General features: G+C 40.6%; 3 protein-coding genes and 1 pseudogene across 3 annotated transcripts in view; 1 reads left to right on the top strand and 3 right to left on the bottom strand.

The window, feature by feature from the left end:
- Window positions 1–5538, top strand: part of LOC110288896 (uncharacterized) — a 10931-nt gene extending 5393 nt beyond the window's left edge. The window contains exon 4 of the mRNA XM_021155135.3: window positions 3472–5538. Within this exon, the coding sequence (XP_021010794.1) occupies window positions 3472–4619 (1148 nt within the window). The 3' untranslated portion in view covers window positions 4620–5538. The remainder of the gene's footprint in view (window positions 1–3471) is intronic.
- A 28522-nt stretch (window positions 5539–34060) lies between these two features.
- Window positions 34061–50747, bottom strand: LOC147000904 (uncharacterized). Its single transcript, XM_085830984.1, has 4 exons — window positions 50681–50747; window positions 41746–41872; window positions 41194–41289; window positions 34061–38378 (listed from the first exon to the last, which is right to left on the bottom strand). The coding sequence occupies exons 1-4, from the start codon at window positions 50684–50686 to the stop codon at window positions 36349–36351; spliced, it is 2259 nt and encodes a 752-aa protein (XP_085687110.1). The 5' UTR covers window positions 50687–50747; the 3' UTR covers window positions 34061–36348.
- On the bottom strand, window positions 39291–40487 carry LOC110308531 (protein MGARP-like; annotated as a pseudogene).
- Window positions 50748–63413: 12666 nt separating the features above from the next.
- Window positions 63414–71076, bottom strand: LOC115029106 (uncharacterized). The gene is given in 4 exon segments (XM_029468592.2): window positions 63414–67044; window positions 67046–68894; window positions 70372–70467; window positions 70950–71076. Coding segments are annotated over 4 exon segments (2247 nt in total). The 5' UTR covers window positions 71074–71076; the 3' UTR covers window positions 63414–66866.
- Window positions 71077–72089: the final 1013 nt, after the last annotated feature.

Raw genomic sequence — 72089 nt, 5'->3', positions numbered from 1 at the left:
ATGATGGCTGTCATAAATAATTTTTTAAAAATCAGAAAACTTTATTTCTAAAGTTGATATTCCCAGTATATCAAAGCTAGTAAAGTCTTTTGTTTATAGAGTCCAGTCATGGGTAGCCAATGTGGTTATCCCTATAAGAACTATTATGTCTAATATGAGTCCATTGAGAGGATGAGATCTTATGGTCCTTTCTCTAGGTCTCCTGTGTGTATATATATCCACTGGCTTCCTGGTTTGTATTGAGAGCAGGGCTGAGGAGCCAGTCTAGGCGTCTCTGGAAGGTGACTCAGAACAACTGCTCTGGGCAAGCTTTCACATTCCACATCTCATCCTCCTCAGGCCACATTGCTTTCTATCCCTGGCTGTGATGGGCTCACATGTTTCGCATTCACTTTAGTTGAAGTGAGTGCCCACAGTTCAGTCTGCTGTGTTGACTGACCCTGTGGCAGAGCCTCTGTCATATATTGTCTCACAGTCTACTGAGGACTGCTTACGGGCTCAGACATTGACCTCTCGGTGAAGGGATTAGCTTTGTTAGGAGGAGGAGAAATGAAAGTGAGGGACAGGGCATGGCCATTTGAACTTGCATGTAGTTCCCATACCGTTTGGGTGGCAGTGTTGGTAGGTGGTTCCCCTGTACACAGTATCCTCAGTTTTCATATAAAGAGACATTGTGTGCAGGGTATTTGCAGTGAGTGCTTGCATATGAGACATCTAGACTGTGGTGCTGAGTCTAAGATCCTCCTCAACATGAGAGGATCCATCCCCCTGCCTTGTGAGACAGGAGTAGTAATTCATCTTCCCTGCAGATTAGGAGTAGGAGTTCCTAGTCTGCCTTACAGGTCAGAGGGAGACAGGAGCAGCAGATGCTGGCAAGTCCTGTTCCCCACGCTTCCTTATCCTGTGATGAGGCTAGCATGCATTTCCTCTGATAGGTCTGTGTCCCATTGGACAGTGTGCTAATAGTAATCGTGTTCTTCTACCCTGGCTGTGTCCTGTCATGCAAACTCAGTGGAGTGTTAGCCTTCTTCACGCAAGCGTTCAGTTTCGTTAACCAGTTTATAAACCACACCGGATTTTGAATATTATGCCATACTGAGTAAACTGTAAGGTGACTTTAAATTTGTTTGAGCTCCCTGTTTTAGGCTAAACGTTGACATGTACAGAGGACTGTATAATGGAACATTGGTATTAGTCACTTACTCCAGTATTGTCTCTATGAATGAATTACATTTGAATTCAGCATGAATCCAAACACAATTTAGGCACATTGACTGTCACTCATTAAGTGGATCATCATTACCAATTATGGATTAATTATATTTGCTGTGACATTTTATAATGAATTAGAGACACTCATCAGAATAGAATTTTTTCTTTTATTGAATATTTACTTTATTTACATTTCAAATGTTATTCCCATTCTCGGTTTCTACTGCAGAAACCCCTTATCCCTTCCCCCTCTCCTCTAGCTCCCATGAGGGTGTTCCAAAACCCACCCACCCACCTACTCTCACCTCTCCGGGCTGGAATTCCCCTACACTGGGTCATAGAGCCTTCCCAGGACCAAGGGCCTCTCCTCGAATTGATGCCTGACAAGGCCATCCTCTGCTCCATACATCACTCCATGTGTACTCTTTTGTTGGTTGTTTTTAAAATGAAAGTAATTATCTCTATTAAAAATTTCTCTATTGACAATTTCTGGAATTGGACAAATGGCTCACTGATTAAGGTCACTACTTCTCTTCCAGAGGAAGAGTTCAGTTGCCAGCACCCACATGGCAGCTCCCAACTGTTTGTAACTCCAGTTCCAGGAGATCTGACACCATCACACAGACATGTATGCAGACATGCATTCAGGCAAAACACCAATACATGTGAAATAGAAATTAAATTAATAAAAAAATTACAGTTTCTGAACTGTAAACCTCTTATCTCTAATTAAACTTGAATGGAAATACATCCTGGAGGAGCTGGGGGCTTCACTGTCCTGATCTCTTTATGGTGCCCCTTTCCACAGTCCAGGTCAGTCCTCCAGACAGTCTATGTGCCTTGTTTTATTTCATCAGGAAATAATACAGAAAAGACAATAGTATGTCTGGACTTTTCAAGAATAAAAAGGTATACAAGTAATTATCATTTCTTAGCATGACACCATTTTCCATGTACTTAAAGTTTAAGAAAGTTAGTGAAGACATAGTGACTAGATCGACATCTTTAGGTCAGAAGTGTTTTCTAACATGAATAGAATTATATAACTTAGGAACATAAATAAATTTTGACCACTAAGTGTATTTTCTTTAAATCTGTTTTCCCATAATGCTTGTGTTACTTAGTCTGACCTAATATGACATAGCCTCATGGTTTTGTACTTTTGTTCCCCTCTTTATTTATATAATTAGTATTATCCTAAATAATTTAATCTTTTTATTAAAGATATAATTTCAAGTATGTATTCTTTGTATGTTCTTAAAATAGTTACACTGACCTACACAGAGAAAAGTTTTATGCCAGCAAGAGGTTTAGAGATGTCAGTAGACTTGGAAAAAAGGTCACCTTTTGCGAAGAACTAAGATGGGATGGAGAGCTTAGCAGCTCAGTCTGTACCTGACTGAAGAATCAATGGAGACACCACCCTCCGTCAGGCCCATGCCTCTGATCCTTTACATATATGCCTCTGAGTTAAGCAATTTCAAATGAGACATAAGAAGTTTAACAAGTAAACTTAACATTTGATGTCACAAAATTTCCCACAGGGTATGGATGTTAGGCAATATTTATTTTCATGTGGGCCCTTAGATAGTACATATACCAGTTTCCCCAGGTTGCTGAGGTCAATCCTGCATCTCAGGTTTAGTTTCTCTGGCCTGTGTACCCTACTGTCTCTAGGAAACCTTGAAACCCATGTAATTCATGCCTCTTTACACACAGCTAGCTGAGAGGAATGACGAGATACCGGGGTGAGGCTTCAGTGACCTTACCTATAGCCTCCTTATTTGATGGAATGCTAACACTGAACAAGCCCAGCTGTGATTGTGTTTAGCAGGCACAGGTAGACTTATGGAGATGGTAGTTGTTCAGCTTAGTAGATACTGTCCAACATCGGTTGAATAAAAGACGGTTCCAAGCAAACTACACAGCGAAGGTAATGTGATGAATTAACATGACCTGTGCACACATAGGGTCTTGATAGTTTTAAGGAAAAGTTTGTAGAAAACACAACATGATCATTATTACTTAGATAGCATGTAGACTTACCATAATCACTAAGTTCATGGTTATAGTGTATGTCATTGTTTCCACCTACTGTATTTGTGAATTTTCCTCAGTGCCTACAGGCATTGAAATATACTGTGGATTTTAATTTCTGGTTAAATATATATGAGTTAATGTTTTCATTCTTAAAAATAAGCCTATAAGTATAAAGAATATTGCTTAACTTTTGTTCATTTCTCAACTTTGGCTCAACAGGAATAATACCTAATGATCCGAACAATTACAGCAAGTTGACTAATTGTAAATCACTCCTTATTAAACGACGAAGAATTCATATAGGGGAGAAACCCTACAAGTGTGGAGAATGTGGTAAGGCCCTTAGTTCTCATAAAACACTTTCTATACACCAGAGACTTCACACTGGAGACAAACCTTACAAGTGTGAAGAGTGTCATAAAGCCTTCAGTACTCGCTCATCACTTTTTATACACATGAAAAATCATACTGATGAAAAAATCTACAAGTGTGAAGAATGTGGCAAAACATTTTACTATCCTTCAATGCTGAAGCAACATCAGAGAATTCATTCTGGGGAGAAACCTTGCAAGTGTGAAGAATGTGGAAAATCCTTTGGCTTTCCCTCATTCCTTAAGCAACATCAAAGAATTCATTGTAGAAAAAATGCCTACAAGGATGAAGTATGTGTCAAAAGACTTTCCCCTCCTCTACCCCTTCAGCAAATCCGTACTGAAGAGAAACCCTACAAGTGTGGAGAATGTTATAAAGCCTTTCGTTATCACTCAGCCCTTAGGATACACAAGACAGTTCACACTGGAGAGAAACCTTACAAGTGTGAAGAGTGTAGCAGATGCTTTTCCTCATCTTCCTGCCTTAAAAGACATCAAACAATTCACTCTGAAGACAACCCGTACAAGTGTGAAGACTGTGGCAGATGTTTCTGCTCATCTTCATCTCTTAGACGACATCAAACATTTCATTCTGAAGACAATCCCTATAAATGTGAAGAATGTGACAAAAGGTTTTCATGTTCTGCAAGTCTTCAGGAACATCAAACAATTCATACTGGAGAGAAACCATACACGTGTGAAAATTGTCACAAAGCCTTTCGTTATCAGTCATCCCTTAGGAGACATAAGACAGTTCATACCAGAGAGAAATCCTACAAGTGTGAAAAGTGTCCTAGGGGCTTTTCCTCATCCTCCTGCCTTGTACGACATCAAGCAATTCACTCTGAAGACAATCCACACAAGTGTGTGGAATGTGGCAAAGCCTTTGTTAATGTTTATAGCCTGACTCGACACATGACAGTTCATGCTGGAGAGAAATCCTACAAAGGTCTTAAAACACTTATACTTCTTCAGTCCTTAAAAGACATCAAATAATTCTTACCGAATAAAACTTTGACTGTGTAGAGTGTGGTAAAAAAATGATTCGTAATCCTTCAAACCTTATCCAACTCAAATCAATCCATAGGGTAGACTATTAAGTGAATTAGTTTGGAATGTCAACACCACCATCTTACTCCCAGGAGCACAAATTTTGAGAATGTCATCAGAGAACAGTAGAGACTTCTCTTTACTATAACCTCCCAACCAGTGTGTTCTATAGTGTGCTTGAATATGGCATGGATTGTTGCATTTATTTTTTTCTGTACCTACAGATATAAAACAAAACTGTTATTATTTCATAACGTGGGTCTTAGATCTGGGCCGTTGTATGGTTACTGTTGTTTTCCTCAGTGGGGCCACCCAAGCTCCCTCAATAATGTTTCTCCTGGGCATGTAAAAGGCTCGATAAACTCAGATGTCTCATTTTTGTAAAATGATCTGCATTGGTTCTCACCTAGGTTGAATGGGCATTAGTGTTTCTCTCTCCAGGAAATTCAAACAGATCACATTGAAGTCATATTTAGTTTCAGAATGAAGAATCTTTTATTTCCTTTGATTTCAGAACAATGTTTCTCATCTTATTCCAACTTTCATGTCATAGAAACTTGACAGTGAATTGAAATATGGATCCAAACCACATGTATGCACTCAGTAGAAGGGATGCGTGTGATTGGTGGATATGTGATGTCATTCTTGAAAAAATAGTGCAGGTCTTACTTTATTATTGATACAGATCCTAAAAAGTCATCTCAAAGTTGAGTTTACTAATTTGGGTAAACAGTTATATCATGGACAATTAAAACCTAAAAGTGAACAATTAATTTTCAAATGACTAAATGTCTATAGTGAACCTAAAATTGTAGTTTTAATCATGCTAAGTACAAGTGGAATTTATGTTTGGAGAAAAGATAAGATGGAGAGACCAATTTATATTACTCAATCTTTAGTCATCTGTATATGCTATTGAAATACATCCTAAAACATATACCTCAATACAAATTTAAAATAAACTTAGTGTATTTAATATTACATAAAATTTAAAATCAACTGTAATTATATTTAAAAAAAATCTTGGTCTGAGAAATATTGTACTGGAGCTAAAGTTGTGCATATTGTAGATTTAGACTTTGAAAACTCTACCCCCACTTCCTTCCCTATTAAGAGCCTTTCTGAGTGGAAGCCCAGGCTTGCTCACGAATACTCTTAAATGACTTAATAATAAGGAAAAGTTGTAACTCTCACTTGGGTTATTTCTCTTGCCAGTTCTGAAGTTCAGATAGAATTCTCATTTGATGAACAGTGGCTGTTCATTTAAACCTTCAGGTGGTACCAACTGAGAAGCTTGCTGTCTGCTGGCTAGCTTTCATAGTGGAGGCACAATCTAGGTATGCTCCCATGGAAGTACCTGAAAGTAGCTGCCTGAGGCCCCTGAAAGGCAGGCTGGGGCTGAAAGAGATCAGACGGTGAGAAAAGAAGGAGGCCAAGACAAACCTTTCTGTTCAAAGCCTCTGAAGTTTACTGAGAGTTTGTGCTTATAAAGAGGGTAGGACCATCCCCCGCCAGCCCATTCTTGGTGCCTGAAGCCAGCCCATAGGTGATCTACATGGAGTGTCTCTGGAATGTCTCAAGGACTTTTCATCAGGAAGCAGAGTCTTGGAGAAGAGCAAATAGAGCCATCAAGGTCAGAAGGCTCTACCCTAGGTAATCTCCTTCTTAGTGGCAGCAAGGTCAAAGTCTAGATCAGCCGGCTTCAAGGCTGAGGGAGGCTACAATTCCTCCCTAAATATATAATAAAAATTAGCTGGACTGAGGCATAAAATTTATTTATGCTCCATAGTCCTGCCTGGGAGTTATGGTGGCTGGTGGCCGCACCTGTCTTGGGGCCTCAGATTTTCCTGACTATTCTTATCCATCAAGGAGAATATATGCAGCTTGTTTGTGTTTATTTTGCACAAGCATGGCTCTGTGGTGTATTATTAATAAACCACGGCCTCTTGGCATATACCTCTGTCTTAGATTGATATAGTTCCGAAATCTGGTTGCCCATCATTGACTGACTGGCCCTCATAGAACACCTTGTTCCCAAATCAGACCAAAGCCACAATATATACTTAAAATGCTTCTTCATATCGATGAATTTCTGCCACCTGCTCTTGCTGGAGGTGAGCTGTATGCTTTCTGAAAACAGGGTGTAAGGCACTGACTGACCTGCTTGAAAAACAAGGTTGAGACAGTTGAAAAACAACAGGATAAAAACTTCTTTGGGGATGTCCAGGTACTCTATTTAGTTGCAAATTAGCAATGATTAAGCTTAGACTCTGTTCTCCCAGTGTAGGAGAGGTGACTTTGAGAATCAACAGAAAGGCTATAAATTCTCTGGTAATGGAGGCTGTGCTCCAAATTAACTCTTTCGGCTAAAAAAGATTTTTAGCCATCATCAAGATTGGAATCATACTTACTAGAAGATTCAAGATCTGTGTCCACTTGACAAACCAATCTTTCAGGCAGCCATCATGCTCCATCTTCTTTTTGTGAAAAAACGCAGACAGAACCTCTTCCCCAGATTAAAATAATTCCTCATATTAGTTAATGGGTCCCACCATTTAACCATGGCATAAGAACTGGAAGTAACTGGATGCCAATGGCGATCTGCTGCAGACTGACCTTTAACGTCAGTTTGCAAAAAATTTAAAATGAATAAGACAAAATTAAGATGTGCTTTTGGTGATCTTGGGGGTATAATTGCCCCTGTTTTGTTTTTAAAAGCCAAATTTTCAGAGTGCGATGAGCACGTTCAACAAATCCTTGCCCAATGGGGTTATAAGGAATTCCAGTTTTATGTCTGATACCAAATTCCTTACAAAATGAAATAAAATTGTTGCCAGAATAGGATGGCCCATTATCTGTCTTAATGACTTTAGGCAATCCCATAGCATTAAAGGCTTGTAAACAATGATCAATTGCATTTCTAGAGGCCTCTCCCATATGTAAAGAAGCAAAAAGAGATCCTGAACAAGTGTCAATACAAACATGTATATATTTTAATTTTCCAAATTCTGCATGATGAGTTACATCCATCTGCCAAATATGATTGGGCATAAGACCTCATGGATTAACTCCTAAATTCGGAACTGGAGATAATGTAATACATTTAGAGCATTGTTTTACAGTCATTCTTGCCTGCTCTTTAGTGATCTTATAGGGGCGAAGCCAATTAATATCACCTAACAATTTTTGAAAATCATTTAAAGTGTTTAAGGTGTCTCTGTGAATAACTATCTTCTGGGGAAAAACAGCTTGATCTGTAAGTCTAAAACCCAAATAATTATAAGGATCCTGAGTCTGTACCTTCTCAGGAGCTATCAATAGTCCTTTATCAACTAATGCCTGTTGTAAATCTTTATAAGATAAAAGCAAGCCCTGGGGGTTTTTTCCTGCCATTTAGACATCATCTGTTTAATAAATGATGTAGATCATAGGCCGTTGTTGTCTCACAGGCTGAATGGCTTGTGCCACAATTTTCTAGTATAACTAAAACCCTAAATATTATAAAGATATTGCCTCTGAATCTTATGGAGCAACAACTACTCCCCAGAACTTTAAAGCTCATTGTGTGAGAGCAAAGATTTGAGGTAAACTTCCCTTTAGAGGCATTAGCTAATAAAATACTTTCCACTTAGGAAACAACATACACTGAAAGATTCAAACTCTTAGCTTCTTGTACAGAAGCAGAGACAATAAAATTTTTCCTTACATAATGTAAAGCTATATTAGCCATACCTAGAGGCAAAATTTTCCAGTGATTATAAGCTCTCTAGAAGCAAACTCTTTACAATCATCAGAATGCAAAGGAAAAAACAAACTTTTCAATCTATAATAATTTTATATGAAGTAGGCAAGCCAGATTGTGATGCCTTTATAAGTTTTACAGCCTGACTGACCTTTTATAAAGTCTGAATTTAAACTTTATTTAGAACAACTACTGGGTAGATCTGAAACAAAGTAATATAGCTAAAAAGAAATTCCCTAGAAGGCAGGGAGAGGCAAGTTTCAAGAACTTCCTTAGGCTCCATTTGCAAAACAAAAGAAAGCCACACAAGCTTCCCTGAGGCTACTCTGAGCTTGTAGGGCTGTATGACCACAGAGACCTGTAATAGTGCTTTCATAAGATATAATATATAGGTGAATTAAAGATCTCAAATTTGGAATCAAACTGCAAGCTGCAGTCAATGAAACACTGGCTATTTTAACCATGATTTTAAAGTTTCTTTTGCAATGTTAGAATATTATCTACAACTTTGGGAAAGCAAAACCCAATTTTACAACAATTTATCATCTTTAAAATCAATATTAGAAACATTACTATCACATTACAAAGTTTGGCAGCCAATTTATACCTATGAATGCATGACAGTACAAATTTTATTTATTTTTTTAAATATATTTTATTACGTATTTTCCTCAATTACATTTCCAATGCTATCCCAAAAGTCCCCCATACCCTCCCCCCTCTCCCCCATTTCCCTACCCACCCATTCCCTTTTTTTTTTTTTTTTTTTTTTTTTTTGGCCCTTGCGTTCCCCTGTACTGGGGCATATAAAGTTTGTGTGTCCAATGGGCCTCTCTTTCCAGTGATGGCCGACTAGGCCATCTTTTGATACATATGCAGCTAGAGTCAAGAGCTCCAGGGTACTGGTTAGTTCATAATGTTGTACCACCTATAGGGTTGCAGGTCCTTTTAGCTCCTTGGGTGCTTTCTCCAGATCCTCCATTGGGAGCCCTGTGATCCATCCACTAGCTGACTGTGAGCATCCACTTCTGTGTTTGCTAGGCCCCGGCATAGTCTCACAAGAGACAGCTATATCAGGGTCCTTTCAGCAAAATCTTGCTAGTGTATGCAATGGTGTCAGCATTTAGAAGCTGATTATGGGATGGATCACTGGGTATGGCAGACTCTAGATGGTCCATCCTTTCGTCACAGCTCCAATCTTTGTTTCTGTAACTCCTTCCATGGATGTTTTGTTCCCAATTCTAAGAAGGGGTACAGTGAGACCTTGCCGGGTGTGGTGGCGCACACCTTTAATCCCAGCACTCGGGAGGCAGAGGCAGGCGGATTTCTGAGTTCGAGGCCAGCCTGGTCTACAAAGTGAGTTCCAGGACAGCCAGGGCTACACAGAGAAACCCTGTCTCGAAAAAAAAACCAAAAAAAAAAAAAAAAAAAAAAGAAGGGGTACAGTGACCCCACTTTGGTCTTCATTCTTCTTGAGTTTCATGTGTTTAGCAGATTGTATTATATATCTTGGGTATCCTAAGTTTTGGGCTAATATCCACTTATCAGTGAGTACATATTGTGTGAGTTCCTTTGTGATTGTGTTACCTCACTCAGGATGATGCCCTCCAGGTCCATCCATTTGGCTAGGAATTTCATAAATTCATTCTATTTAATAGCTGAGTAGTACTCCATTGTGTAAATGTATCACATTTTCTGTATCCATTCCTCTGTTGGGGGGCATCTGGGTTCTTTCCAGCTTCTGGCTATTATAAATAAGGCTGCTATGAACATAGTGGAGCATGTGTCCTTCTTACTGGTTGGAACATCCTCTGGATACATGCCCAGGAGAGGTATTGCTGGATCCTCCGGTAGTACTATGTCCAATTTTCTGAGGAACCGCCAGACTGATTTCCAGAGTGGTTGTACAAGCTTGCAATCCCACCAACAATGGAGGAGTGTTCCTCTTTCTCCACATCCTCGCCAGCATCTGCTGTCACCTGAATTTTTGATCTTAGCCATTCTGACTGGTGTGAGGTGGAATCTCAGGGTTGTTTTGAGTTGCATTTCCCTGATGATTAAGGATGTTGAACATTTTTTCAGGTGCTTCTCAGCCATTTGAATTCCTCAGGTGAGAATTCTTTGTTCAGTTCTGAGCCCCATTTTTTAATGGGGTTATTTGATTTTCTGGAATTCACCTTCTTGAGTTCTTTATATGTATTGGATATTGGTCCCCTATCTGATTTAGGATAGGTAAAGATCCTTTCCCAATCTGTTGGTGGTCTTTTTGTCTTATTGATGGTGTCTTTTGCCTTGTAGAAGCTTTGCAGTTTCATGAGGTCCCATTTATCAATTCTTGATCTTACCGTGCAAGCCATTGCTGTTCTGTTCAGGCAAACGCAAGAATCCTACTAACAGAAATCAAGACCACTCACCATCATCAGAACGCAGCACTCCCACCCCACCTAGTCCTGGACACCCCAACACAACCGAAAAGCTAGACCCGGATTTAAAAGGATATCTCATGATGATGGTAGAGGACTTTAATAACTCACTTAAAGAAATACAGGAGAACATTGCTAGAGTTACAAGTCCTTAAAGAAAAACAGGAAAACACAACCAAACAGGTAGAAGTCCTCAAAGAAAAACAGGAAAACACATCCAAACAGGTGATGGAAATGAACAAAACTATACTAGACCTAAAAAGGGAAGTAGACACAATAAAGAAAACCCAAAGTGAGGCAACACTGGAGATAGAAACCCTAGGAAAGAAATCTGGAACCATAGGTGTGAGCATCAGCAATAGAATACAAGAGATGGAAGAGAGAATCTCAGGTGCAGAAGATTCCATAGAGAACTTCGGCACAACAATCAAAGAAAATACAAAACGCAAAAGGATCCTAACTCCAAACATCCAGGAAATCCAGGACACAATGAGAAGACCAAACCTACGGATAATAGGAGTAGTCAAGAATGAAGATTTTCAACTTAAAGGGCCAGCAAATATCTTCAACAAAATTTTAGAAGAAAACTTACCAAACCTAAAGAAAGAGATGCCCGTGAACATACAAGAAGCATACATAACTCCAAATAGACTGGACCAGAAAAGAAATTCCTCCCGACACATAATAATCAGAACAACAAATGCACTAAATAAAGATAGAATATTAAAAGCAGTAAGGGAGAAAGGTCAAGTAACACATAAAGGCAGGCCTATCAGAATTACACCAGACTTTCACCAGAGACTATGAAAGCTAGAAGAGCCTGGACAGATGTTCTACAGACACTAAGAGAACACAAATGCCAGCCCAGGCTACTATACCCGGCCAAACTGTCAATTACCATAGATGGAGAAACCAAAGTATTCCACGACAAAACCAAATTCACACATTATCTTTCCACGAATCCAGCCCTTCAAAGTATAATAACAGAAAAAAACCAATACAAGGAAGGAAATCACGCCCTAGAAAAAGCAAGAAAGTAATCCCTCAACAAACCAAAAAGAAGACAGCCACAAGAACAGAATGCCAACTCTAACAACAAAAATAAAAGGAAGCGACAGTACAAATTTTAATGCTTCATTAAAGAGACATTGTTTTAAATCGTATCTCTATAAGTCGAATTTCTAGGATAAGAATTACATAAAATATTATCTCAATTTAGAAGTATCCTAGAGGCCTAGTTTTCTGGGCTGGTTTTTGCCATGAGTTGTTATTTTAAATTACTCCAATCCTGAGTTACCAATTTAAAGCTAACTTTCTGTAACCAATGTTACATCTTTTTGATCATACCCATAATTATAAGCCAATATTCTATGGCCCAGACATGCAGAACATATTTACACATTTAAGACCAGTAAAAAAACAAATTAAGTGGCTACACGAATATTACAAATTTAGACCAAGGAATTTTACTTTTTCTAGCTATAATTTCAAGATAAAAAAGCAGTTTGTCATTTGCTAGACACAATAATCACGATTCTAGGAACAAATAACTATCAGCTTATTTGCCTTAGAACTAAGAAGCTGCAGGCTCCTTTTTTCAAAACAGTTTTTCAGCAGGAGCTTTTTTGCTGTGTCACTCCTGGATACAGTGCAGGGCAAATTAAATCAGCCTCCACTGGGTAGATAATGCATACTAAGTTTTAACCATTTTTCTTTTTCAACATGAAACATTCATACAATGAAAGACAGACATGAATTGACACATGGACATATATTGGTGCACCAAACACAAACAACACAGAGAAGGTAGAGAACTTGATGTAACCAAATCTAAGAGTGTCACCTGTAGGGGCCAGAGATAAGGCTGGACGTCTCCGGATTTCCCTGTGTCCCTGGGAGAGTTCTGAAATCCATTTTCCTTCTCTCTAGATCTCTCTCTCTCTCTCCCTAATTTTTTTAAATTTTACTATTTTTATTTTATTTTATTATTTTAAGCCCTATTCCTCCTGCCTGATGCAGTTCTTGACTGCGGACAATTGCCTGTTTAGAATTTTTAATCTCATTTTCTGCTGTCAACCCCTAAGTGGAATCAGTGCTGGGTCAACACTGTCCCAACTTAGCTTGTATCCTATTGCACCTACAGGAACAATTTTAAAAAGATGGTCCTGGGTACAAAAACACCAACAAAACAAAACAAAACAAAACAAAACAAAACAAAACAAAACAAAACAAAACAAAGCAGGTAGCAGAAAGCTCCAGAGAGCAAGCCAGCAAGCAGCACCCTCCATGGCCTCTGCATTAGCTTCTGTCTCCAAGTTCCTATTCTTTGGATTCCAATCTTGTCTTCCTTCAATGATGAAAAGCATTGTGGAAGCCTCTGTCAAGACCCATCCACCCTAAATTGCTTTGGTCATAGTACTTAATCACAGCAATGACAACTCCATTTAAACAAAGAATGATGGCCAAAATTGCTGAGTCCACAGGGAAGAAGAGGCATAGATACCCCTATCTTCAATTACCCAGTTGAATACCTCACACTTCTGCTGTGTGCACACACTATCCTCCATGTTTGCAAAAGGAGCAGACTAAAGAACAGGTCCCATCTTCTCTGGAAGTTTCCAAGAGGCTGGTCACTCTAGACTTTGACAGCCCAGGGGTCTTTCTCCCCAGGAAGTGCTCTTTTCTTAGCTGTACATGGTAGATCCACTAGATGGCACTTGGATTTTGGTGTATCATGTAATTTTATAAAACAAACCAGACTAAACCGGCTATGCACTGGCAATGGTGGTCTTGCCCTCCCCCAGTGGCCAGCCCCAAGCAGCTGACTATCTTCAGTATGTCCTGTATTTATGTTTTCAGGACTGACCCTTGTTACTGGATGAATAGTGAGTGGGCTCATCTCTGGGGAACATCAGCTCTCCCTCTCTCAGTTCTTAAATGTCCATACCCCATTGTTTAGCCAGGAGACTCCCCCTGCAGGGCACCATGTGTCATTGCTCGGGCAGTCTTGTAGTTGAGTTATCAAGGGTGCAGCTTCCCTTCACGTTTTGGGCTGCACAATCTCACAGCAGACCTCCTGGGTCTCTGGGCTTTTATAGCCGATCTGCCCCTATCCAGAAACATTCCTGATTACTATGTACAGAAATTGTGAAGATAAAGTGAAGACTGGAAGCTCCACTCCTGCCAGCACTGCAGCTCTTGCTCAGGAAGCAGCACTAGTCCAGTCTGCTCACCTTGCACTGAGTTCCTTCAAGGTAACTGGACACTTAGTAACCACCCAACAAACCCTGTGACCTCACAAATAGAAGTGAGATAACCAATCACAAACTGGCAACTTTTTTCAACAATAGGAGCTGCTGTTGGGATAACAGGATGGATAATGAAATTCAAAAGAGTGTCAAGTGTGGTAAAATAAAACAGCCACTAGGTATGGAGCTAGACAAATATTTTGTAAGTTTGTGAGAATTCAGGTGCCATCTCAAATAGGACATTCTCAGTGAGCATGAGAACCAAAGAGGCATCAAGAGCCACTGAGAGTTAAAAGAAATCAATGAATCTTAAGATGATATTCTTTCTCATATTAGTGTATTACTGTAGACCACTGGACAAGTGAAACATCTGAAGAAAGAGGAAAGGTCATCAAGAGAATATATCCCAGGAAAAAGAATAAGTTGGCCAAATGTAACCTTTGAGATCTCCATAACATGAGGCCCTCTGTGATGAATCTACCCATATTGTGTTAAGGCTACCACTGGTCAAAAGTCACCAATGCTTCTCTGTCACCAGGTTCTATGCAAACAATGGAAATCTTTTGGTTAATTACTATGTTCTAACTAGTTAGGAATTCAATTAAGCTGACAAATACCACCCAAAGATCAGCTTCAGGCTACGGAACTGCTCAGGACATTCAAATTGTTGAGATCGAATAAGACTGGTATGGACATTCTACTTAACTTTGAACTCAAAAATACTTAATCCTAAGACTGCAAAATACAACCAAGCCTGGCAGAAACAGCTTCATTATTGTAATTAGTTTTACTATGTTTGACTTAAAATCTTTACTTTTTATTAAGACCAAAATAGAGGAATATAGGAATAAAATAGTAATATTAGGTGGAGATTACTGAATCTACACTTATAGATCTTTGTATATTGATGCACAACTAAGGTTATATTTACATTGGGTTTGGTTACATTGGGACAGTTCTTGTATATTGATACAGAATTAAGGTCATATATTTGTTAAAACATACTATGTATCATGTATTTCTAAGGTATTGTAGCTATGTAATTCTTAAAAATTCAATGTTACATTCTAGTTCTTTTGGAAGTTAGTATTACACACTGTTTAGGATAATTAAGGAATGCAAGCTAATACTCAGATGTTAGGGTCCAAAGACTCAAAAAAGAATGATATCATATAGTATGCAAAAGCAAAGAGCATTTGTTCAGCAGAATTTCCTGAATTCAGGATTCTCTGCTTTTGGGGATGGAGACCCTGGGTGGACTCCCAGGCCCAGCATTTATTATCAGTTAGGGAATTGCAGGGATGATTCTCTGCCTTTTGACCTTGACTGGTTAGCTCTATCTCTACAGGTGTGACTGAATCCACAATTGGATAGGCTCTGGAAACATCCTAAGGGGCTTGCTTAATCATTCTAGCTACCCATTCTTACTTTAGACGAAATTACAAGGTGTCCTTGGATTGGCTGCCCACTGCTGTGGTTAGCTGCCAACAAGTTCCTGGATCAGGATTCTCATTTCTGTAAAACAGAAACTTACTCCCAGCATCTCAAACTGCCAGTTTTCAGCCTGTCCTGGAGTCAGCCCTCTTGAGTCAATCAAACTTGTAAATTTTTTAGGTACTAGTTTAGTTAAGACAAGCAACATTTGATTATTCAAATATATTGAGAATGTTAGATTACCTTCAGAAACATCAGAAATCTTTACAATATGACATTTAAATAAGTTTTATTAATTTTTGACAATGAGAAATGTCAGCTCCTGGTAGTGAAAAAGTGAAACAAAAATGAAAACTAGGCCTTTAGGCCCAGGCTTGAGAATGTGACCTTTGTGACTCAATGCTCCAAGACATGCTAATCATAAAACAGATAGTGACATTCCTCCACCCACACGCTTCCTGGTTTCAGGATGTGTTCGTTCAAAGAAAGTCACCCTGACCATTGCTGGAACCTGCTATGCAAAGGTGCTATTGTTAGAGGCTCCTAGAAAACTGTGTTGACTTTCCACTTCCTTTTAACTCTTAACTCTTAATTTTTTGTATTCTCCAACAATGTCCTTCCCTCCTGCCTTGAGTTGTGGTTTCTTCCTTTAAATATCCCCTTACCCAGCTACTTGGGGCTCCATGGTCCTGTACCCCTGCATGGTGTATGACTGTGGGCCTGAGAGAGCTCTTGAAATAAAAGTCCTCTTGCAGTTTGCAGCAAGACCATTTCTCGGGAGTGATTTGGGGTGTCGCCTCTCCTGAGTCAGAACGTGGGGGAGTCCTCATGTTGTGGGTCTTTCAGTAGCACCCCAATACTACTTCAAAGAAGATGATGATGAGCATCAAGAACCTCCTTATGGAATTTGCTGCAAACGTGGCAAGCTGCCCCTGGGCAAGAAACTGCCTCTGCCTCAAATGTAGATCATATGCTGTCCAAGCTGTGGACAGGAACCTAATTTTTACTTGCTTATCCATACATATCCAAAGGAGACCAGGAACCACTCTCAAATGTTGTGAAAAACTCATTTCTTAACTTCAATAGCTTTTTCCTCTCTGAAAGTATCATGTGTTTGTATTTCCTTATTCTATTTTCCCCTTATCCTATAATTGTGTCTCTTATACTAATAATTTTCATAGTTCCATCAAATTCCTTCACTTTCTGGTAATGGACCCTATAGGACTCCAGCAGTATGTGGCTCTGTTTCATTTTTAAATTTATTTTTAGACATAATTTCTTCCCACTTTCTTCTCAATTCAAACATTAATCCAAAACTACCATTGTGTGCTTAAAACATATTCCTAAAATGAGAAGCACCTCCTGGGTTGTTAGATCAATTCTAAGAACTGCTTTTACAGCATGCACGTGGGACATTAGGACTGTGCTGTGACGTCACCTTTTGCCTCAAATTTTGATTGCTTAAGAATCACTATATCACAAGTCCCTTCCAGTTGGCACCAGCACCAGGTGGGAGTCAGCGGACACCCCCCCCAAGGTCCCTAGAGGACTCTCCACATGATCTTAAGACCACCAGTGAGTGGAATAACCTCTGTTCCAGTCCAATTGCACGAGACCAGCATTAGGGAAGCAGAAAATCTGGCCTGACCAGGGTCACAAGTCCCTTCCGGTCGGCGCCAGCACCTGGTCACCTTGGGCCCAGAGTTGGCAGACACCCCCAAGGTCCTGAGAGGACTCTTCATGAGATCTTAGGACCACCAGTGAGTGGAACACAACTTCTGTTCCATTCTAATTGCGTGGGACCAGCATTAGGGAAGCAGAAAACCCTGCCTGACCAGGGTCACAAGTCTCTTCCAGTCGATGACAGCACCGGGTCACCTGGGCGAGGAGTTGGAGGACACCCCCAAGGTCTCTAGAGGACAGCTTCTGAGGCAGACCCCGTTTCGGGCTCCGGACATTCAGGCACCATCCCTGTCAGAGGAGAGGTATCCTCCCAGCCCAGGTGGGCTTTGCCTGAGCACCTGGGGAAGTCATCTTGGTTCCCAGATCCCTCTGAGACTAGTCTGTGCAGGTGAGAGTGTGGACTACAGAAGCTAACAGCTTCTGGGACAGGCCCTGTTTCAGGCCTTCACCTTCTGCCAGGAGGCAGGTCTGAACAACAGATATCTGTGCACCTTCCCTGCAAGAGGAGGGCTTGCCTGCAGAGAGTGCTCATACCACTGAAATTCAGGAGAGAGCTAGTCTCCCAGGTCTGCTGAGAGAGGCTAACAGAATCACAGAAGGAACAAGCTCTAACCAGAGACAACTATAACAACTAATTCCAGAGATTACCAGATGGCGAAAGGCAAACCTAAGAATCTTACTAACAGAAACCAAGACCACTCACCATCATCAGAACGCAGCACTCCCACCTCACCCAGTCCTGGGCACCCCAACACACCTGAAAACCTAGACCCAGATTTAAAAGCATATCTCATGATGATGGTAGAGGACATCAAGAAGGACTTTAATAACTCACTTATAGAAGTACAAGAGAACACTGCTAAAGAGTTACAAGTCCTTAAAGAAAAACAGGAAAACACAACCAAACAGGTAGAAGTCCTTCAAGAAAAACAGGAAAACACATCTAAACATGTGATGGAAATGAACAAAACCATACTAGACCTAAAAAGGGAAGTAGACACAATAAAGAAAACCCAAAGTGAGGCAACGCTGGAGATAGAAACCCTAGGAAAGAAATCTGGAACCATAGATGCGAGCATCAGCAACAGAATACAAGAGATGGAAGAGAGAATCTCAGGTGCAGAAGATTCCATAGAGAACATCGGCACAACAATCAAAGAAAATGCAAAATGCAAAAACATCCTAACTCAAAACATCCAGGAAATCCAGGACACAATGAGAAGACCAAACCTACGGATAATAGGAGTAGACAAGAATGAAGATTTTCAACTTAAAGGGCCAGCAAATATCTTCAACAAAATTATAGAAGAAAACTTCCCCAACCTAAAGAAAGAGATGCCCATGAACATACAAGAAGCCTACAAAACTCCAAAGAGACTGCACCAGAAAATAAATTCCTCCCGACACATAATAATCAGAACAACAAATGCACTTTAAAAAGATAGAATATTAAAAGCAGTAAGGGAAAAAGGTCAAGTAACATATAAAGGCAGGCCTATCAGAATTGCACCTTCACCAGAGACTATGAAAGCCAGAAGATCCTGGACAGATGTTCTACAGACACTAAGAGAACAAAAATGCCAGCCCAGGCTACTATACTCAGCCAAACTGTCAATTACCATAGATGGAGAAACCAAAGTATTCCACGACAAAACCAAATTCACACATTCTTTCCACGAATCCAGCCCTTCAAAGGATAATAACAGAAAAAAAACCAATACAAGGACGGAAACCACTCCCTAGAAAAGCAAGAATGTAATCCTTCAACAATCCAGAAGAAGATAGCCGCAAGAGAAGAATGCCAACACTAACAACTAAAATAAAAGGAAGCAACAAACAATTGCTTTTCCTTAATATCTCTTAATATCAATGGACTCAATTCCCCAATAAAAAGACATAGACTAACAGACTGGCTACACAAACAGGACCCAACATTTTGCTCCTTAAAGGAAACCCATCTCAGGGAAAAAGACAGACACTACTTCAGAATGCAAGGCTGGAAAACAATTTTCCAAGCAAATGGTATGAAGAAACAAGATGGAGTAGCCACTCTAATATCTAATAAAATCGACTTCCAACCCAAAGTTATCAAAAAAGACAAGGAGGGACACTTCATACTCATCAAAGGTAAAATCTTCCAAGAGGAACTCTCAATTCTGAATATCTATGCTTCAAATGAAAGGGCAGCCACATTCATTAAAGAAACTTTAGTAAAGCTCAAAGCACACATTGCACCTCACACATTAATAGTTGGAGACGTCAACACACCACTTTCATCAATGGACAGATCGTGGAAACACAAACTAAACAGGGACACAGTGAAACTAACAGAAGTTATGAAACAAATGGATTTAACAGATATCTACAGAACATTTTATCCTAAAACAAAAGGATATACCTTCTTCTCAGCACCTCATGTTACCTTCTCCAAAACTGACCATATAATTGGTAACAAAACAGGCCTCAACAGATACAAAAATATTGCAATTGTCCCATGCATCCTATCAGACCACCATGGACTAAGGCTGAGAAAGCATTTGACAAAATCCAACACCCATTCATGATAAAAGTCTTGGAAAGATCAGGAATTCAAGGCCCATACTTAAACATGATAAAAAGCAATCTACAGCAAACCAGTAGCCAACATCAAAGTAAATGGTGAGAAGCTGGAAGCAATCCCACTAAAATCAGGGACTAGACAAGACTGCCCACTTTCTCCCTACCTATTCAACATTGTACTTGAAGTTCTAGTCAGAGCAATTCGACAACAAAAGGAGATCAAGGGGACACAAATTGGAAAGGAAGTAGTCAAAATATCACTTTTTGCAGATGATATGATAGTATATATAAGTGACCCTAAAATTCCACCAGAGAACTCCTAAACCTGATAAACAGCTTCAGTGAAGTAGCTGGATATAAAATTAACTCAAACAAGTCAATGGCATTTCTCTACACAAAGGATAAACAGGCTGAGAAAGAAATTAGGGAAACAACACCCTTCTCAATAGTCACAAATAATATAAAATACCTTGGTGTGACTCTAACTAAGGAAGCAAAGGATCTGTATGATAAGAACTTCAAGTTTCTGAAGAAAGAAATTAAAGAAGATCTTTGAAGATGGAAAGATCTCCCATGCTCATGGATTGGCAGGATCAATATAGTAAAAATGGCTATCTTGCCAAAAGCAATCTACAGATTCAATGCAATCCCCATCAAAATTCCAACTCAATTCTTCAACAAATTAGAAAGGGCAATCTCCAAATTCATCTGGAATAACAAAAAACCTAGGATAGCTAAAACTCTTCTCAAGGATAAAAGAACCTCTGGTGGAATCACCATGCCAGACCTAAAGCTGTACTACAGAGCAATTGTGATAAAAACTTCATGGTACTGGTATAGCGACAGACAAGTAGACCAATGGAATAGAATTGAAGACCCAGAAATGAACCCACACACCTATGGTCACTTGATTTTTGACATGGGAGCTAAAACCATCCAGTGGAAAAAAAGACAGCATTTTCAACAAATGGTGCTGGCACAACTGGCTGTTATCATGTAGAAGAATGCGAATTGATCCATTCCTATCTCCTTGTACTAAGGTCAAATCTAAGTGGATTAAGGAACTCCACATAAAACCAGAGTCACTGAAACTTATAGAGGAGAAAGTGGGGAAAAGCCTCGAATATATTAGTATGGGGAAAAATTCCTGAATAGAACAGCAATGGCTTGTGCTATAAGATCGAGAATCGACAAATAGGACCTCATAAAATTGCAAAGCTTCTGTAAGGCAAAAGACACCGTTAATAAGACAAAAAGGCCACCAACAGATTGGGAAAGGATCTTAACCTATCCTAAATCAGATACCTAATTTAAAAAAAAAAAAAAGAATCATTATATCGCTGGGTGGTAGTGGCACATGCGTTTAATACCAGTATTTGGGAGGCAGAGGCATGCGACAGTCAGGGCTACATCGAGAAACCCTGTCTTGAAAAAAAAATCATTATATCAAGGAACATTTAGTTTTACAGAATTTGCCAAAGCAGAAGGAGAAAGAAAAGAAAATCAAATATAATAGAATAGTTATGCATACCAATGCCAACTGAAAAGCAGCTATGCACAAATGAAATCTCTACAGCCTTTGTTCAGAACTAAGGTCAGGAAAAATGAAAACAACATTTTTACAAAAAAGATGCCCAAGGCCTCTGAGATGTTACCATCCAGACCTGCTGCAGGCAATTCCTTATTCCTGATGATGAGTCTTCTGGAAGGATGTGTCTCCTGCTTCTCAGCATCATAGATGCTATCCATGCCATGGTATGCTGTCCCCAGTACTCTGCTCTCTGAGCTGGCAGGCTTTACCATAACATCTTACTTCTGGGTCTTCATTGGTAAAATTGAAGTAGAGTTTTTGTTTTTAAAATAACAAGACTATTTTCACCACTAGGCATAGTTTGAGTATAGAACACAAGGCCTACCCCCACAATGACACACATCCTATAACAAGGCCATGCCCATTCCAAAAGGTCATACCTCCTACTAGTGCCACTTTTTAAAAAAGAGTTATTTATTACTATACTGTAATAAGTACACTGTAGCTGTCTTCAGACACCAGAAGGGGGTGTCAGATCTCATTACGGGTGGTTGTGAGCTACCATGTGGTTGCTGGGATTTGAACTCGGGACCTTCGGAAGAACAGTCAGTGCTCTTAACTGTTGAGCCATCTCTCCAGCCTGTATCATTCTTTATGGGACAAAAATTCAACTACATGAGTCTATGGGGGCCATGCATATTCACTACCATAGTATTCTAATAGATATATGTCTAGTCCAATTATCATTAGAAAGCCTTCCTCTGAAAGCTGGTGGAGAATGGAGGCCCAAACCCATAGCCAAATATCAGTCAGAGAGTCCAGGTTGGAAGTCTCTGTCAGGTTTTTCCTTGGAGCTTAGGGAATCCTGTGGAAAAGAGGAATCAAATATTTCCCGGAACTATAGGGGTTGAGGACACTGCAAGAGTACTGCTTGAGGAATCACTTAAGCAGGGCTCATGGTGGGAGTGTAGAAATGAATGTCCAGGAAGGGAAACCTATTGGCTAAACCCTCAGAGCCCATCTAGATAATTTTTTTCAGCATAGAGAACTCTCTGTTTTGTGTTACATGATCTGTGATCACATTCTTTCTGTGGGAAGTTGTAACCACATGTCCCAGGCCAGGAAACTGGTTGGGAGCAGGTGAAGCACCTACTATTCTCAGCTGGATGCCAAGGATTCTGAACCCACTCAGCTGTACCAAGTTTCCTAGCACAGTCCACGTCCCCACATCTATAAATATATACATTATTCCAAACTAGCAAAAACAAAGGAAGTACACAAACACAAACTCATACACTAACACCACTACCATCAAAATAACAGAGTAACAACCAGTAATATTTCTCAACATCAATGGAATCAACCCTCCAATAAAAAGAAACAGGCTAACAAAATGGATATGAAAACATGATCCATCATTCTGCTGCATACTAGAACGACACCTCAGTAATAAAAAAAAAAAAAAATAGTACCTGAGAATAAAGAGCTGGAAAAAAGTTTAAAAAAAAAAACAAAACAACCAAAAACCAAAAAACATAACGAACAAACAAAAAACAAAACAGACCCAAGAAGCAAGCTGGAATAGCAATTCTAATATCTAATAAAATAAATCTTCAACCAAAATTAATCAAAAGAGACAGGGAAGGAAACTTCATACTTATTATAGGAAAAATCTACCAAGATGTTATGGCAATTCTGAATATTGATCAATGCCCAAACACAAAGGCACCTATATTTGTAAAAGAAACAGTGCTAAAGCTTATAGAACTACACACATTAATAGTGTGAGACTTCCGCACTCCAGTGTTACCAATTGTCAGGTCATTCAGACAAAACCTAACAGAGAAATAATGAAACTAACAGGCATTCTGATATTATGAATTAAATGGACCTAACTTAATAGACATCTATAAAATATTTCATCCAAACACAAAAGAGCAATAAGACAACTAAAGGTGACCAAGGGGGTATAAACTGGACAGGAAAAATTTGAAGTATCACTACTTGCAGATGATATGATTGTATACATAAGTATGCCCAAAAATTCTATCAGAGAACTCCTACTGCTGATAAACACCTCCTGCAAAGTGGCTAGGTACGAAATTAACTCAAAGAAATCTGTAGCCCTCCTTTATGCAAATGATAAACAGGCCAAGAAAGAAATTAGGGAAACAACACCCTTTACAATAGCCATGAATAATATAAAAATATCTTGGTAAAACTCTAATCAAGCAAGTGAAAGACCTGTAAGACAAGAACTTCAAGTCACTAAAGAAAGAAATGGAGGAAGATATCAGAAGATGGAAAGACATCCCATGCTTATGGGATTAACATAGTGAAAATTACCAAAAGCAATTTACAGATTCAATGAAATCAATTACAACACAATTCCTTACAAACCTTGTCAGAGCAATTCTTAACTTCATATGAAAACAAACAAACCCCTAAAAACAGAATAGTAAAAACATTCCTGAACAATGAAATAAATTTCAGAGTTATCACCATCTATGATTTCAAGCTATACTACAGAGCAATAGTAATAAAAACTGCATGGTATTGATATAGGACCAGACAGGTTGATGAATGGAATGAATCAAAGATGCTGAAATAAACTCACACATTTTGGGTTGATTTTTGATAGAGAAGGCAAAACCAGACAATGGACAGAAGAACAAATGGAGCTAGTGTAATTGGATGTCTGTATGTAGAAAAGTACAAATAGATCCATATCTATAATTCTACATAAAATTCAAGTCCAAATGGATCAAAAGACCTCAACATAAAACTGGATCATCTAATAAAAGAGAAAGTGAGGAATAGCCTTGACTCCTTGGTACAGGAGACAACTTCATAAACAGAACACCAATAGCTTAGGCTCTAACATCAAAAAATTGATAAATGGGACCTCATTAAACTGAGAAGCTTCTGTAAGGCAAAGGGCACTGTCAATAGGACAACAGCCGCTTACAGATCGAGAAATAATCTTCACCAGCCTTACATAAAAAACAGAGGTATAATATCCAAAATATATAAAGAACTCAAGAAGTTAGACACCAACTGTGATGGTTTGTATATTCTTGGACCAGGGAGTGGCACCATCTGGAGGTGTGGCCTTGTTGGAATAGGTGTGATCTAGTTGGAATAGGTGTGACACTGTGGGTGTGGGATTAAGACCCTCACCCTAGTTGCCTGGAAGTCAGTCTTCCACTAGCAGCCTTTGGATGAAGACATAGAACTCTCAGCTCATGCCTGTGCCATGCCTGCCTGGATACTGCCATGCTCCCACCTTGATGATAATGGACTGAACTTCTGAACCTGTAAGCCAGCTCCAATTAAATGTTTTTATAAGACTTGCCTTGGACACGGTGTCTGTTCATAGCAGTAAAACCCTATGCCAGTCACGTTATTTCTTCAAGTGATAAAACCCAAACTAACAAGTTGTTACTAGGAGGGGAGTATTGGTGTGAAAGGCCTGACTATTTTTTTTCAGTGTGGATTTGGGGACTTTGGAAACCAGTGGAATGCTTTAAGTGGAGTTTAATGGGCCATCCTAGTAGGATTATGGAAGATGATGGTGCTGAGGATATTTGAACTGCGGGGATCTGGTTCATGAGGTTTCACAGGAAAATAATTTTAGTATGTGGCCTAAAGACTGTTCTTGTAATATTTTGGTGAAGAATATGGCTGCTTTTTGCCCTTGTAAAGAGAGTCTGCTTAAGGCTAAAGTGAAGAAATTTGGATTATTTGCACGGATAAACAGAGTCTCAAGCAAGCCCAGCAGTGACTTTGTCCTCTCATGAAGAGCATTTTGATCAAACATAGCAAACTTAGAAAGGAAAAATACAAAATGTATGGTTCAATATTAAAGAGACATCAGGAAGTGGAATGGAGCTAAATCCTGTGGCAAGAATATTAAATGAAACTAAGGGAGTGGTGACCTCAGGGCAAGATTCCATCCAGCTGAACATATTGTGTATGATTTTGCAGTAGAACAGGAGATAGTCATATCATGTCAGGCATTATTATGACCAGTGTTTTTTTTTTTCATGTGGACTTTTAATCTGGAATGAACTACAATCCAGAGATAGAGGACACCCCTATGATACAGATCTTGAGGCTGGAAGACAGACTTTTGAACCAGATCTTGAGACATAGTTCTTAGGAGACAGAGGCAAGCAGATCTCTGAGTTCAAGGCCAGCCTGGTACAGAGCAAGTTCCAAGTAGAGAAAAGCTTAGGTCCAGGAATGGTGGTGTATATGCTTTAAATCCCAGAACTCGGGAAACAGAGGCATGTAGATTTCTGAGTTCAAAATCAGTGTACAGGCAGTGATAGATGTAATAGGACAAGTGGGCCATGTTTCAACCCCAGCAACCAGCAGAACTCAGCAGTTCCAGCCATTCTTAAAGAATAGAAGGGGTTACTAGGACATTTGATGCTAGTTAGCTGGAGCTAAGAAATGGAGATCTGAAGACTGTTTTGACATTGGCCATGGAGATGCAGAGTTTGGAGTTTGCCCCACTGTTTTCCTGACTTGCTTTGGGGATTACAGTTAATTGATTGGATGAATCTCAGAAGAGATCTTGAATTTGGGACTTTTACCATTGTTGAGACTGCTATAGACTATGAGGACTTTGAAAGTTGGACTAAATGCATTTGCATTATGCTATGTTTAAGTTTGGCCCCCCATACACTCATGTTTTTGAACAAGTCTATGGGGGCCAGGGAGTGGAATGTGATGGTTTGTATATTCTTGGACCAGGGAGTGGCATCATCTGGAGGTGTGGCCTTTTTGGAATAGGTGTGATCTGGTTGGAATAGGTGTGACACTGTGGGTGTGGGATTAAGACCCTAACCCTAGTTGCCTGGAAGTCAGTCTTCCACTAGCAGCCTTTGGATGAAGACATAGAACTCTCAGCTCATGCCTGTGTCATGCCTGCCTGGATGACTGCCATGCTCCCACCTTGATGATAATGGACTGAACCTCTGAACCTGTAAGCCAGCCCCAACTAAATGTTGTTTTTATAAGACTTGCCTTGGTCATGGTGTCTGTTCACAGCACTAAGACCCTAAGGCACCAACAATCCAAATAACCCAATTAAAAATGAAGTACAGAGCTAAATGAGAATTCACAACAGAGCTCAAATTGCCAAGACCCATTTAAAGAAATATTAAAAGTTCTTAGTCATCAGGGAAATGGAAATCAAATCAACTCTGAGATTCCATCTTACACCAACTAGAATGTCTAAGATAAAACACTCCCTCCCTCCCTCTCTCTCTCTCTCTCTCTCTCTCTCTCTCTCTCTCTCTCTCTCTGTCTCTCTCTCTCTCTCCTTTGCCTGCTTGCCGTGTGGAACTGAGCAACTGCTAGATCCTTGGACTTCCATGCTCCATTCACAGCTGCTACTGACCATTTTTGGGGAGATGAACTGCAGACTTTAAGATATCAATAAATTCCTTTACTATATAGAGACAACCCATAAGTTCTGTGATTCTAGAGAACCCTGACTAATACAGTGATGTAGGCCATTTCACAATACATAAGAGCCTGCATGAATGGCTTTACCCTCCACTCCAGAACACTCTGGATCTCACACTGAACAACAATCTTAACTAACATGAACAACTGAGGAAAATAAGAAAGTATGAACCAGTGTCAATGTTGGTTGAAATTTAAATTTAAAAAAAAAATAAGCAAATACAACAAAAAGAAGAAAGCACAATACTAAATAACCAATGCAATAAGACTTTAAAAATTGTTAATCATAAATGGGGAAATGACTTTATAGTGGAGAAACTTGAAGAACGCCCATTCATAAGGAGACAAGCTGGTAATATCAACCAACCAATTCCAGCTCCTGTGAGGAGTGCCGAGGTCACAGCTTCACTTCTGTGGTGGTTCTGCAATGATGCACCACAAGATTCATTAGGAAGGAAAACCAAGAAATTTCAACAAAGCATTTGATCCATAGTCTTCAAGTTGGCTGGTACCAAAAAATACAAAGACTGAGAACCGATCCAGACTGAAGAACACTAAAGAGACATACATCAGGCATGGCTGGACCCTGAGGGGAACGGGGGCTCCCAGAGTCAGTGTCAGACAACTGACTGACTGAAGGTGGAGCATTGACTGTGTACTGTGGGTTGGAGAGAAACTACAGCAAAGGACTTTGCCTCGATGCAAACTGTAGAGAGTAATTGGCATGTTTTGAAGGAGACTATTAATGCCCTTTATTATTAAATACTGGATTTAACGCCCTTTTAATGACTTTCATACATTAAATAGTGAGCACCTAGGGTACCGTGTTTTATCTCGGTGCCCCTAGAACTTGGAATGGTGCCCAGTGTTTTCGTGGCATAATGAGTGTCTACTTGTAAGGAGCCGTCCTCACATTCACCATTATAAGATGGCACTGACACCTGTGTTCTAAGTAGTAAACAAACCATCTGCACATGCGCTGGGGTAGTTTCCCACCCCATGTGCTCTGCCTTTCCCGTGACGACAACTCTGGCTGATGGGCTGCAGCCAATCAGGGAGTGACACGTCCGAGGCGGAGGACAGTCCTCCATAAAAGGGAGGGGGCTCCGCCATCTCTCTCTCTCTCGGGCTCTCTCTCTGGCTCTCTTCTCCACTGGCTCCTGATGGGGTAAGCAATAAAGCTTGTGCTGCAGAAGATTCCGGTTGCCCTGAGCGTGTTCTTACCAGGGGAACAAAAGCGGCGTGCAATAAATGGTGCCGGAACCCTGGAGCTACTGCATCACGGGGAAGGAGCGGTTAATGAAGTGTTCCCGGAAACAGACTGTTGAGAAGGATCCAATGTGGGTTCAGAACTCTTCAGCTGGGGAACTGTGATAATGAAGTGTTCCCACAAAACAGACTGTTGAGAAGGATCCGGCATGGGTTCAGAACTCTTCAGCTGGGGAACGGAGCAGAACCAGAACTGTGGGGATGGGACGCGCGTTACAGCTTTACAAGGTATGTCTGGTCTTGAACTTTCTCTAGTGTTAAAAGCTTTTTTGTTCCTTTTCACATGTCAACAAGTGGTTAAGGCAGGGTGGAGAATTCTGAACGAAATTCAAGACAGTCTATCAGAAGTAAAGCGGGGAGAGAGAGCAGGAAAAAAGAGAAAGCATGGCGCGCCAAATAAGTATACAGGCCTTTCCACGGGTCTTGAACCCAAGGAAAAGTTAATGTCAGGGAAGAATACCTGGGGAGAGACTAGAAGGAAAGAGGAGAAAAAACAAAGGAAAAAAGAAAAGTTAATGTCAGGGAAAAATACCTGGGGAGAGATTAGAAGGAAAGAGGAGAAAAGAGATGAGTTTAAAGAGCCAGTTCTTAGTAGCTGTGAATCAGATAAAGAAATTAGCCCTTCTGAGAAAACAGACTTGGAGGAGGGAGCAGCTCGTTATGAGAGAGAAATGCGAGCTTATAGGTCAAGAAAAAAGCCAAAAGTGGCTGACAAAGGCCAGCTTGCTGCTCGGCCTCAGGGCAGTCAACTTCAAGGTGCACCTCCACACTATGCGGAGCCCCCGCCCTGCGTAGTGCGTCAGCCCTGTGCAGAGAGGCAGTGCGCGGACTCGTTCATTTCAAGAGAGGCACAAAGGAAGATACAACAGGCATTTCCGGTCTTTGAAGGAGCCGAGGGTGGGCGTGTTCACGCTCCGGTTAAAGAGCTTGCCGAATTGGTCCATAAATATGGAGCCAATGCTAATTTTACTTTGGTGCAGTTAGACAGGCTTGCCGGCATGGCACTAACTCCTGCCGACTGGCAAATGATTGCAAAAGCCGCTCTCCCCAATATGGGCAAATACACGGAATGGAGAGCTCTATGGCAAGAGGCTGCACAAACGCAGGCCCGAGCAAACGCTGCTGCTTTGACTCCAGAGCAGAGAGATTGGACTTTTGACAGGTTCAAACCTTGGCAGCCACATCCAATGATTGGGCAGTTTTAGTTACCTCCTTTTCAGGACAAATAGATAACCATTATCCAAAACATCCAATTTTACAGTTTGCCCAAAATCAATCTGTTGTGTTTCCACAAATAACAGTAAGAAACCCACTTAAAAATGGGGTTGTGGTATATACTGATGGATCAAAAACTGGCATAGGTGCCTATGTGGCTAGTGGTAAAGTAGTATCCAAACAATATAATGAAAATTCACCTCAAGTGGTAGAATGTTTAGTGGTTTTAGAAGTTTTAAAAACCTTTTTAGAACCCCTCAATTTTTTAGAAGTGGCTGGAGTGATTAAGCCTTCCAGTAAAGTTGCCAATATTTTTCAGTAGATACAATTAGTTTTGTTTGCCTCTCCTTTAACTGGAGAAAAGGCCTCACATGTGATTCAACATTGCCTTAAGGCATGGAGTGCTTGGGGAAAACCCAAACTCCTTAAGACTGATAATGGACCAGCTTATACATCTCAAAAATTCCAACAGTTCTGCTGTCAGATGGACGTGACCCACCTGACTGGACTTCCATCTAATAAAACAGAAAGGGGGAGTCGAGGAGGCTCTACCCCGAGTACCAAGAGTGTCTGTGTCTACAGCACTTTTTACACTCAATTTTTTAAATCTTGATTCTCATGGCCATACCGCGGCTGAACGACATTGTTCAGAGCCAGATAGGCCCAAAGAGATGGTTAAATGGAAAGATGTTTTAAATAACAAATGGAAAGGCCCGGATCCTATTTTGATAAGATCCAGGGGAGCTGTTTGTGTTTTTCCACAGAATGAAGACAACCCATTTTGGATACCAGAAAAACTCACCGGAAAAATCCAGACTGACCAAGGGAATCCTGATGTCCCTCGTCTTGGTGATGTCCAGTGCGATAACAACAAAGGGAGAGCAGCGTTGGGAGATACAGAATTGGACGGCTAAATTTGAACAGACCCTTTGAAAATTGAGACTTGCCCCACGCACTTGGACCTGTCCCTGACCTAAGGACTATCTTTTCAACATTTTCCTTCTTTAAAGAATGGGTGGGGGTGGAATTATTTGGAGCTGTTCTTTGCTGTGGATTAGTGTTGCTTCTTTGATTGGTCTGTAAGCTTAAGGCCCAAACTAGGAGAGACATGGTGATTATTTCCCAGGCGCTTACAGCACTAGAACATGGTGCTTCCCCTGATATATGGTTATCTATGCTTAAGCAATAGGTCGCTGGCCACTCAGCTCTTGCACCCCACGAGGCTAGTCTCATTGCACGGGATAGAGTGAGTGTGCTTCAGCAGCCCGAGAGAGTTGCACGGCTAAGCACTGCAGTAGAAGGGCTCTGTGGCATTTATGAGCCTATTCTAGGGAGACATGTCATCTTTCAAGAAGGTTGAGTGTCCAAGTGTCCTTCCCCCAGGAAAAACGACACGGGAGCAGACCAAGACCCCTTTGGGTGATGAGCCTGGGAGGAGGTTTTGTGTAAAGCCCCTATTTTACACACTGGGGATTTGACCTCTATCTCCACTCTCATTATTATGGGTGGCCTATTGCTCTTAAATAAAAGAAAAGGGGGAGATGTAAGGAGCCGTCCTCACATTCGCCATTATAAGATGGCACTGACACCTGTGTTCTAAGTAGTAAACAAACCATCTGCACATGCGCTGGGGTAGTTTCCCACCCCATGTGCTCTGCCTTTCCCGTGACGACAACTCTGGCTGATGGGCTGCAGCCAATCAGGGAGTGACACGTCCGAGGCGGAGGACAGTCCTCCATAAAAGGGAGGGGGCTCCGCCATCTCTCTCTCTCTCGGGCTCTCTCTCTGGCTCTCTTCTCCACTGGCTCCTGATGGGGTAAGCAATAAAGCTTGTGCTGCAGAAGATTCCGGTTGCCCTGAGCGTGTTCTTACCAGGGGAACAAAAGCGCGGGCAATATCTACTGATGGGATTCCCTCTTGAAGACAGTCAGCTTCCAAGTCAGTCTCTACCTGCTTGAACGGTTATATAGTTACAAAGTGCTAAACACAGTGCCCAGAGCCCATACTCTTAATGCATGAGTATATGAGATTTACAATGGACTATACCATATTTACTTTTATAAAGCAGAAATTTAACAAGTTAAGTCCATTAACAATTAATTGAGCATATTATTAGAGTGTAATAAACACTTGACACACAAATGAATGGCTCTCTTAGTTCAGAACATAATCTGAAAACAAGACAGGGAATTGGCTGCCAGTGCAGACCACACGCCATCTCAAGTGCTTTTGATGGCAACCATCCTTCCAGAGGGTAGAGGATTCATTTTTCTTACTAGATATCTGTATAATTAGAGGTGAAGAAGTTGGAGAAAATGAAACCCACCTATTGGAAAGAGAGAAATACACTGTATGAGTTCAACAATTAGCTCTGCTTTATTGATAACATCTTAGGGGTTTCTTAGCTAAATCCAGTTAACTGTAATTAACTCATCAATCTATGGTATCCAGGTCTCACAAAAGCAAAGAGTACAGATACTAAGAGAATAATCACTCTACACTGACTCTTTGAGTAATTAAAAGTAACAACTACCAGTTGTTTGGACTAAGGAAAAAAAAAACTCAGATGATATCACATGCTGGCAAGGATGTGGAGCAAGGGGAATGCTTGTTCGTTGCTGGTGGGAGTGAAGATTTGTACAACCAACACAATCAACTAACATGGACAACTGGGGACTCTTAGTGACTGAACCAACAACCAAAGAACATACAAAGGCTGCCCCTAGCATCCTTGCACATATCTAGCAGATGTGCAGTTTGGTCTTCATGCAGATGCTCAAAGAACTGAAGTGAGGGCTATCTCTAAAACTCTTGCCTTTCCGTGGAATATGCCTCCTAAACTGGGCTACCTTGTTTGCCCTCATTGGGAAAGGATGAGCCTAACCCTGCAGAGACTTTTACAGGGAGGGGAGATATCTAGGGGCAGGGAGAAGGGAATGGGGGTAGGGACTTGGTAAGGGGGAACACGAAGGGGGCAGCAATCAGGATCTAAAGTGAATAAGTAAATAAAAATTTAAAAATCAGAAAAGAGAAATCATTTAATTGGGGCGTGTCTTAGTCAGGGTTTCTATTCCTGCACAAACATCATGACCAAGAGCAAATTGGGGAGAAAAGGGTTTATTCGGCTTGCACTTCCATACTGCTATTCATTGCCAAAGGAAGTCAGGACTGGAACTCAAGCAGGTCAGGAAGCAGGAGCTGATGCAGAGGCTATGGAGGGATGTTCTTTACTGGCTTGCTTCCCCTAGCTTGCTCAGCCTGCTCTCTTATAGAACCAAGACTACCAGCCCAGAGATGGCCCTACCCACAAGGGGCCTTTTTCCCTTGATCACTAATTGAGAAAATGCCTTATAGTTGGATCTCATGAAGGCATTTCCTCAACTGAAGCTCCTTTCTCTGTGATAACTCCAGCTGTGTCAAGTTGACACAAAAATAGCCAGTACAATTGACCCCTTGTCAACTTGACACACAAACACATCACTAGTAAGCCTCAACCCTTACATTCTTATTCATCCCCAAGATCTAAATAACTTTAAAAGTCCCACAGCCTTTACATATTCTTAAATTTTCAATATCTTTAAAATATCCATCTCTTTTAAAATCCAAAGTTTTTGAAAATTCAAAGTCTCTTAACTGTGGGCTCCACTAAAATACTTTCGTCCTTCAAGAGGGAAAAATACCAGGGCACAGTCACAATCAAAAGCAAAAATTAAACTCCAACTGTCCAATGTCTAGGATCCAACTCACGATTTTCTGGGCTCCTCCAAGAGCGTGGGTCACTTCTCCAGCCCTGTCCATTGTAGCACTCACCTTTCCCTCTAGGTTCCAGATGCCTGTACTCCACTGCTGCTGCTGTTCTTGGTGGTCATTCATGGTCCTGGAATCTCCAAAACACTGCATGACCCCTTCAGTCCGAGGCCATCAATTGCAACTGAGGCTGCACCTTCACCAATGGCATTCCATGGCCTCTCACAGTGCTGAGCTCAGCTGCTCTGCATGGCCCCTTCATGCCTTCAAAACCAGTACCACCTGGGTGACTTTTACACATTACTAAGTCCAGCCACAGCACAAGGTACAAACTTGGCTATCTCTGGAACACAGCCTCTGTGCTCTCAGAAAACACTTCTCAGAAGATGTCACCTCAGTGATGCTGGTCTCGTCTTAATCACCGCTAATTTCTTAGCTCCAGCTAACCAGCATCAATAGTCCCAGTAAAGCAAAAGTTTCACTTTAGTAGTTCTGGTATCTTGTCAATCACAGCTGTTTCTTCAGCCCCAGCTAACCAGAACCACAGAATCTTCCCAATCAAAATAGCAATGGCCCTGAAAAGAGTCTTTAATTTTCCCTCTGAAATTTCACAAGCCAGACCTCCATATTCTGTACTGTTCTCAACATTATCTGCCAAGCTCCTACACAACATCTGACAGAGCTCTTATCAATGAATGTATCTTCAAGCCCAAAGTTCCAAAGTCCTTCCACGGTCCTCCTCAAAACATGGTCAGGTTGTCACAGGAATACCCCACTATGCTGGTACCAATTTGTCTTAGTCGGGTTTCTATTCTTGCACAAACATCATGACCAAGAAGCAAATTGGGGAGGAAAGGGTTTATTTGGCTTACACTTCCATACTGCTATTCATCACCAAAGGAAGTCTGGACTGGAACTCAAGCAGGTCAGAAAGCAGGAGCTGATGCAGAGGCTATGGAGGGATGTTCATTATTGGCTTGCTTCCCCTGGCTTGCTCAGCCTGCTCTCTTATAGAACCAAGACTACCAGCCCAGAGATGGTCCCACCCACAAGCGGCCTTTCCCCCTTGATCACTAATTGAGAAAATGCCTTACAGTTGGATCTCTTGGAGGCATTTCCTCAACTGAAGCTCCTTTCTCTGTGATAACTCCAGCTGTATCAAGTTGACACACAAAACCTGCCAGTACAGGGCTTGTATAGAGTCTCAGAGGTTTTGTCCATTATCATTATTGTGAAAAGCATACTACAAAGCATGGTGAAATGCACACAGACATGGTACTTGAGAAGTAGCTAAGAATTCTACATATTGATCCACAGTCAGTAAGAAGAGGCACACACTGGTTGTAAGCTTTTGAAACCTCAATTACGACCCCAATGACACACTCCAATGATGCCACAGTTCTTAATCCTTTAAAAAAGTGCTACTGCCTGAAGACTAAGCATTCAAATCTATGAACCCTTAGGACAATTCTTATTCCAACCACCACACATGAGAAAGTAAAGACAACAGGAGCTTAAAGCAGCTGGTCATGGTCTATCCAGTCAGGAAGCCGGAGATAGATGGAGTTGTTCTCAGGGAATTTTCTAATAATACAATATCGCAGTCAAGCACGTGCTTCCAACCATAATCAGCAGGTCTTCTGACTTCAATTAAACTAATCAAGATAAGTCCTGCAAATGAACGACCTGAGGCTTGCCTCCCACATGATTCTAGAACTCATGGTGTTTACAATTGAGATGTAAGCACTACTTCTTGACCCCTGTCTACATAAAACACTAAATTTAAACACATAATTTGCTTATTTTGTCTGGGCAGCCCATGAATTGAAGTCATAAGACAACTTTCAGAGGTTATTGCCTCTTTCTATTTTGTTGGTACTAGGAATACTAATATGGGTGTGGGTCTTGTTGGCAATTCAGCTTGTTCCCAAAGTCAACATGGTAGCTCTATCCAAAAAGCTTTAAATCATAACATTCCTTCCCTTTCCCCAACCTTACTTTCATCTCATAAGTAAAATAGGCTACAATTTGAAAGGTCCACAAAGTATTTAATAATTTCAACACTATGAAAGCCCACAGTCCATGTGTCACGTGAGACTCAAGGCAATCTCTTGACTGTGAGCTCCTACAATGGAAAAACAAATCACTATTTTTACCACACACTGGCACAGAACAAACATTCAATTTCTAAGACAGAAGAAACAAAAGACAGCAAGGACTATCAACTCCAAGTCTTCAAGGACAAACACGGAGTCTAACAGCTCCACTTTTGACATGATTGTATGAATGCTTTGTATGACATGATTGTTCCAAAGGCTTTACCACATTGCCCCAACTTATAGGCTTCTATTCAGCATGAAGCTTTTGATAAACTTTAGGGTCTCAAGAAGTGTTAACTTTTATTTTTTAAACATTTTAACATTTGTACTTCACTCCAGGTTGAACTACTTTATGTTGAGAAATATAAGAACGCTTTTTAAAGGGTGTGCAACATTTTTCACAGGTGGAATTTCAGTCTAGTATGAATTGTGAGTTGATTCAAAAGTACTTAGTAAGTCCAGAAGACCTTGGCACATTCTTCACATTTGTATGGTTTCTTTGACAGATGAATTCTTTAGTGTTGGTTAAGATCATAAGACTGGTAATAGGTTTTTCAATATTATTTACATTTGTAATGTTTGTCTCCAGTAAGAATCATCCCATGTTTGGTCATACAATGGGACTTCTAAACTAATTGCCACACTCTTTACATTCATATGGGTTTTTTTTTTTCCTCCAGAACAAATACTTTGACGATCCCTAAAGTTTTTGTTGAGCATTTCCCCATATTCTTTGCATTTGTATATGTTATCCACATTGTGAGTTAATTTGGAAAGACATAAGTATGACTTTGTAGAGCAAGCTTTTCCACATTACTCACATGTGTAATGTTTCTCCCCAGAATGGGCTATGAAATGAGTAGAAAGAATCTGAGAAGTTCTAAAGGACAGGACTTGTACTTCACGATTGTAGGGGTTCACATCTGAAATGGATTCTCTTGTGTTGAGAAGGTAATCATGGCCAATAGAAGGCCAGGCCACATGCTTCATACTTGTAGTTTCTCTCTATTGTATTGAATTCTCTTGTGTTTAGAAAGTGATGATAGAAAATGGAAGGCATTTGTACATCTTCTCACTAGTATGCTCTCTCTCCTGTAATGAATTTCCTTATGGTTGGAAAGTATTGATGGATAATAGAAGGCCTTGCCACATTCTTCACATTTGTATGATTTTTCTACTGTATGAGTTCTCTTGTGGTTAGAAAGTAATGATGAAAAATGGAAGGTGTTTCCACATACTCTGCACATTTATGGTTTCTCCCCTGTACAAATTTTCTTATCTTTGGAAATTCTTGATGAATAACTGAAGGCCTTCCCACATACTTCACTGTGGTAGGTATTCTCTCCTGTATGAACGATCTTGTGCTTAGAAAGTAAAGATGGATAATCAAAGGCCTTGCCACAAATTTCACACTTGTATGGTTTCTCTCCTGTATGAATTTTCTTATGGTTTGAAAGCCTTAATGGATTATGGAAAGCCTTGCCACATACTTCACAATTATAGGGTTTTTCTCCGATATGAATTCTCTTGTGTATAGAAAGTAATGATGGAAAGGAGAAGGCTTTTCCACATATTTCACATTTGTTTGGTTTTTCTCCTGTCTTAATTGTCTTAGGTTTGGAATGTCTTGATGGATAATCGAGTCTCTTTCCACATGCTTGACTGTAGTAGGGTTTCTCTCCTGTATGAATTACCTTATGCTTGGAAAGTCTTGATGGATAATAGAATGCCTTGCCACAAATTTCACATTTGTGGGTTTTTTCTCCTGAATGAATTCTCTTGTGATAAGAAAGTTTTGATGAAACATGGAATGCCTGGCCACATACTTCACATTTGTAGGGTTTTTCTTGAGTATGAATTCTCTTGTGCACTGACAGTGTTGATGTACAATGGAAGGCCTTGCCACATACTTCACATTTGTAGGCATTTTCTCCAGTATGAATTCTCTTGTGTACAGAAAGTGTAGATGGACAATAGAAGGCCTTGCCACATACTTCACACTTGTAAGGTTTTTCTCCAGTATGAATTCTCTTGTGTACCAAGAGTAATGATGGAAAGTGGAAGGCCTTTCCACATACTTCACACTTGTATGGTTTCTCTTCTGTATGAATTTTGTTATGTTTGGAAAGTCTTGATGGAGAACCAAAGGCCTTGTCACATATGTCACACTTGTAGGGTTTCTCTCCTGTGTGAATTATCTTGTGTTTACGAAGTGATGATGAAAAACAGAAGGCATTTCCACATATTTCACACTTGTATGGTTTCTCTTCTGTATGAATTTTCTTATGGTTGGAAAGTCTTGATGGATAATCAAAGGCCTTGCCACATACTTCACACTTATAGGGATTTTCTTCTGTATGAACTATCTTGTGTTTAGAAAGTATGGATGGATAATGGAAGGCCTTGCCACATACTTCACACTTGTATGGTTTCTCTCCTGTATGTATTTTCTTATGTCTGGAAAGTCTTGATGGATAATAGAAGGCCTTGCCACAGTTTTCACATTTGTAGGGTTTTTCTCCTGTATGAACTATCTTGTGTTGAGAAAGTAATAATGGATAATGGAAAGCCTTGCCACATATATCACACTTGCAGAGATTCTCTTTTGTATGAATTATTTTATGTTTAGAAAGTATGGATGGATAATGGAAGGTTTTGCCACAAACTTCACATTTGTAGGGTTTTTCTCCTGTATGAATTATTTTGTGTTGAGAGAGTTTTGATGGATCATGGAAGGCTTTGCCACATACTTCACATTTGTAGGGTTTCTCTCCTGTATGAATTCTCTTATGGTTAGAAAGTCTTGATGGATAATCGAAGGCCTTGCCACATACTTCACACTTGTGTGGTTTCTCTCCTGTATGAATTTTCTTATGGTTGGAAAGTCTTGATGGATAACGGAAGGCCTTGCCCAAGTCTTCACACTGGTAGGGTTTTTCTCCTGTATGAACTATCTTGTGTTGAGAAAGTAATGATGGACAATGTAAGGTCTTGCCACAATCTTCAGACTTGTAGGGTTTCTGTACTCTATGAATTCTTTTGTGTACAGAAAGCAATGAAGGAGTGTGGAAGGCTTTACTACATATTTCACAGTAGTAGGGTTTTTGTCCTGTATGATTTCTTTTGTGTGCAGAAAGTAATGATGGAAAATGGAAGGACTTGCCACATTCTTCACACTTGTAGTGCTTCACTCTTAAATGAATTCTCTGGTGATTCTGATATACTTTTTTGTGCTCAAAGCCTTTGCCACATTCTTTGCATGTATAGAATTTTCCCCCTGGTGAGGAAGGGTTGAGAAATGAATGTAAGCAGAGTAATATTCTGTATATTTACAATGCTAATTTTAAAAACAAACATTAACTCATAGTTCCAGTTGTCTATAAAAATGATATACTACATTCAAATTTCTATCTGTATTCATTGAAGCCTAATTTACAACACAGAATAGGTGAAAGTCATGTAAACTTCCACTGAATTATGACCACATAGAACATGGAAACAAAGGAATTTAACCTGACTCACACATGGAAGTAAAAGATATCAACTAAGAAAACCCTCATTAGCATTATACAAGTGCAAATCAACCCATTAAACAAATACAAAAGTTTTATGAATACTTAAAAAGAAAGTATAAAGTAGTGTAACTTGGAAAACACCTGAATAAAATTATATATATATATATATATATATATATATATATATATATATATATACTAAGTATGTAGTTTGGTTTAGGAAGCTATGAACGTTAGGTGGCATTAGAGCACTTTCCATAACATGAAAGAATACATTTCAAGGATTCAAGGCAAAGAGTTTTATGCAAATCTTTTTCTTTTTTTCTTTCTTTTTTTTTTTTTTTAGGATTTTCTAACTTTATTTAAATGAGTTCACGTCAAACCCAGTAATCTGGTCTTACATAGAATTAAGTAAGAGAAAGGCAAAGGAAAATCAAAGTGACACCGGTTGCATAGATAAATCAGTTTCTAAAACGTAAAACTTAAATCCAAACTTAACACTATTTAAGGTTTTAATACAGCCTGATTTTAGAGGGTGGAAAAACTATTAAAACTTGTAAAATACCAACTCCCAATCTATTAGTAAAATTAAATTCTTTAAGGTATATTAAAATATTCTAGGAAGAAGGGCTAAGGTCACTAAAAATACAAAAGCAACTATAGAATTTTGCAGATCAGCCTTGGGGTGATGCTGTTTCCGCTGTGACCTGGGTTTCTTCTTGTGACTCAGGCTGGGCAGGGGTTTCTGAGCCTAAGTGAGGGCTTTCTTCTAGTTCGGCACTCTCCTCGGGTCCTCAGGAGTGGTACCTTCAGCCTCCTTGCTGGTATCAGCCTCCTCCTTGGTGGTATCAGCGCCCTCCTGGCTGTTATCAGCCCACTCCTGGCTAGTATCAGCCCCCTCATTGCAAACGTCAGCCTGGTCTGGGGCTGCACTCTCCACCTCCGGAGTAGACTCAAGGACACCCTCGGTGGTCTCCACTAGGGAAGCCTCGGTTATCTTTAGCTCAGGCTCTGAGCCGAATAGGGATGTCTCCACCAGGGGAGCTTTGCCAGGGGCCTCAGAGGCGGAGGCCGGAGACTCTTCCAGAAGCATAGCTGCAGCCTCTGGGACTTCCTCAGCATCTACTGATTCAGCTTCCCTTACAGCAGTGTCTCCAGGCTCTGAACACACTTGCTTCTGCCACATGCTCCTCCTTTTCACCTGCAAGTGGCTGCAACTCCGCCTTTGTTTGTTCTTTTGGTTCCATTACATGTTCTGTATGTCTGACTTGCTTTGATGTTAAAGCCTTGTAAGTGTAATATCCACCAGCACTGATTGTCATACCTACAACCAGGTAATAGATCATATTGGAGCCTGATGTTCCAGGAAATTTCCTGGATGACATTCCGCGAAGAGATTCGGAGATCAGGAATTCAAGACTGGAACCCAGGAAGTCTAATTTGGATTCAGAGGCCATCCTGAAAAAGGTCCTTATTCCCAAAGTTTCCAAGAAATTCGGAGAGCTGGCCCGAGACCCTCCCTCACTGTTCCTTCACTAGCCCAGGGTTCTGCAACTAGGTGCTGGCGGACTCGGGGCGCTGGTGCCCAGCCTGGATGGGTAGAGAAGTGTGGGGCACTCACCATCCTTCCCCAGCGGCGCGGAACCCGTGGGCGCCCTCTGGGGCAGCGCCAGAGTCTTGGACACAGCCCTGCGGAGACACATCGCTAGATGCCTTACACAAATCTTAGGGCACAATGTTTTTGTGGATTGTATAAAGATGATCCTATCTTTCAAACACTGATTTTTCTGCCTGTATATCTTCTTGTTGTCCATTCATGTCATTGTAATGCTTGTTTTCAGACTTTCTTGTTTTGTGTGTGTGTGTGTATATATATATATATATATTGTTCACCATTTATTTTCTGACTTGCCAATAAAAGCTAGTCAGCCAATGGCTGGGTTGAAGAGAGAATAGAGCTGGGACTTCTGGCAGCCCAAGGAAGAAGACACACACACCCACAGAACACACACCCACAAACATGCAGAAAGAGGGAGAAAGGGGCAGATATCTGTGAGGACAGGGTCCAGAGACACATGAAAAGAAATGTGAAGCCCAGAGAATCAGACCAATAGTAAAGTGCAACTATCATGGGGATTTTGACTGGGAGGCAGTCAGATTAATTTAGAGGATTAGAATCAATTATCAACTGCCCAGGAATTATGTTGTAAAGCTTATCAAATAACTCTATTGTCTCTGTCTCATTCATTTGGGAGCTAGCTGGGGATAGAGAAAAATCATCATTTTAAAAAATACATGTACACATATCTTATGAAAAACATAAATAGCCAAGTTAAAGATTACATGGAAAGGACAGAGGTTAAGCTGCTTTGGGAAACACAAGTTACTCTCATGGTAGAAGAAAACGAAGCTTATGGAACCCAAGACATCCTATATGTTACAGGATGTCCTCCTTTGAAGGAAAGAGAAAATTAGATCTTTAAAAGATGATGTACACCAGAATATTGTGTCTCAATGGCTTTATGTTGTATCTTAAAATTCCCTCCTCTGTTCTCTGACACCCTCCTTCTGACTCACCTGGGTGTACAGTGATGGCCGCTTGCCTCTTCACATCTGAAGGCTCTTGTATTTGTTCCAGAAATGTGACCAGGTATGGCTTAGAGGAAGCAAGACCTGTTTGTGGGAAAAGGGGACAACATTGTTACTATGTTCTCTTGGGAAATAAGATGTCCCTCCAAGATTGTACAAGGATGAGAAGGCACAAAAATAGGAGTATAGAGGATTACTTCTCATGTGTTTTCTGCTGGGCACATCAGAATGCTTAGGGGGAACTTGGAGTTCATGGGTTCCAAGCTTCATATCCCTCATTTACAGGGAGAACTTTTAAAACTGAAGTGTGTGACAGTCTCTTTAAGGCATACCACTTATTTTCTAATATAAATGATACATTTAATAGGGTGGTATGAACACAAGAAGTAGTTCTAAGCTACATGAATAATGTTCATTTTCCTTACAAGTAGCCTTATGAACCTCCCTGTTGAAAGCACAAGCTCCCATGAGATACTGCACAAAGGGAGCAATGTTCATGCTGACAATTAATTAAGAATTCATCATGGAAGTCATCCTCACCCAGAAATACAAGGTTCTTGTAATTCTCCAGCATCACGTCCCTGTACAATTTCCACTGAGCAGGACCCAGGCATTCCCATTCCTCTGCAGAGAAATATATAGCCACATCCCAGAATGACAACATGTCCTGAAGAAGAAAATAATAATTACCACTCATTATTGTTGGGGGTTTGTCTGGTGCTCCTATGTATTTAAATGATAACTTCTGTACCCCAAGCCCTGGCTGCCCCTAGAAAAGCAAATTCCCACATACACCAGTATTCCTTGTGTAAACTTTGGTCTCCAAATTTTAAAACTATTGGTTAAGTAAAACTGGCAATAGTCAATTATGGGAGAAAATAGAGGTAGGCAGAGCTTTGGTGACCAGGCTGGGGGTCAAAGGTAAGGACCACAATGAGGAGGAGAAATAGGGAAAGGAAGGAGAAGACGGGAAGGTCTCCATTAGACATAATAGACCTTTTAAAAAACATATTTATTTACTTTATGTATACGAGTACACTGAATCTGTCTTCAGACATACCAGAAGAGGGCATTGGATGCCATTACAGATGGTTGTGAGCCACCATGTGGTTGCTGGGAATTGAACTCAGGACTTCTGGAGGAGTAAGCAGTGCTCTTAACCACTGAGCCATCTCTCCAGCCCAACATAATAGATCTTGTAAAGTAAAATTCTCCTACCCCGACCCTAGACAGACCTGATCCTTGCTATTTGTCCAATTCCCAGCTATTACTTTGTCTTCTTTATGTCTTTCTTTCTCAGCCCTGGTCAGTTCATTGCCATTTGAGATCTTTATTCCCTTGGGTTCAGGACAACATTAGTACCCCCTAAGAGCCTAAGAGCTCCTTTCTCTCTCTCTCTCTCTCTCTCTCTCTCTCTCTCTCTCTCTCTCTCTCTCTCTCTCTCTGTTTTGTTTTGTTTTGTTTTTCGAGACAGGATTTCTCTGTGTAGCTCTGGCTGTCCTGGAACTCACTTTGTAGACCAGGCTGGCCTCGAACTCAGAAATCCATCTGCCTCTGCCTCCCAAGTGCTGGGATTAAAGGCGTGCTCCACCACCGCCCAGCTTATTCTTCTTTTAAATGGAGAGTATCCATTGGTCAATGTTCCTCCAGGTTTCCATTTCCTGTGATTACCAGCAAATGGGTAAAAATTATATCTCTAATTTGGTTTATAATCTTTTAGGTTCAACATCTGACATTCTTGGATTTCTGAGGCAGCATTAAGAGACAGAAGACAGAAAAGTGATAGGAGTCTGACCGTTAACAAACAGGACCGCATTTGTTAGTTCACACACTGAGAGACAGACTTACTCTCCTGGCAAACTGGGGAGTATAACAGATAATGAGGAGGCTGTGACCGTTTATAGGGGCAGATTGAGGGGGTTGGGAATGAAACAATTTTGCAGCACAAAATCAACCTTTCTCTCCTCAAGTTTCTCCTTTGCCAAACTGTTTTCCAAAGTTGAGACCTGTGTCTTGAAAGAGTGGATAGGTGGCCAAAGTCACCTGTAATATCAGAGCAGTCCTGCTTTACCACCAAGCAGAGTGGACTAGGTCCAGGGATCTTGGTCAGAAGTGCTGCTGATATAGGTAAGTCAGTCTGAGAGCATAAGAAGCTTGGACACACAGGATGTGGGACTTGTCTTTTTATGCCTAAAATAATAATGTCCTATCCCATCTGCTAGAGTCTGGCTTGTAAAAACAGGATTTCTGAGTGAATACAGCTGACCTTCTTCAAACTGACTTTCTGGTACAACCCACAGAGCAATGTTTTGGGGGATAGCCTGTCACCCAAGCTAATCTATCTTCCCCAAGAAGACATCACCAGGAGGAAGAGACTGCAGACCTGTAGAGGCCCCTAGAGAGCAGCATCTTCCCCCCTTCCAAGTCCCTCACCTGTCTCTACAAGGTTCATGCCAGGTTTCTCCCTTCATACAACCTCCACACCCATCACACACGTTCAGGGGACTTGATGCCCCTCTCTGTGTGTACTGATATGCAGTCTCATCTGTTATTCTCAGCCTATTTCCTGCCTTCCTTCTAATTGTTCTGTACTCATAAACTCAACATCATTCATATTGTCACAAATGACCATATTGCATCTTTTATCATCACTGAATTCTATCACAAATTAATCATGTGTTTCGCAGTTCCTTGGTTATTTTCTTCATGGTTTAGTTAAATTCATGAAAATTAAAGATGTTCATTTCTAACCACATTAAGATGAACTCAAAATCAAAGAAAAAGGGAATATAAAGAAAAACAATGTGTTTGAGTTAAAAGAATATAGAGTTGTTTTACAACTGAAAAGAATAAAGGAAGCTGTTATGAAGTCAGATACACAAACCTAATAAAACAACATTTAATTTTGCTGCAGATGGGCTGTCTGCTAGGACAAGCCTGAATTTTCTCCTAAAAATCTTATGTCCCATTCTCATAGAAAACTAACCCATATAAAAGAGCACACTGGCATTTCCCCTCAATGTCCAACAAGATGTCTAGAAATACTTGCCATTACATATTGCTTAGGTGAGCACGAGGACACAGATTTTAGAAGAAGAGTCATAAACTTCTTCAAAGACTACAAAACGTTCTTACAAGGCAGGAAGAAGCCCCCCAGGGTCATAGAAGACAGGGAACTTAAGGAGAATGAGTGCTTGATGCTCAAGAAATCAAAAACATCTGAAGGATGGAAATAACACAACAATCTAGGATTAGAAATGGGGATTCAATAAAGAGAAACACGGAAGAGGACTCTTGCAGAAATGAAGACAGAATTTAAAGCACCAAAGTATCCAAAAAGAAAACTTAAAAGAAAAACTTTCAATAGAGTGAATCAGGAGAAGACAGCATATAAGGACTTACAGATAAGGTAGATGATCTAGACAAAATAAGCTAAGAATATGAAATAAAATAAGAAAAAAATCTGTGGGAAGGAAACTTATAGGAAATGTTAGACAAGGTGAAAAGACCACATCTTCAAATTACAGGCATAGATGAGGGGGAAAAAATCCCCAGGCAATGGCTTAAATATTATCTTCAAGAATAACTTCTTAATCTTCTCTAAATTTTATATATATATATATATATATATATATATATATATATATATAATTTATATATTATTTATATAATATATATTACTAATTGGACAAGATCAGAAAACAAAATACTCATGGAATAATAAAATCTGTAAGTGAAAGAATACATTTATTAGGATAACAGCTGGATCTCTGAAAGCAAAAGAACCTGGAGAAATGCATTCCAAGTCCTAAAGAGGCTATGACATCCAACCTAAGCTGCTGTTTACCACTCAACTCTCTGCCGTACCTCAAGGAAGAAGAAAAGCTATCCAGAATAGAAAGAACATTACAAGAATTATATTCTAAAATCAAACCTATGGAAAAAACAGAGAACAACACTTTAGCCTGAAGAGAGATGAGCATAGCTAAGAGACTCTAGAAAGGAATCGGAAGCCAAAATTACTAAAACACAAAGGGCCACTGAGAACATAAACAACACTGAAAATAAGGAACACACTGACAATGAACACTTACATACTAGAACAAGTGATACCCACAGTTCTCCTTTCAAGATACAGGCCAGGAGAATGGATCAAGAAACAAACTTATGTGCATGTTGTCTACAAGAAAGAGAACTGAGTGACTTCTTTTCGATTTTTTTCAAACAAGACAGTTTTTCAAAATATTCCCTTATGATTTTCAGGGTTTTATTTTTTATTTTTATTTTTTGTATCTGTTATAATGTCTTCTTGTTCATTTCTGACCCTGATCATTTGGGTTGCTTATCTTGGTTAGCTGGGTCAAGTGTCCCTCAATCTTGTTTATCTCCTTAAAGAACCGTCTGTGAATTTGGTGATCATTTGAGTATTTTTATTTGACCTTGTTTCAATTATTTCCCTTCTCATTAGTTTGTTTTGTGTTGCTTGTTTGTTTTTCTTTCTTTTTATTCTTTGACTTTGACAGGATTTGAATTATGTTTGTTCTTGTTTATCCAAAATTTCTTCATTGTATCATTCAATCATTTTTCTGTGTTCTTTCTCATAGTTTCACATAGGCAATTAGAGCTGTAATCTTCATCCACAGGACTGCCTTCAACAAGTCCCAGAGATTTAGTTTTCTTGAGATTTTATTTTCATTCTTGAGCATGTTTTATATATAAATAAACAAAATTAAAGTGGAAGAAATTAACACCCTAAACAGACTCAAATCAAATGGGGAGATTGAAATTACAATAAATAGTTCCAGCTTAAAAAAAAAATTCTGTGCCCAGACGGATTCACAACAATTCTCTGAGGCATTCAAAGATCTACAATTAGTCCTTCTTCAACCATTTGATAAATATATGAACAGAAGATGCACCTACAAACAAATTCTATGAAGCTATTATCACTCTAATACCAAAATCAGATAGAGACCCAACAAAAACTACAACAAAAGAACTTTAGTAGCCAATACCCACAATGAAGTCAGAACCAAATTGCTCAAAAATATATATTGGAAAGAAAAACTTGCAAAGAAAATACAGACACACGTTAAAAACATTATTGACCATGACCAAGTTGGCTTTATCCCTTAAATGCAGAGATGGTTCATAATATGCAAGTAAATATATGCAATAAATGACAGAATATTAGGAACAAAAATCTCATGATCCGCTCAACAGGAGAAGATTCTTTAATGTACTCCAATAAGTTTTTATGATAAAAGTGCTAGAGAATGTAGGGTGAGAGGGGTGTTTCTTCAAGGGAAGGAATGCAAAACCGGTTTCCCAGACAAAGGTTAGGACAGATTGCTGGTGTGCTGAACTTTATTCTATCACTGTGGCTAGAATCTCTACTGCCACTGGGTCTCCTCCAAGATGCTTCTTGTTATTAGTTTTTCTTATTCATTTTAAGACTGTTTTTCCACTTCATCTATAAAACCTATGTTGATAGACTTGACTATGAGTATCCTCTTATTCACATATGATATGTATTTAGCTAACACTGTCTCTAGGAAATTTACATATGCTTTATTGTGCATTTAGGATTTACGTAATTATCACCAGAAGAGTTTTCATCCAATTGTGCTTGTGCGTGAATATGCCTATAAAAAACAAGTGTAGGTCAAATCTACCTCCTCCTGCCCCATTTAAACAAAGAACTGCTAATGTGTTGGGCAAACTGTCTTCCTGCCTTCTCTGCCTTGTTATTTGGATGGTCATGAAGGCCAAGAAGCCCTGCAGAGATTCTGTTTGGGAGCATAAGAGAGAGAATAGGATTCTCCCCTTACCTCTCTTCTACCTCCATCAGACTCCTGAACCATACAGACAGGAGCATGCTGTCCTCTGAAAGGGTCCACTCAGCAGCTGACTCAGACAGATAGACACCCATAGCCAAGGAGTAGATGGAGCTTGGGGACCCTTATGGAAGAATAGGAGGAAGGAAGGGCCCTGAAGTGAATAGGAACACCACAGGAAGATCAACGGAATCAACTAACCTGGACCCTTGGTGCTCTAAGAGTCTGAACCAACAAGCAAAGAACATACATGGGGTGGACCTAGTCCTCCCTGCACATCTATAGCAGATGTGTAGCTTGAACTTCATATGGGTCCTGAACAACTGTAATGGGGGATACCTCAAACCTGTTACCTGTACCTGGGATATGGTCTTCTAGCTGGGCTGTCTTGTTAGGGCTCAGTGGGAAGCACCTAGCCTCACAAAGACTTGAAGTGCCAGGGTGGGAAGCAAACCCGGGGGACCCCCACCAACTCAGAGGAGAAGGGTAGGGGAATGGGGAAGGATTGTGGGTAACCAGGAGTGGGCAGTGAGTAGGATGTAAATTGAATATGTAAAAAAAATTAATTAAAAAGAAAATAGAGAGACAGAATGGAAGGTACATATGACCTCATGGGGGAAACTGGGAAGAACTGGGAAGCTCTAATTAGGGGAGTGGAAGAACATAAATATGGATTTAAAAGGGAACCTTGGAGCTCTTACTCCAACTCCCTACCTGCCTGTAGCTCATCTAGACAAACCTAACAGTGGTCACCGTGATACCTAAACCACAAAAAGACTCAACAAAGAAAGACTATTTCAGACCAATTTTATTTATGAACACTAATGCAAAAATACTCAATTAAATACACACAAACCAAACCCAAGAACACATCAAAAATATCATCCAGCTTGATGAACGAGACTTTATCCCAGGAACACAGGAGTGGTTCAATATATGAAGGCCCATCAACTAAATCCACAATATAAACAAACTGAGACAAGCAAATATTTCATGATAGTCTCCTTGGATACTGAAAAAAAAAAACTTTGAAAAAATCCAACTCCCCTTCATGTTAAAAGCCTTGGAGAGATCAGCAATACAAAGTGCATAACTAAACACAAGAAAAGCAACATACAGCCAGCCAATAGCCAACATCAAATTAGATGGAGAGAAACTTAAAGCAGCTCCATTAAAATCATGGACAAGACAAGGCCGCCCATCTCCCCACATCTCTTCAATCTAGTACTTGAAGTTCTAGCAAAAGCCATAAAACAACAAGAAGGGGATACAATTTGGAAAAGAAAAAGTCAAAGTATGGATATTCACAGATGATATGATAGCATGCACAAGTGACCCCCAAAACTCTACCAGAGACCTCCTACATCAGATAAACATCATCAGCAAAATGGTTGGATACAAAATCTGCTCAAAAAAAAAAAAATCAGTGGCCCTCAGTTATATGAACAATAAACAGAGTGACAAAGAAATTAGGGAAACAACTATCTTCTCATTATCCTCAAATATTATAAAATATCTTGGTGTAACTCTAACCAAGTAATTGAAAGACCTATAAAACAAGAACTTCAACTCTCTGAAAAAGGAATGTAACTAAGATATCAAAAGATGGAATGATTTCTCATGGTCATGGATTAAGTAAGATTAACAATAAAAATGGCTATCTTATCATAAGCAATCTACAGATTCAATGCACTTCCCATTAAAACTACAACATAATTCTTAACAGACCTTGGAAAAACAATTTTCAACTTCACATGGAAAAAGCAAAACAAAACTGTATACCTAAAACAATCCTGTACAATAAAATGACCATCCCTGATTTCAAGCTGTACCACAGAATAGTAAAACAAACAAACAAACAAATAAAACAACAACCACAAATGCATGATATTGGTACAGAAACAGAGAGGTTGAGGAACTGAATCAAATACAAGATCCTGAAATAAACCCATACACCTATGAACATTGATATTTTTTTTTTTACTAAGAAGACAAAAACCATCCAATGGAAAAAGAAAGCATCTTTAACAAATGGTAGCTGTCTAACTGGATGTCTGAATCTAGAAGAATGTAAATAGATCCAATTTATTATCCTGCAAAAACTCAAGTCCACATGGATCAAAGACCTCAACATAAAACCAGATACACTAAATCTAATACAAGAGGAAGTATAAAGTAGCCTTGAACACACTGGTACAGGAGACAGCCTCCTGAACAGAACACCAAATAGCTCAGGCACTAAGATCAGTAACTAATAAATGGGGCTTCATGAAACTGAAAAGCTTATGCAAGGCAAAGGTCGCTGTCAATAGGAAAAAATTGGTAGCCTACAGAAGGGGAAAAGATCTTCATCAACCCTATGTCTCATGGGGGGGTGATACCCCCAAAAATATAATGAACTCAAAAAGGTAGACACCAACAACCCAAATAAGCCAATTTAAAAACGGGTTAAAGAGCTAAGCAGAGAATTCCTCAACAGAGGAATCTCTAATGGCCAAGAAAGACCTTTAAAAGGTCCAACATTCTTAGCCTTCAGGAAAATGCAAACCAAAGTGACTGAGATTCTACTTTACACCCAGCAGAATGGCCAAAATCAAAAACTCAAGCCACAGCACATGCTGGCAAGGATGTGAATCAGGGAGAACACGCCTCCATTGCTGGTGGGAGTGTCAAGTTGCACAACCACTATAGAAATCAATTTGGCAGCTTCTCAGATAATTGGGTATAGTTCTACCTCAAGACCCAGCTATACCATGGTCATATACCCAAAAGATGTTCCACCAAACTTACAAGGCACTTTGCTCAACTACATTCGGAGCAACTTCATTCATGATATCCAGAATCTGGAAACAATACAGATATCCCTCGATGAACAAATGGATAAAGAAAATATGGTTCACTTACACAGTGAAATGCTGCTCAGCTATTGAAAATAAGGATATCAAGAATTTTTCAGGCAAATGGATGGAACTAGAAAACATCATACTGTAGGCTTAGAAATTTCAAGACTTACTTAATTAGAGTTCTTGAACGCTTCAACTTTCCCTCTAGCCCACGTACCAGAGGTAAGGGGAAAGAAAGGTTAATTATTTGGATTGTGCAAACACAGGATCATACCAAGTCCAAGATTATTCTGTGGCTATACAGCCATGTATTGTGATGATTCAGGTCACAGCGGTGTCTATTAGAAATTCCTGTTCAAACGGAGGCGTCCATAAATCTAACAATTCATTCCAAGGGAATAGGAACTAACATTCCACACAACAGTTGCCCTCACAAGACTCTCTGTTCCAGCACACTAGGAAGTTCTGTAAATCCCGAGAATCTGACTATAGCCATGTGATCACGGGTCAGCTAGGCAGAGCATGTTCTTCAGCAAAGTTGAGTGCGCTCCCTTCAGCATCTCAGGTACAGGCAGTCAGCAGAACCAGATTGCCCTGGCTACCCTGTTGTTTTCCAACCTTCTCCTCTTCAATCCTGCTCCCGGGGGCAGTGGCCCATCCTAGGTCAGCACAGCATCTCCAGGTCAGCAGCTTCCCCTGTCTCCCAACCAGCCTGAGTCAGCTCCCTCCGCGCCCGACCCGCCACCCTACACAGTCCCTCTGGATCAGCAGGAAGGCGTTGCTCCCTGCACCAACCTCCATGTCAGAGATCCAAGCCCAGTTCTGAGCAGGACAGTCCCCTAACTTTGGGGGAGAAGCGAGGTTTAAGAACGAACCCGGAAGTTCAATACTGACAGCCCCTTCTGGTGATGTCATAATTGTTGGGACTACATTTCCCACAAGTCAGTGCAAAGGACTTCCAGGAACACACCAAATGGGTTTTGTGCACTGCCTGGGTACCTGCCCTCCTGTGAGCAAGTGAAATTAGAAAGAAACAGTCTTCTGCACATGGGCAGCCACAGGGCATTCGGGCTTTTTTTGAAGTGCTGTGGTCTCAGCACGCGATGTTAGCCTGTGAGTCGAGCCTTTAGTAATGTTAATCATACATGCTAGTTATTTCTGCCAAAATGTGATTTTAAAGCTCAAATCTACTTATGAAATCATACTAACACATGGAAAAATCATGCTTTCATGGTCTGCTTTACTTAAAAATAAGGAAGCAGGAAGGTAATGTAGGACTGTGCATTTCTTTAATGAAACCACGCTTGGTGATCCCGCCTGACATGCAGCATCTCAGGTGCTTAAGACAGAAGAACAGGAAATCAAAACTAGTCACCACCGGGTGTTCTCTGAGCACAGGCTTTCCTCCTCCCCATCTCCCAAGAGGAGGCACAGAGCTCCTGGGATCACACTGGTGTGTCTACTGACTCTTGGTACACTGTGCACTATAGGATTTCCCTTGTTCCCTTTGATGTTCCTTATGGAATTTCCTCTCTGTCCTGATCACGCCATGATTCATGTTTCAGACTATTTAAATATTTGGTATATGTCTTGAACTCCCCTCATTTCTAAGCAGAACACTGAGATGATTCCTCCTTGAATACAAAGGTGTTAGAAATATGTCCCTACGACTGTCAAGTGAGCTCAGTGTAGTAAAGAAGCTGCATTGGGACCATGGAGTACTGAGAATGCCCATCTCTTCTTAGGAAGATTTATTGCTGGGCAGTTTGTGTTTGAGACAAAGGTACACACCCATTATAAGGAAGGCTTCATGCTTCCATGATGCATACAGATTAACAAGGAAGCTGTTTTAGTGCAGAGACTATGTGAAGTTCCTGTTCAATTCTTGTATTCCAGGCAGTGTGCTAACCCAGGGATGCAGCTCCTCTTAGAGAAACTAGAGTCATCAAGCAGTATTAAACAATACCCCTAATACATTAATCTGGACACTTGATTGGCATGTCTGTTTAGAATGAAGTCATGACTAGTCTGTACTCCTCCTGAAGGCTGCAGGAAGGGCATTGCCAGCAACCATAAGTACTGCTAGGCTTTCAATATGTGAGTGTACTGACTGAGAAGGAACTGACTCATCTGAGAGGTGCTGATCTGTGAGGATGAAACCTCAACTGTTCTGCAGTTTCCATTTCCTCCTAGTGAAATTGGTTAATTCAAGAGGAGGAGGAGGAGGAACTAATATGGTGTAGGCACAAACTGAACATGCAGACTCTAGAGAAAGCCTCATTCAGCATGATGTTAGCGGCCCAGGCATACTTACAGAAAGTTTACCATAGTCTGATTCTCAAGCCTTATATGCTTGTTTAGACCATGTTGAAAGTTTTAGCTTTATTGCCTACACTATCATTTTATAGTAACTTAATACTTTAAGTTTCTCCCATAGAAACATTCTCCATTCAATGTGATGTTTGGCCAAATTCCTTTTAAAAATCTATGCTTACAGTAAGCTAAAGAGATTGTTCAGGAGTTGAGAGTAATTAAATTCTTACAGAGCATGAGTTCGTTTTCTAACATTCACATCGTGGCTCACAAGCACAGTTCTAGAGGACCAACCCAACTCTTGACATCATGAAGCTCATGTAGAAGAGAGGAGAGGAGCACAGGGACATAGACAGACAGACAGGTGTGCACGTGCACACACACACACTGCTAGTAAAATTATATATGTGTGTGTATACATATATAAAAATGTATGTATATATACATATATGTATGTATATATGTACATATATATAATTAAAAGTATTTATGGGGCCTATGGTGGTATGTTTCTTTGATTCTAACAGTTATGGGTCAGAGAGACTTGGATCTCTGTACTTCAGAACAGCTTGGTCTTTTGAGTGAATTTCAGGAATGTCAGCACTACACAGAACAACCCTATCTGGAAAACACTGATGAAAAAAATTCAGGCCTCATGTTTGAACAAATTTGATGTTTGTACTGGCTGGTTCTGTGTCTCAACTTGACACAAGCTGGAGTTATCACAGAGAAAGTAGTCCCCTTGAGAAAATGCTTCCATGAGATCCAGCTGTAAGGCATTTTCTCAATTGGTGATCAAGGGTGGGAGAGCCATCCCTGGGCTAGTAGTCTTGGGCTCTATAAGAAAGCAATCTGGCCGGGTGTGGTGGCGCTCGCCTTTAATCCCAGCACTCGGGAGGCAGAGGCAGGCGGATTTCTGAGTTCGAGGCCAGCCTGGTCTACAAAGTGAGTTCCAGGACAGCCAGGGCTACACAGAGAAACCCTGTCTCGAAAAACCAAAAAAAAAAAAAAAAGCAATCTGAGAAAAATATTTTCAGGAAAAGCATGGAAGAAATTTTTTCTAACCTAAAGAAGGAGATGCCTATAGAAGTACAACACCTGTTTAGATCGTCAAAATATTAGAGCAAAAAAGAAAGTCATAGAGGCAAAGGGGAGGTGGGTTTGGGATGGAGGTTTTGCAAAAGAGAAACTGGAATGGGGCTATCATTTGAAATGTAAACAAATAAAATGATTATTAAAAAAGAGAGAGGGAGAAAAAAGAAACTCCCATATATAATATTTATCCTTTACAATTAACTAATATGTATACCAGAAGAAGAAGAAGAAGAAGAAGAAGAAGAAGAAGAAGAAGAAGAAGAAGAAGAAGAAAACGAAGAAGAAAGAGAGAGGCAGGAACTAAGGTATAAAACTGCTAGCTCAGTAAGGTACCTTTAAGTTTTTAACTATATACACAGCCCACTTCCCTGCACTGCTCTGCTTTCTTCTAGGTGCACCCCCACCCCCTCCCCTCACCCCCATAGACCTTCAGGCCGTGCTGCTTTCCTGGACCAACCTCTGTGTTAGAGACACAACAGGAATGTACAGCAGGGCGGGACTCTTGCCCGATTTTGAGAAAGACTCATGTGCAAACCAAAAGCCTTATGAGGATTTCCTAGATGGTTCTCTGTGACGTCACAGTATCCAGACTACATCTCCCAGAAGTCTGTGCGAAGGAATTCCTGGAACTCAGGTAGGGTGATTGCTACTGTTGCTGAATTTGTTTATGGGAACCCACAGTAGAGTATGGGAGAAAGATGCAGAGGCTGGAGGACAGCCATGGGGAATCAGGCTCGTCACCGTCAGATCCACAACAGGAGCTATGAGAATGTAAGTCGAGCCTGTGACAGAAATGTTAGGCTTACAAGTCCTTTCTGGTCTGTATGTTGTAATTTTAATCTTATTACAGCCTGAAGAAATCACGCTGACTCGGTTGTGCTTTAAAATATGTAAGTAATACAATAGTGTGGGAAAGAAAATCATCTTAAGAGTCACTAATTTCTTCTAACTCCCAGCGGCTCTTGATGCCTCTTTGGTTTTCACGCTCACCGAGAATGTCCTGTTTGACATGGCACCAAAATTCTTTCAAACTTACAAAACATTTGTCCAGCCCCATACTTAGTGGCCTTTCAACTTAAGGACACTTGACTGTAACTTTACTCTTTTTTCAAAGTCTACTTTTAGGGATGGTCCTTAAGCACTTTACCCTCCCTTCTAGCACACCACCCACCAGAGGCAGTGAGAAAAAGAGGATGTGGGGCAAGTGGACTTGTGAAGAAAGGTTCTTTGGAGCAACTCCCGTCTGCATTTTCAGGAAGTCAGCAAGCAGTTCAATTGATAGTTCAGCGGCGGCAGCTCAGTCCACTTTCAAACACTTCCTGGATACACCAGAAGTCCAGTTTGGTGGAGTCGGGATAGCAAACTCAAATCAGCAGCAGTGGCAGGAACAGCTAGGCCTCAGCCAAATCAGCACGAGGGCCCAGGAGGTATGCCAGAAGTTCTCTGCTTGTGCCTCTCTCAGTAAAGCTGAGATCCTTGAAGACTTGAGACCAACAAGCACTGCACAGCCGGCTGCACCAGCAAGCCAACCTTCACTGTCCTACACTTCCTCCAAATATCATGAGTCCTCCATGGGTCTTGCCACAGCACATGTCTTGCCTCAGTGCGTGTGTCTGTCTCAGCTTACATCACTCTGTCAATCAGCCTGAGTCTGTGGAAGCCACAAGAAACTGCAGCATGGCAGCAGCAGTTTTTATTTTTTCTTTTCTTTTTTTTTAAATATTTATTTATTTTATGCCTGTGAATACACTGTTGCTCTCTTCTGATACCTGAAGAGGACATTGGATCCCACTACAAATGGTTGTTGTGAGCCACCATGTGGTTGTTGGGAATTGAACTCAGAACCTTTGGAAGAGCAGACAATGCTCTTAACCACTAAGCCATCTCTCCAGCCCCAGGAGCACAAGTTTTTTTGGTGCATTTCTCTTTGTGGAGTCCTGACAAATGTCTGCTTCAGCGAAATGTTCTTTCGTGTGTCTGCTTTAGCAAAATGTCCTCTCACCTGTGTCTGCTTCAGGAAAACACTCCCTCACATGTTTGCCCCAGCAAACCCCCATGTGACACAACTGACTTTCCAAAGAACCCTGAAGTTTCCACTTCACTTGACACTCTCTTGAAACTCATTATCCATTCTGCTATCCCAACAGCAGCGATTGTTGAAAAAATTAACCAGCACGCAATTGCTTTTCTCACTTATTTATACTCCAAACACATTTGTTGGATGTTTGCTAAGTGTGCAGTTACCTTAAAGGAACCCCGTGCAAGGTGAGCAGACTGGACTGGTTCTGCGTTCTTGTGCTCACATCCTGAGGTAAGGGAGGCAGGACTTGTCCACCTGCCTGTGGTGACTGTAGGAGCCTCCTGAGCAAGAGCTGCATCCTTGGCAGGAGTGGGGCTTCCGGTCTGCATTTCTTTACCTTTCTGAGACCTCAGGAGATCTGGCGGTGGAGACGCAGCACCTGCATGGAACAGTGTATGGTACGAATGCTTCAGTGTTGGGACTCTGCTTTGGCAAGGCCCACAGAAACCCCTCTCCACTTGGTGAGGATCTGTGGGGAATTTGGTGGCCTCTATGTATATTCCCTAGGTTTCATGTACTACAATCCTCTCTTTACTTTTGCCATGCTGTCGATACTCATAGCTATATTTAATTTTAGTTTGTTGGTCAGAGGCAAGAGCAGGATCATTCATGCTAAAAGCCTTGTGTATGATTCTGTTTTTCTCAATTGTGTTGGGAAAGCCTCTTCTCTTCTCTCTGCCTGTATAGATTCTCCAGATGTGACCATTAATCACACATTTTGGGGTACATAATTGTATTGCTGGAGCAATAGCCACAGTCACACTGAGTAAGCCTCTGGCAGTTGTGTAGAGCAGTGGACTCTGCTTGCCTAACTGTTCTGAGGAAGCTATGTCTAATCAACAGAGACCTAAACTGAGGTAGCTATGTGATGAGAATTGGTTCTAATACTTTGTCTTATTCAGCTCCCAGTCCCCAAGTTGGCTTTGATTGGGAATAAAGTGGACAAAGGTGACTGGCTTGGCATGGTGAAACAAGCAGGAGTTTTAGATTGCATAAGTAAAGACTGAGGTAGAAGGAGGAGAAGAGAATTGCCATGGCTCGGGGGCAGAAGGATCAGATGTAAGAGCTGCAAGAGAGAAATCATCCAGCAATGTAAGTGGAAAGGGAAAGCGGCCCTATAGGTGGGTGGGTGGACTGCTCAGAAGGTAACAGGGCAACAAAGATAAAATATAGATTTAGAAAGTGTGAAGCATGGAATACTGGAGGGGAGTCTGTGATAGCCATGGGGAGGTTTAGAAGTGACCCATTAATATAAAATTAGCTGGTGTGTGTGTATGTGTGTTTCATTTTCGAATCCAGAGCTCTTGGGCAGGTGCAACGCACGGGCAACCTGCCTGGAGCCAAAGCAGATTAACAATTCACTGCTACAACTATGCATCATCAACAGAAATTAAACACAGTTCCTGGAAAGATGATATCAGGAATTGATAGGCGCTTATCAGGAAAGGTCGCTGAGTACAATGAGTGTCTTTCTACAATTAAAAAGTATTAAAGTATTATGACACAGGGGTGATATGTGATAACTGGACATATACCCCCAAATGTTTAATCTGTCTCTTACCTTGCATGACTGTGTAACCACCTTTGCTACCCTCTGGGTATGTGCTCATGCGTCTAGGGCATGCCTAGCTAATCATTTTGGGCCAGCAGGAAGCAGGAAGTGGAACTAGTGAGCGATTTTTGTAATGATGGGGTTTTTATAAAGCTAATGTAAATGATTTAACAAATAACCAATCATGTCACTGCTTGAGTGAGCAGGATTGTGATTGGGTAAATAAAGATGGCTCAAGCTATTTGGGACCACTTGCTTGAAAGTCAACAGGTGATCAGTGTCTTCATTTGTGCCAATGGCCCTTTCCTGTCTTAGGACCTGAACCTTGTTGCTGGACCTGGCCATTGGCAGAAATCTTACCGGCCATAGAGGCCAGAGCCCATACTCACTGTGTCCAGAGGCTGTGTGTTGGTATTCCTTCTCAGATGGGAAGGGGTCCTGTGACTTGGGAGCCAGGGAACCACACAGTTCTCTTGGTGGGACAGAGTCCTAATGGAAGGGTAACCTGAAACACAGAAGCCCAGGAACTAAACAGTTCTGATGTGGGGCATTGTTCTGATGGAAGAGTATCCTGAAACACGGGAGATCTGGAACCACATAGCTCTGAGAGGAAGCCTCGACAGCAGAGGTGTTACATGGGAGAGTATCAGGAGCTTCATCCCTGCTCCACTTCTTAGCTTCTTCCCTTCTTTGCTTCTTTCAATGACAGAGTCACAAGCAGCAGCAAATCTTATAAAAGAGATTTATTGGTAGGATTGAATCCAGGGCTTGGAGGGATAAATCTAGGGGTGGCTGCCTTTGCTCCCAGCAGAAGGCACCAGGGAACTGAACAGTAGGGAGCTTCTATAGTATTTCCTAGAGTAGAGAGCGTTTCCGTGGCTGAGCTTTTCAGGGTGAGGGTTGGAGAGATTTCAAGTTCTGAGCATGAGGAGCTCAGGGATTGATGGGTTTTCCTGTTTGGGGATTGCTGGGATTTTTCTTCTTGTAGGGCAGAGTCTGGACCCACTCCCACCTCAGGATGAGAATAGCAGTTACAGCCCTTAGAAAATGATCACTAGGGCCATTAGGCCAGTCTGGGAGCAGGGCCTGCTTGCTGATGCTCCTCAGGTTGGGGCCTGGCCACATTCCTGCCTTGGGGGCATACAAAGTTTACTCACAGTTGGTGTGAATGGCCAACAGTGTGGGGTCATATTTTCCCTGTTGGAGAGGAGTGTATTTGTCTGGCTTTCAAGTTACAGAGTCCTAATGTCTGCTGTTCTGCTAGGTCTCTGGGTCTGCTTCCTTTGAGATAGGATACTCCGTCTATCCCTGAGATAGCTTTGCCTTACTCCTGTGTTCTACCTTGGTTTATGCTCCAAGAAGCCTGGATACTCTTGGTTTTGTTTCCATTTTTCCATTATAGAAAACAATTGTCTTTGGAGTACAGATAATATTACAAATCTAGAAATGTATGCTGTTTTAGCTAACCGAGAAGGCTGGCTCTGTTGTTAGGATTTGGCATCGGCATCCACACATCACATCCAACCATGTGTGACTCTAAGGTTCTTCTGTCCTGAGTCAGTGCCCCTGAGTCTGAGACAGGTGTTGAGGGGTGGTTGTGTGCACTGTTTTTTCAGATGTTGATTTCTATGCCCAGATGTCTGGTTGCAGTCTGAACAATGGCATGGTCAACCATCTCCAATATCTACGTTATATAAAAATTGTTTTCCATCTGTAGCTGCTGGTATTCTAATTTTAATTTGGGTCTGCCTGAGATGCCAAATCTCTTAAGTTCAGACTCCATTTTAGAAACCCTGACTTAAGTTTGAACTCAGGTAAACTAACAGGCTGGTACCTAGCATTAGTTTCCAAGTTGCCCCCCCCCCAACAAAACCAGAGCATAGCTCTAGTCTCTAGGCTAATCCCCCAAAGACCAGAGTTTCCAGTTACACCCTCAACAAGACCAGTGTCTCCAGGTTATTCCCCCAACAAACCTGCACTCCCAGGTTACAATCCCACCCCCTGCCTAACAGCCACCAATGCAGAGGGGAGCAGAAGTTAAGTTTATGATACAACTCCCAGCACCAGCCAATTATGTTAAAGGCCACAGGAGCTTTCCAATTTAGAGGCTTGCACATGTACTCCCTGCTTGCTGCTTACTATAAAGCCTTGCCCCAAAAGCCATTTGGGGCTCCCCCACCACCCAAACTGTCCTGCATGAGGGCGGTGCATTGTGGGGGCAGGTAGCTCAAATAGAATAAAGACCATGCTGTGAATTACATCAGATTGGCTCCTGTCTGTTTTGGGGGGGGGGCACTTACATTTCCCTGGCTCAATAGGAGGTTATTTATGCTCAACCTATGTGCAGTAATACAGACATTCCCTGCTTACTGCCTACAGATCAAAATGTATAATGCTCCGCTCCTTCTTCAACACCATATTTGCCTGCAGATCCATGAAGGCTTGAGAAATAAGTATGTCATCCCATAGGAAAACCATATATTGAGCTAAGAACAGAGATTATATTTCATGGTACCTTAGAACAATGTCATACAAGAGATTATGTATTTCACTTTATAGAATTTGAAGAATTAAGATGTGTACACATATTGGTACATTATACTATTGATACATATTCAGAATCCCAGTGGGGTTTTGCCTTGAGTTCTTGCCACGGACCACCCCAGTCGGGTATGGGGGTCCCTGGAATGAGGGTCCGTAAAGTCTAAGTGGGTAAGCATTCAGCAGTGACAAACAGAAACAAACTCAGAGGCAGTTTGAATCTGAGTGTATTTTGCAGCTCTCAAGCAGGGACTTTTATATATTAAAAGAACAAATATTACAACTCTTAGAAGATGTGTTCAGTGAAGCAGTCACAAATACCATCATTATTTTGGCACAGTAAAGCACAAAAATCAAGCAAACATTACAACCCTGAAAAGATTTACTCAGTGAATCACAAACTGAATAGGTAACATCATGATTAATAGAAATCATTCAAGTATAACAACTGTGAAAGGATATAATCAGTGGGGCAGCCATCCAAGGCTAGAGGCATATTTCCATTATTCTCGCCTAAGATCTTGGCCTAGGCTACCAGGAACATGTAAATAAGAAAAGGAATAAGACAAAACAAAACATATAAATTGAGAACTACGGTTCAATATTTTGTTCTGGCCGATTCCAGGAGGCCTCCTCCTTTTGAAGTTTTTGCCTCAGTCTGTGGACCTTGTCACACAGATTCTCCTGGGGTTGATGTGGGAAATTCTGATAAGGATGACTCTCAGATTGCACACTTATTAGAGATGATGGCTATCTTGGAGATGCAGGGCAGATTAAAACTGGCAATACTCAGGCATATGCATCCGAATAGGACAGGAGAATATTTTAAACATTATGTCATGAAACCTGTTACCAGTGTAGCTTACAACTCTATAGATCAAGCAACTTTAGAGATCTAGCAGGACTTTAAAGGAAATGCTCATAGAACAGAGGGGGATTTAGATCTCACACAGAGAGATTAAACAATGCTTTATTGACGTTGGGGTCTTGACTATCAAGAAGCAGATAACACAGCTGTTAAGATATACTAGAGTTTTGAAGAGACTGATGAATTAGATCAATACACACACACAATACTACCATATATATATATATATATATATATATATATATATATATATATATGGTAGTATTGTAGCAGAGGGCAGGATATATGTTGCACTAGGGAAGAGATGTTGCCTTTATTTCAACAGGAATTGGTGAAAATCAGATTTGACAAGAGGAGACCCCTCAAGATATTGGCTGCAGATAGAAAGTAGTAAGGAAAAAAACAAAACCAAACAAACAAAATACAGGCAAAATATATGCTGAATATCCTACATGGGGACAGCTCTCAGGACGACTGAGACATTAAAACGTCTCCAGCTAGACTTTCAGCTATGCATATTCTATAAATCTTGTTTGCTACAGTGTAATCAGGACTTATACCATACTTTCAAATGACATAGATAAAAATTTATATTGCAGTTCGGTTGTACAATCCAAATTAACTTATAAAGAGAGACAGATGCTTTCCCTGCTCAAACAGATACCAAAGAAACATCTTTTTAGCTAAATTGTGCACACTGCACATTCAATACACGTGTAAAGACAAAACGTGTATTACCGCTAAAAGTTTTTATGTTCACAGAGAAAAACATACAAGCAACCCTGAAAAGATTCACCTTGAGGATTGTGATAGAATATGCTTGGCCCAGGGAGTGGCACTATGAGGAGGTGTGACCTTGTTGGAGTAGTTGTGATCTTGTTAGAGAAAGTGTTACTGTGGGCTTGGTCTTTAAGACCCTCCTCCTAGCTGCCTGGAAAGCAGTCTCCTCCTATTTGCTGTATAATGTCAGGATAATCTGACCTGGGCTAAATTATATCACTCCCCACTTATTTTAGTTACCTTCAAATCTTTGATTTTTATGAAGAGGCAGGGACTGAGCCCCTGGAGTCATTTGTCCCAATGCAACCTGTCAACACACAAAGTAACAACCTGTTCATTAAGCAGTTCCAGATCGTTAGACCTTATGTAGCAGACTCAATAACATTTCTAATCAGAGACCAGTTTTGATTGTTGGGATTGAGACCTGGGACAAGTGGCTATTGTGCTTATTTAACACACCAAAGCAGACCTTGGCCTCAAGGTTCTCCCAGTATTCCTCAGTCTCTAGCAACATTTCCAGACCAGGGACTGGGCTTCCTCTCCACCAGAGGGCCTTCACTATATAATACAGACATTGTGGAGCTCTCTGTCTCCTTCTCTCTTTCTCCTACTTCTCTTTTCATCCCCCCATCTCTCTGTCTGCATGTGCACGCTCTTCCTTTTTTCCCCCACTTTCTTGGCTCCCTCTGGCTCCCTCTGCACATTGACTTCCTTGGCCTCATTCTTGGAACCAGTGAATCTACCTGAGAGCTGCTCCCAATAAACCTGTCTTTATACTTTGTCTTGAATTGTCTTATTTCATTGGAATAGAATCCTGTCATTTGGTATGAAGACTTGGAAGAGTTGAGCCCTGTCCCCCAAGCTTAGCATGCCAGGCTAAGCCTGGCCACATGGGCTGCTCCTTCTCTCCATGTTTCTCTTCACCTGACACAACTGACTTTGCAGTAGGTGAGCTATCCTTTCCCAGTCACTGTCAAGAGGTACCAGGCTCCTCTTCCATGGCTCAAGATCCCTTTTATCTCATGCCAAATGTCTCATCTGTGCAAGCTCAAGTCTGTTCCATTGAAAGATAGTCTTCTTTCTGTCGAGCCTTGGGATTCAGAGACATCTGAGCTGCTGACCTCAGGCTATCCACATATCCCACCCCGCTGTATGACACCCCACCCCCACCCGCTGGCTTATGAGCAGGATGCTACCCATCGAGTCTTCTGGGTTACCAGCAAAGGCTAGGAAAATTTCCACCACCACATCTAAAACTCAACTGCTAGACACCTTGGGAGTGTCTGCTGCAAAATTTATCCAAATTGAATTTGTCACAGACTTTGCATGGACAACTTCAGTCTGATCTCCCCAAGTTCAGGGATTTTGGAAACAGTTCTCTCAACCCTCCCTCTCCTTCACTACAACATCTGTCCCAGACACAAGGGCTGCTTGAACCAAACTGATGATCTGACCCTCCTGAGGTATGTACAAATTATTTGTTTGTGAATCAAAGGGCAAATTCTATAGAATGCGATTCTTTAGCCTGTTGTGATTTTCATGTGGCCCTGGATCTCTGCCTGCCCACACAGACTGTGCACCCTTCCCATTCCTGGATTTCTGTAGCCAGTTTGCACTAAACCAAGCACTCTCTCTCCTCAATGAACCCACCCTGGCCCCATTCAAAGGCCAAAAATTGGCACACCTCATTTCCAAATTCCACTTCCATGGCAAATGATTCCCAAATATATCCAAACTCGCTCTGTTCTAAACTTAAGGTTCTACTTCCTGTTAAGTCTTGGGTAACTGCGGTCTGTCTGGCCAGCCAATTTTGCTCTTACTAATGTTTAACAAGGAAACTTTCTCATGTGCTGTTACTAGGAAACAGGTACATTGGTTCAGATCTCTGTATCTTGATACAGAATTAAGGTCATATTTTAGTTCAAACATACTATATATATATCAACTCCTTTTAAGGTATTGTAATTATGTAATTTTTAAATATTCAAAGTAAAGTTCTGTTTTATTTTGTTTTTGATTTTTTTTTTTTTTTTTTTTTGAGACAGGGTTTCTCTGTGTAGCCCTGGCTGTCCTGGAACTCACTCTGTAGACCAGGCTGGCCTCGAACTCAGAAATCCGCCTGCCTCTGCTTCCCGAATGCTGGAATTAAAGGTGTGCACCACCACGCCTGGCTCAATGTAAAGTTCTAGTCCTTTTGAAAGTTGGCATTAAAAATTAAGATAGTTAAGAAATGCAATTTAATAGTCAGATGTTAGGGTCCAAAAATCACCAAAGAATGATACTCCAGACTCAAACAGTATACAAAAGCAAAGAGCATTTATTCAGAAGAATTTCCTGCATGCAGGGGTCTCTGCATTTGGGAATGGAGACACGTGGTAGACTCACAGGCCCAGCTTTTATTGTTAGTTAGAGGAATTCCAGGATTGGTTCTGTGCTCTTTAATCTTGATTGGTCAGCTCTACCTCTACAGGTTTAACTGATTCTACAACTGGTTAGGCTTTGGAGACTTTCCATGGGGGTTGCTTAATCATTCTAGGTACCTATTCTTACGTCAGGCCAGATGACAAGGTATCCTCAGATTGGCTGCTGGTGGTTGTGGTTGGGTGATCACAGGTTCTGGGATCCGAGTTCTAATCTGAAAAACAAAAACTTAGCCCTAGTATTACAAACTGCCAGTTTGCAGCCTGTCATGGAGTCAGTCAGCTCTGGGTAATTCAGTCCTCTCAAGTCAATCAAACTTGTGGATTTGTTAGGCACTAGATTAAACACAGACCTTTTCTATGTTAACGAGATAGTAAATAGCTAGAGATAATCAACATTTGCTTATTCAAATGTACTAAGATTATTCAATGTTTTTCAGAAACATTAGAAATCTGTAAAATATGGCATTAAAAGATGTTTTATTAATTTTTGACAATGAGAAATGTCAGCTCTTGGTATCATCCTTGTACTACTTAAAAGAAGATGATGATGAGCATCAAGAACCTCCTGATGGAGTTTGCTGCAAACGTGGCAAGCTGTCCCTGGGCAAGAAACTGCCTCTGCCTCAACTGTTGATCGTATGCTGTCCAAGCTATGGACAAGCAGGACATGAAGAAAGTTAACTGCCAAACTCTTCCAGGACAAGGTAGAGAACTCCTTTATATGTTCTGTGTCACAAAGAAATCTGTAAGGTATTCTGGGCCAATAGTTCAACAAGATAAATGCTCCAGTGTTGCAGAGGAATCTCTGTAGGCTGCTGAGCTGCCAGATGTCCCTACCATTTCTATTGTTTGGAAGTTGCTTGCTCTTCACTTCCTGTTTATTCAGGAAATATTTACCCGTCTCAGGTCTCTAATGGGGTTGAAGACTAGACAGTTTTAGTCTCACAGTTAAGCCTAAATTGTTTAGAATTTAAGAAAATATTTTAAGATATAAAAATTGGTTTTAGGTTGATAAATGCAACTTGTGATAAAATTTTCTGTAGGTACAGAATATTAGACTCATGGAAAAAGAAGACACACTATGTTCTCTAAAGTTACCAAGTAGAAATGGACCGGTCACTGAGAATGTAAGTCTTACCATATACTATGCAGTTCATTGATGTTAGAGTGTTTTATGTAGCCAAAAAGCAGGAATGTTGCAGGATATTTGATCACATTATGAAACCCAAGACTGTGATTTGGAAAACCCTTGTTGTAGTGTGGCTTAGCCCTAGCACATACCTTTAATCCAAGAACTACATGAATTCAACTATAGGTGAAAAGGCAGAGCAAGGAACAAGCTGGCAGGGAGTGAACACAAGTAAACAGAAAGGCAGGACTTTGAGGAGAAGTGTATTTAAGACAGGATGGAAAAGGAGAGAAAGAGTGTTTTCCATCTGGGACACCAGTGGAGTAGTAAGGTCAGTTGGGTGCATTCTCTGATTCTCTGAGCCAGCAGGCTTTACAATGACATCTGGCTCCCGAGTCCTCATTGGTAAAACTGTACAGGCGTATTTGTTTTTAAAATAACAAGACTTTTTCCACCAATAGGTATACCTTGAATACAGAATTTGAAGCCTACATCCACAATGACACACATCCTACAAGGAAACACCCACTCCAAAATAGTGGGTGACATTAATAATAATGACATTCTAATAGTGACATTCTTTATGGGACAAGAATTCAACCACGTTGAGTCTATGGGCCTTGCATATTCACAACCATAATATTCTAATAGATGCATGCCTAGTCCACTCATCATTAGAGCAGCGTTCTCTGAAAGCTACTGGAATGAAGGCACAGACCCACAACCAAACGTTAGTTAGAGAGCATGGGTTGGAAGTCTCCATCAGGTTTCTTCCTTGGAGCTTGGGGAATCCTGCAGAAGAGAGGGATAGAGTATTCTAGGATTCCTAGTAGAGGACAATGCAAAAGCACTGCCTGAGGAATCATTTAAGCAGGGCTCATGGTGGATCACAGAGACTGAAGTGGGAATCATGGAGCCAGCTGCAGTCTCTATTAGGTCCGCAGCATATATGATGGCTGTAGACTTTAGGTTTTTGTGGGGTCCCTGACAGAGTGGGGGTGTCTCTGATGTCTTTCCTGTTCTTGGTACTACTTTCCTCCTACTGGGTTGGTGGAAACTCAGTTGATGAAAGGCTTGCTCTTTTCTGAAGGGGATACAGTGGGAGGGATGAGTCAAAGGGAGATGTGAGGTGGGCAGTTGCTGTGGTTGGGATGGCATAGTTCCCACCCCTGGAACAGGACCAGCATGAGGCTGCATGAGTATTGATGGCTGCTTGTTTGTATAATAATGTACATGTTCCCCCTTCAAGGAATGTCCTCTCTGTTAATTAAATGACTCTATAATACTTAGAAACAGCATGAGTCCAGGAGTCAAAGGTGCAGCTAATGTCTCAGCAAAATGGTAAATACTGGGACCAGCCGGACAGCCTTTAAGGCTATGGGAAAAAACTCTGAAAATATGAGTCCAAAAATATATAATTTCTCAAGCAAAATATAAGGATGTAGTATGAATTATATAAGAGGCTTCACAAATCTAAAACAACTCAAAGCCAATTTGTCAGAAAATACTAAGGGAGGAGATAAAAAGATTTAGGGAGTGGTAATTGAAGAAGATCCCACCCAGCGTAGTTTTTGTTTCTGCTTACAGGGGGCAGACAGATTCCTGAGTTTAGGGTCTTCCTGGTACAGAGCAAAGTTAGTCTCAGTTGTGGTAGGAATGGCAATTTCAGAATGAGGTTCCACACACCTAGCTTATTGCCTGTGCTTAACAGGAGCAGGCAGATGTCTGAATTCTTTTGCAATGTTGAAAAAAAAATGGATTCCAGTTACCTAAGAATTCATATCACCAAGGGGCTGGTGTTATGAGATGCTGTCTTATGGGATAATCAAAAGGGAACTTGGATAAATGTCTGGCTTGATCTGTAAATGAATGTCTGGGTTTTGATTTGAAAGAGATGAGCTATCCAGAAAAAATTTCAGAAGAGCAAGAGAGAACTGCTTAGAGAACTGTCTGGAGCAGTACATAGAGAAAGCAGTCTCAAAAGTTGTCGGGAGCTGAATATAGGATTTGTTAGGCACTAGATTAAACACAGACATTTTCTATGTTAATTGAATATTTCTATGATAATTGAAGCCCTTGCTACTACTAGCCCTTGCTAGTAAGCTTGCACCCAGAATTTGAGTTCAAATTAATTTTTTTTTTACCGCTCCTAAACACCCATTCTCTCAAAACCCCTCTCCAAGACACATACTTCACCATGTTAGGGATTCTCTCCTGTATGAATGATCTTGTGTTTAGAAAGTAAAGAGGGATAATGGAAGGCCTTGCCATGTGCTTCCCACTTGTACAGTTTTCCTCTAATATAAATTTTCTTATATTTGGAAAGTCTTGATGCAGAATGGAAGGCCTTGCCACAGACTTCATTACTGTAGAGTCTCTCCTGTATGAATGATTCTGTGCTTAGAAAGTAATGATGGATAATGGAAGGCCTTGCTACATGCTTCACACTTATAGGGCTTCTCTCCTGTATGAATGATCTTGTGCTTAGAAAGTAATGATGGATAATGGAAGGCCTTGCTACATGCTTCACACTTATAGGGCTTCTCTCCTGTATGAATGATCTTGTGTTTAGAAAGTAATGATGGATAATGGAAGAACTTGCCACATATTTCACACTTGTAGGGTTTTTCTCCAGTATGAATTCTCTTGTGTATCGTAAGTAATGATAGAAAGCGAAAGACTTTTCCACATACTTCACACTTGCATGGTTTCTCTTCTGTAGTAAGTTTCTTATGTTTGGAAAGTCTTGATGGATAATTGAAGCCCTTGCTACACATTTCAGCATTGTAGGGATTCCCTCCTGTATGGATTTTCTTATGTTTGGAAAGTCTTGATGGGTAATGGAAGGCCTTACCACAAACTTCACATTTGTATGGCTTCTCTCTTGTATGAATTAGATTGTGGTGAGAAAGTTTTGATGGGATATTGAAGGCCTTGCCACATACTTCACACTTGTAGGGTTTTTCTCCAGTATGAATTCTCTTGTGTACAGAAAGTATTGATGGACAATGGAAGGCCTTGCTACATACTTGACACTTGTAGGGTTTTTCTCCTGTATGAGTTCTCTTGTGTATCAAGAGTAAGAATGGAAAGTGGAAGGCCTTTCCACATACTTCACACTTGTATGGTTTCTCTCCTGTATGAATTTTATTATGTTTGGAAAGTCTTGATGGAGAACCGAAGGCCTTGCCACATATGTCACACTTGTAGGGTTTCTCTCCTGTGTGAATTATCTTGTGTTTATGAAGAGATGATAAAAAACAGAAGGCCTTTCCACATACTTCACACTTGTATGGTTTCTCTTCTGTATGAATTTTCTTATGGTTTGAAAGTCTTGATGGATAGTCGAAGGCCTTGCCACATACTTCACACTTATAGGGATTTTCTTCTGTATGAACTATCTTGTGTTTAGAAAGTCTGGATGGATAATAGAAATCCTTGCCACATACTTCACACTTGTATGGTTTTTCTCCTGTGTGAGTTTTCTTATGTCTGGAAAGTTTTGATGGATAATGGAAGGACTTACCACAGTTTTCACATTTGTAGGGTTTTTTCCCTGTATGAACGATTTTGTGTTGAGAAAGTAATAATGGATAATGGAAGGCCTTGCCACATATATCACACTTGCAGAGATTCTCTTTTGTATGAATTATCTTATGTTTAGAAAGTATGGATGGGTAATGGAAGGCCTTGCCACAAACTTCACATTTGTAGGGCTTTTCTCCTGTATGAATTATTTTGTGTTGAGAAAGTTTTGATGGATCATGGAAGGCTTTGTCACATACTTCACATTTGTAGGGTTTCTCTCCTGTATGAATTCTCTTATGGTTGGAAAGTCTTGATGGATAATCAAAGGCCTTGCCACATATTTCACACTTGTGTGGTTTCTCTCCTGTATGAATTTTCTTGTGATCAGAAAGTCTTGATGGATAATGGAAGCCCTTGCCACAGTCTTCACATTTGTAAGGTTTTTCTCCTGTACGAACAATCTTGTTTTGAGAAAGTAATGATGGACAATGGAAGTCCTTGCCACTATCTTCAGAACTGTAGAGTTTTTCTCCTGTATGATTTCTTTTGTGTGCAGAAAGTAACGATGGAAAATGGAAGGATTTGCCACATTCTTCACACTTGTAGGACTTCACTCTTAAATGAATTCTCCAGTGATTCTGACATACTTTTTTGTGTTCAAAGCCTTTGCCACATTCTTTGCATGTATAGCATTTTCCCCCTGGTGAAAAAGGATTGAGAATTGAATGGAAGCTGAGTAATATTCTGAATATTTACAATGCTTATTTTTAAAACCAAACATTAACTCATATTCACACTTGTCTATAAAAATGATTAACTACATTCAAATTTCTATCTGTACTCATTGAAGCCTAAATACAACACAGAAGAGGTGAAAGTCATGTAAACTTCCACTGAAATAAGACCATGACCACACGGAACATGGAAACAAAGGAATATTAATCAAAGTCAAACATGTAAGGAAAGCATAACATCAACATGAAAATGCATAATAGCATTATATAAATACAAATCAACCCCTTAAACAAATACAAAAATTTTATTATTAGTTAAAAACAACATATAAAATAGTGTAACTTGGAAAACATCTGAATAAAAAATATTTTTTCTGAATATATAAAACCTGAATAAACAATTTACATGTATATATGTGTGTGTGCGCGCGCGTGTGTTTATATGTGTATACATTTAATATATATATATATATATATATATATATATATATATATATATACACACACAAACACACACATATTTGAAGTATATAGTTTTGTTTTGAATGTTATGAAAGCTCGGCAGCATTAGAACACTTTCCATAATAACATGAATTAATACATTTCAAGGATTCAAAGGAAAGGGTTTTATGAATAAATTTGGGTATAATGTTTTTGTACATTGTGTAAAGATTATCCTCAGATTATACAAACAATGATTTCTCTGCACCTATAGCTTGTTGTCAACAAGACATGGCATTGTAATGCCTATTCTCAGGATCTCCCATATCAAATTTTTATAAATATTGGTCCCATTTATTCTCTGACTTGTTAGTAAAAGCTGATTAGCCAATGGCTTGGCTGAAGAGAAAATAGAACTGGGGACACACACACAAACAAAACAAACACACACACAGAGGGGGAGAAGAATATAGCTATGAGGGATGAGTCCAGACACATGATAGACATCTGAACACTAAAGAGACAGAATCAATAGTAAAATGCAACTATCATGGGGATTATGACTAGGAGGCAATCAGATTAATTTAGAGGATTAGAATCAATTATCAACTGCCCAGGAATTATGTTGTAAAGCTTATCAAATAACTCTATTGTCTCTGTTTTATTCATTTGGGAACTAGCTGGGGATAGAGAAAAATCATCATTTTAAAAAATACATGTACACATATCTTATGAAAAACATAAATAGCCAAGTTAAAGATTACATGGAAAGGACAGAGGTTAAGCTGCTTTGGGAAACACAAGTTACTCTCATGGTAGAAGAAAACGAAGCTTATGGAACCCGAAACATCCTATATGTTACAGGATGTCCTCCTTTGAAGGAAAGGGAAAATTAGATCTTTAAAAGATGATGTACACCAGAATATTGTATCTCAATGTCTTTATGTTGTATGTATCTTAAAATTCCCTCCTCTGTTCACTGACACCCTCCTTCTGACTCACCTGGGTGTACAGTGATGGCAGCTTGTCTCTTCACATCTGAAGGCTCTTGTATTTGCTCCAGAAATCTGACCAGGTATGGCTTAGAGGAAGCAAGACCTGTTTGTGGGAAAAGGGGACAACATTGTTAATGTAGTCTCCTGGGAAATAAAATGTCCCTCCAGGATTGTGTTTTCAAGGATGAAAGGATACAAAAAGAAAAAAAAAAAGAATAAAAAGGAATGTAGAGGACTAGTTCTCATGTGTTTTCTGCGGGGCACATCAGAATGCTTAGGGGGAACTTAGAGTTCGTGGGTTCCATGCTTCACATCCCAAAGTTTCAGGAAGAACTTCTAAAACCTAAGTGTGTGACAATTTCTTTAAGGCATACCACTTATGTTCTAATACAAACAATACATTTAAGGGGTTGGTATGAACATAAGAAGAAATATTTGTAAGCTATATAAATAATATTAATTTTCCTTAAGAGTAGCCCTCTGAACCTCCCTGTTGGAAGCACAAGCTCCCATGAGGTACTGTACAAAGGGAGCAATGTTCATGCTGACAGTTAATTAAATGTTCATCACAGAAGCTCTCCTCACCCAGGAACACAAGGTTGCTGTAATTCTCCAGCATCACGTCCCTGTACAGATCCCACTGAGCAGGACCTAGGCATTCCCACTCCTCTGCAGAGAAATATATCGCCACATCCCAGAATGACAACATATCCTGAAGAAAAAAGAAGAGTAAATACCACACATTATTGTTGGGGGTTGGTCTGATGCTTTTATCTATTCAAATGCTAACTTCTCTACCTCAAGATCTGGCTGCCCCAAGGCAAGCACATATAGAGTGTTAGTTTATAAACTTTCCTCTCCAATTTAAAACTATTGGTTAAGTAAAACTGGCAATAGTCCATTATAGGAGAAAATAGAGTTAGGCAGGGCTTTGATGACCAGGCTGGAGGTCAAAGGTAAGGAGCATGACAAGGAGAAGGAGAAATAGGGAGGGGAAGAAGATGGGAGGAGCCATTAGGCATGATGGGTCAGTGGCTAGTGCCTAAGTGAAATGCTCCTGCCTCTCTCCACGTGGCCATGGCCGCCCTCTACTTCTCTACACTTCTCCCTCTCTCTGCCTTTCTACTATAAATGCCTTAAAACCATGGACTGTCTCTGTTCATCGGAACGACCGTGCTGGAGCAATGAAGCAGGTTTCCTTCTAAAGAGCCATGCATCTAACCTCCTGACAGGAAGCATTTCTGTGCTCCAGCCCCAGCCCCAGAGGTAACCTGCCAGAGCTCTCCTCAGACCCTTTTCCCTTCGGCCCCTGGGCCGAGTCCACCTGAGGGTCCCCACTTTGATCTCAGCTCTTCCACATACAGCAGCGTCTGGGATGTTCAAGAATGAGAACCTGTTGTCTCTGGCCTCTGTGTGGCCCAGGGACCCCAGAACCAGCTCCTCCGCGATGCCTAGTGGCGTCTGTGGTATCCAAGAGTTGGAGCCAGACTGCACCTTTTCTTCACCCTCAGAGCCAGATCCCGCAGCTTCTCACAGTCCAATGTCTATCTGGCAGTTCTTCCTGCATGGTAGTTCCATGGGGTTGCACGCAGTCATACTCCCCTCATCTGCTTCACCAAGCGATCCTAGCCCCGAGTAGATGTGGGACCCCATTTTTTGCCCCACACCAGAACAGTAGCATTTTTGTCACTTCCCTCACCTGATAGAAGATAGACTATTTCCAAT

The sequence above is a fragment of the Mus caroli genome, unplaced genomic scaffold, assembly GCF_978045245.1.
Source record: "Mus caroli unplaced genomic scaffold, Mus_caroli_1 scaffold_15, whole genome shotgun sequence".
Classification (NCBI taxonomy): Eukaryota; Metazoa; Chordata; class Mammalia; order Rodentia; family Muridae; genus Mus; species Mus caroli.
The sequence above is the reverse complement of the archived record's forward strand: the minus strand, read 5'-3'. Positions and strand labels throughout refer to the sequence as shown.

Coding starts and splice junctions, on each gene's coding strand:
- LOC147000904 (XM_085830984.1), bottom strand. Junction 41,290..41,745: donor CAAGAACCTTGTATTTCTGG/GTGAGGATGACT, acceptor TCCCACAAACAG/GTCTTGCTTCCTCTAAGCCA. Junction 38,379..41,193: donor GGCCATCACTGTACACCCAG/GTGAGTCAGAAG, acceptor CTTCCTCACCAG/GGGGAAAATTCTATACATGC.